The sequence below is a fragment of the Phragmites australis genome, chromosome 9 (assembly GCF_958298935.1).
Source record: "Phragmites australis chromosome 9, lpPhrAust1.1, whole genome shotgun sequence".
NCBI lineage: Eukaryota > Viridiplantae > Streptophyta > Magnoliopsida > Poales > Poaceae > Phragmites > Phragmites australis.
In genome coordinates, this window is record NC_084929.1 from 32058573 (window position 1) to 32128541 (window position 69969).

At 45.3% G+C, this 69969-nt stretch overlaps 4 protein-coding genes, 1 non-coding gene and 1 pseudogene across 20 annotated transcripts; 2 read left to right on the top strand and 4 right to left on the bottom strand.

The window, feature by feature from the left end:
• Positions 1-518: 518 nt before the first annotated feature.
• LOC133929866 (lipoyl synthase 2, chloroplastic) lies at positions 519-2922 on the bottom strand. The gene is made up of 7 exons (XM_062376622.1): positions 2513-2922; positions 2223-2404; positions 2054-2144; positions 1798-1955; positions 1321-1492; positions 1117-1227; positions 519-836 (listed from the first exon to the last, which is right to left on the bottom strand). Exons 1-7 carry the CDS (start codon positions 2828-2830, stop codon positions 765-767), a joined length of 1104 nt encoding a protein of 367 aa, XP_062232606.1. The 5' UTR covers positions 2831-2922; the 3' UTR covers positions 519-764.
• Positions 2923-5626: 2704 nt separating this feature from the next.
• Positions 5627-11477, bottom strand: LOC133929200 (protein PAT1 homolog 1-like). Its single transcript, XM_062375861.1, has 5 exons — positions 11291-11477; positions 10949-11115; positions 9658-9714; positions 9064-9133; positions 5627-8255 (listed from the first exon to the last, which is right to left on the bottom strand). Exons 1-5 carry the CDS (start codon positions 11355-11357, stop codon positions 6223-6225), a joined length of 2394 nt encoding a protein of 797 aa, XP_062231845.1. The 5' UTR covers positions 11358-11477; the 3' UTR covers positions 5627-6222.
• A 25404-nt stretch (positions 11478-36881) lies between these two features.
• LOC133929201 (uncharacterized) lies at positions 36882-46359 on the top strand. Of its 11 annotated transcripts, none has more exons than XR_009911574.1 (14): positions 36882-37106; positions 37761-38137; positions 38789-38963; positions 40096-40179; positions 40264-40505; positions 40595-40832; positions 42969-43048; positions 43159-43243; positions 43616-43747; positions 43831-43944; positions 44120-44511; positions 44617-44779; positions 44948-44995; positions 45436-45523. XR_009911574.1 is itself a non-coding variant. In XM_062375865.1 (14 exons), exons 2-14 carry the CDS (start codon positions 37926-37928, stop codon positions 45891-45893), a joined length of 1668 nt encoding a protein of 555 aa, XP_062231849.1. In that variant the 5' UTR covers positions 36883-37106; positions 37761-37925; the 3' UTR covers positions 45894-46359. The 11 variants fall into 11 exon arrangements, 6 of the variants coding, with proteins under 6 accessions (XP_062231850.1, XP_062231849.1, XP_062231848.1 ...); XR_009911573.1 differs by having other exon boundaries at positions 44617-44727; positions 45436-45520; XR_009911577.1 differs by having other exon boundaries at positions 36883-37106; positions 44076-44511.
• A 3977-nt stretch (positions 46360-50336) lies between these two features.
• Positions 50337-61568, top strand: LOC133929203 (uncharacterized). 6 transcript variants are annotated; one of them, XM_062375868.1, is made up of 18 exons: positions 50339-50664; positions 51706-51778; positions 51910-51953; positions 55715-55757; positions 55835-56062; positions 56217-56399; positions 57171-57236; positions 57592-57636; positions 57736-57815; positions 58271-58335; positions 58421-58487; positions 58578-58691; positions 59295-59374; positions 60046-60143; positions 60330-60389; positions 60481-60549; positions 60636-60689; positions 61149-61568. In XM_062375868.1, the coding sequence occupies exons 1-18, from the start codon at positions 50585-50587 to the stop codon at positions 61218-61220; spliced, it is 1521 nt and encodes a 506-aa protein (XP_062231852.1). In that variant the 5' UTR covers positions 50339-50584; the 3' UTR covers positions 61221-61568. The 6 variants fall into 6 exon arrangements, with proteins under 6 accessions (XP_062231855.1, XP_062231852.1, XP_062231854.1 ...); XM_062375870.1 differs by having other exon boundaries at positions 50340-50664; positions 59301-59374; XM_062375871.1 differs by lacking the exon at positions 60330-60389 and having other exon boundaries at positions 50337-50664.
• A 617-nt stretch (positions 61569-62185) lies between these two features.
• Positions 62186-62257, bottom strand: TRNAD-GUC (transfer RNA aspartic acid (anticodon GUC)). The gene has a single exon. It is a non-coding gene; the product is annotated as a tRNA-Asp (tRNA).
• Positions 62258-62853: 596 nt separating this feature from the next.
• The window catches only part of LOC133928156 (probable aspartyl protease At4g16563), a 10011-nt pseudogene continuing 2895 nt past the window's right edge, over positions 62854-69969 (bottom strand).

The window sequence follows — 69969 nt, forward strand, 5'->3', positions numbered from 1 at the left end:
TTAGTGAAACCACTTTTATTAGTTTACTTAAACAATTATTTATGTAGGAAAAATAATGGTAGACATGATAAAGTTAAAATAGCAAGAGTTAATAAATGAGCTGCACATTTTTCTTTTTTTTTCAAACTTCCTCTCCATGAAATATGATGCAAATGATATTATTTTGAAAACAAATTTCACAGAAGGTCTTATAATTATCTCTAATTTTTTTTAGAATTTTTTTAATGATTTTTTTAATTTTTTTGAATTTTTAAGGGGTTTTTTGCAACAAAGTCAAATTTTTAGGGGTTTTTTCAACAAAACAACTTTTAGGGGGAAAGTCAAAATCCAAGTGACTTTGGGGGGGGGGGGGGGGGGGTTTGCAGTTTTCCCTAAAATCTAACTCAAACCTTGCAGCTACATGCTAGCAGGAGCCGCCATTGCTCTTTGCATACTCAGAAGTTTCAGCTTGAACAAACCACCATATACATGGCTTCAATTTGGGTGAAGCAGTATAAGCGAAGGAATACAGAGAGTAATTAAAAACACAAATTGTTTCTCATTATTTGGCCACATTTCCATACACATATCTGCCAAGGCAACTAACACAAATCAAAATTTTGGTAGTCTCAGCCTTAAGCAGGAGTGACACGAGAAATACATGATGATCAAAGTGACAAGTATATCCTGCCAATGGCATAGAACTTTTGAAGGGTAAGCACGTCACCATCCTTTCTGCAGACCTTAATATGATCAAATAATAGAAGCGGCCAGAAGGTATCTGGCTACGACTTGTCCTTTCTACGTTTGACTAAATTTTGGACAAAGAGCTCTCCAGCGCGATATGATGACCGAACCTGACAGAACATCCAACAAGTACAAAAGAAAGTGCCAGTGAATCGCCAATAACAGCAAAACCGAATGACATGTGATTCTGCTACCAAGTTAACAACCAGTAAACAGTGTTTCAAGCCTTTCCTAGACAAGATTCACTGAAGGCTCAAATCCAAATTAAAGCAGTATCAATCTCTACGCTGCAATGAGCATGGGTAAAGTCTCCATGTTTTCTGGAAAGCCCAGTATTCCTTTTCTAAGATGATATTATTGAAAAGAACAACCAATGTATGTTATGCTTACCAGAGGTCCACTAGCTACATAAAGAAATCCTAAAGATTCTCCATACTCCTTCCAGAAATCAAACTTCTCAGGAGTCACATATTCTCTAATTGTCAAGTGTCTTTCTGTGGGCTGTAATATCAAGGAAATTTCGGTGTTACAACAAGAAAGGGTGGGAGACTGGGAGAATATAAAAAATAATGTCACAGTGGGTGCAGATCAAACCTGTAAATATTGTCCCAAGGTCAGAATATCGACATCAATAGCTCTCAAGTCAGCCATGGTTTGCTTCACCTCCTCATCTGTCTCACCTAGACCAAGCATGACAGAGGACTTTGTTACCATGCCCTCTTTGCTACTCTTTGCATGTTTCAGAACAGCTAAGCTCTGATCATATCTGTAGGGATAAGAAACCAGGAATAAGAGAACAAGCTTAGCCAGCTGCCAATACAATGATTCACTAATTGTGCATAATTGCTTTGCTAGAATTATCAGTCAACAGCTCAACTTCAGCTTTTCAAAATTAGCGATAACAGATTTACCGATCATTGGTACAACTTAAGATTACTCATAACTCTAAATGGGTGTCACAGTCACTAGGACTCTAGGAGTATGTTTTGATAAATTTGTACTCTAGATTGCATATAGAGTAGGAACTGGAAAATCTTTTGTGACTGAAATTAAAATCAAGAAGCGCATTACCCTGCTCTTGGATCTCTAACTATTCTCTGCAGACTCCTCACAGTTTCAATGTTGTGCGCATATACATCTAGACCAGAGTTTGCTAAAGATGAAACTGCCTCCAGGTCACCTCGAAAATCTGAAGTCAGGCATTCCACCAATATCCCAGGTTTCAATTCCTGAACGAAGCCAAAATAAATAAATAAATAAATCTGTAGCATAGTAGTTGTACCAAGAATTACCAGTTTATCGAACTACACTGCCATAAGGGGCAAACCTTAAGAGTTCTGACTGTTTGAGCAAAATGGCCACTTCCACCGTCAGGAAGGTCATCTCTATCGACACTTGTCAGCACAACATAGTCTACTCTGCAAAGAGCATTATGTACCAGATAATTTGTAGCATAAGCATCATCTTAACATGCTGATAACCATCAGAGATCATACCCCCAACTGGCGACTGCTACAGCTGTCTTCAGAGGCTCCAGGGCGTCCGGCGGTGGAGGCTTGTTACTAGTTTTCACGGCACAGAATCGACAACCCCGTGTACAGGTGTCGCCGAGGAGCATGATCGTTGCGGTCGCAATGCCGTCCCCTTCTCCACCCGCCCCGCCGCCTCCATTCCAACACTGCACGCCATCATCGCAAAACGAAACCAAAATTCACAGCTTTACCAGCATTACAATGCATCGAGTTTAATACTATCATTTAGCATTGCATGTTTGATTCGACCCTACCTCGCCGATGTTGGGGCACTGGGCCTCGACGCAGACGGTGTTGAGCTTGAGCTCACCCAGCGACTCCCTCAGCCTCGTGTACTTCTCCCCCTGCGCCGCCCTCTGCCGCAGCCACGCCGGCTTCTTCACCTCAGGGTCCCGCCCCGTGTACGGCCCCGGAGGGGCCCAACCCACAGACTTCGCCGCCGCCGCCGCCGTTTCCGCTTCCACCTGGCATCGCACCACCACCGCCGACCTGGGCCGAGCACTGCGGCTCAGGCTCGCGGAGCGCACCCGAATCAAGGGGCTCGAAGGCCTCGCCGCGAACGAGCTCTGCATTGTGGTGGGCGGGGAAATCGGGGTGGTAAAACCCTAGGGCGCCATTGCTGTGTAGGGTGGAGCCCCGGAGGCGATGGGTTCGAAGTGGGAAGCGTAGCTGGTTGTTACGGTTTTACCCCCAAGAATCGCGCCACAGATAACGCGGGCGGCATGGCGGGGAAGGGCAGGATGGGGACTCTGTGAGGAGACGGCGATGCTAACAGAGTCCGCCGGTTTTTCGACTGCTGGTGCTGGGCGGCTCTATTGTTTTCAGTAAAAAAAAATACTGAATTTGTACGTATTTATTGAAATAAATAATATATTGCTGTATTTATAATTCTAGCATCTGTATTCTGCACACGGTGTGTCGAATACGATGTATTCTGCACACGGTGTGCTGAAAATCCTTTTTCCTGATTGTTTTTTTTTCGCGTGTTGTTATTTTATGTAATTGGCAAATATGATCGTGGTCGGCTGTGATTCGCTTCTGTCATCTGATACTGGTATTTTGTTGTTTCATGTAATTGGTAACTTTCAACTAAATTTGAAATGAGTTGTTAATTTAAATGTCATTTTATCTCGGTGAGTTGTCACTTCATTTTATTGGCAAATTTTAACAAAATTTAAATTTATGTACCGGTGTGTTAGTCATTTCATGTAATTAGTAACTTTCAACAAAATTAGAAATTATTTGCTAATTTAACTGTATATTTCAAAATGCATGAGAAAGAAAGCATGTAGTCTCTAAGGCGGCGGGCAGCCTTAACACTTAGGTATGTTCGAACTTGCACAATATTAACCCTTGTATCATTGATTATCTCAAGATGGCGATGGAAAGTGACGACGTACATTAGCAAAAGAATGCCAGTTATGCCAGTCAAGGCTATCAAGATAATATGGTTGTCGTCTCCGATGTGGTGGTTGGAAGTTGTGAGGACGGGTAAAAAAAATCCAACATCATCTTCACGGTCATCACGGTCCTCCAGAGATGGAGGCCTCGGAGGGAGGGATTGATGTGGCATGAAATCGTCGTCCTCGTCGTCTTGAGATATCACAATAGGAGCACGTCCTATTTCGTTGTTTGTTGGACATCATATCAATGTGGTGTGTGAATGTCCTCTTATAGTGTTCGTTGAAACTTCTCCTGTATGACTGGTGGAACGTCGAGGTATTGGTGGCATGAAATCATCATCTGCATCGGCTTCGTCATTTTCAGGTAGAATAGTAGAGAGCGCTCTTGTACCCCTTAGGTTCGATGATCTTCGTCGTCTTCTACGCGAACTAGGTATCACACCTCCGCCGAAGAGTATATGCATTGCAAAGAAGTGTGGGATTTCTTTGTTGATCAACTATGTGTCTTTTGGGAACGCCTAACACAGAAGATGAGTATTCGAATCAATAGCAATAAGATAAGTAGAGTGACCAAATAGAAAATGATGAATCTGTATCTGGAATACATACTAGTCGGGCAACATCGCCATCCTTTCTTTGCCGCATACAAAAACACAGCACAGAAGGATGATCGGCTAGTTCGCACACCCGAAGGTATATTTAGCGACACTCATGCAAGAGGATCCTAAGGTTGTCGGTTGTTACATATCGAAGTGAAACGGTGAACATAGAACATGACGGTCTTGCATGCAATTTAAACACAGCTACGTACATAATCTACGTGCATACATAATCTAAATACTAAGTACATACATAATCTACGTATAAAATTACTGTTACACTATAATAGATTCTGTTATGAGATTATAAAATATGCAAATATTATACGTCCTCTATTTTATCAACTTAATACCATTTAATCAATATATTCAAACGGAATAAATACTCTACTTTCTCTAATTACATTTTCTAATCTAAATATTAAGTATATGCAAAATCTATGTAGTTACTATTATAGAAGGTTGTCCTCTCCGCGCGCTGCTACTCTACTCCTGCTCGTGCTCGACTGCTGCTTCAAATGCTGCTCGTCCTCGCGCTAACTTGCTGCTCTGCTCACGCAGCCAACTCGCTCTGCTCTGCTCGAATGAATGTGCAGCCGATCGAGAGCTCAATCCGCATGCAGCCGACTGAGAAGGAATAAAGGGAAAAGGCGAAAGTGAAAAAAAAAGTAAAGCATGACGTGATATGACGTGACAGCGCATGGTGTACGAAAAATGGTATCTCAGCACACCATGTGCCGAATACAAACTGTGTGCTGAATACAAGTGATTTTCGGCATACCGTGTATTCGGCACACCGTATGCCGAATACAGATGCTAAATTCGTGAATACAGAAAAATATTATCTATTTCTATAAATACGCTCAAGTATATTATACAAATTCGTATTTTTGCCATTGTTTTCAAGGTGGTTTCTTTACGGCGATGGTTAAGGGTATTTTACCGGTAAATAAAATTTATCTCGGTTTACCTAAACATGATTTATTAAATATATCAAATAAATTTTAAACAAAATAAATACCAATAAACATGATAATTATTTTCTATAACCCTGTAAACTAGATGACGGCTGGAATTTTTTTTTTCCCTGAGGAGAACTGCATAAACAATAGCTTCAGTAACAAATACAAAATTCCGAAAGACAAGTCAAAGTTGAATGGGTGAAATTAAACTGGTTTACAGCCTGAGAGAAGAAGGCAATCGAGTATCCTGCAACCACAAATAATGCTATTAGATCAACAGAACAATCGTTTGCATTACTTTCTTGATGCACACAAACGAGACCTGCCAAACATCATCCTTTGCATCCTTTTCCAAGTAAAGAGATGAATGAACACAGAAATGCCCTCAGAAAGGAATCACAGGATAAGTAAACAGCGTCACCAATCGCTAGACTTGAAGTAATCATATGAAGCTTACAGTTCATACATGAAGCCAGGAATAGTAGTAACAATTGTAGCAAACGAGCTTATAAAACCTTCCTGGAGCCGAAGAGCTCGTTACTCCCGCACCTTTGGCGCATCTCGTAGTTGAAGCAATCATCACCAGACAACATGTTCGATATGATCTCCCTCGAGAAACAAGGAGATGGAGCGGTGGTAAAGCTGTTGCAATCCACCCACTCGTTTCCTTTTCATTGTTAGAAAATAAACGTTAATTAGGTTACCTCGAACAGATGCCCAGATCATCACTGCACAGTTACAACAGGATACATACATGCATAATCTATTATAACCATCAGGGGGTCCTATATGAAAAGAATAAAGGAGAGGTTTTTGGTCTATAAATTTAATCTCGATCCTACACATGGTCACATTCTGAATGCTAACTTCATTGAGCCAATGGAACTCCAAAGCTCCACCTTCCGATGAGAGCGCAAACATGTCTCCAAATATAAGAACTACCATCTGAAGACAAACTGCACATACAATTTAAGCAATGGCCTTGGTCTCTTCAATAGTGTTAACTTGGAATTGATCCGGATACATGCATCGATTTCCGAGCAAAATCTAGCAGCATTTGGCGTTGATCTTCATTAGTATGAGGAAGACTTGCACGTAACAGCTCAACAGGCATCTCCCTGCTGACTGCTTTGGAGGCCTCAGGTCCAACAGCAGAGTTGGATCCTTGCATAGTAAACCTCTGCAGAATACTTTCATACTTGCTGTCACAGTACTTTGTCAGAAGTCCAAAGAAAGCATCAAATGATGCTTGCCAAAGAGAACGTGTTGATCTGCTGTAGTTGGCTGCAGAATGAGGATCAGCCAGTAGCTCAGTTGCTCTATCCAGTACAGATTTGATGATTAGAGAAGCCCCATCGCCAGCAGGGCTACCAAGTGGTCGGAGAGGTGGCTGCTGTGATGAACAGACAACAGCAGCGAAGCAAGCACTGAGAGCACTTAGTTCCATATGGTGCACACAAGAGGAAACAGTCTTGGCAAGACTAATTGTAGTTTGTGCGGCACCAGTCTCTGACGACAAACCCCCAAACAAGCTCCTAAGGTGTCGAAAAATAGCCATGCAAACTATTCGGGTCAGCTCACAACCAGGGACAAGAAGTCGAAGATAGCGTGTCAAAAGCTTACGTCCTTTGGGGAGAGAAACAATGCGAAGAAAAATAAGGTCATCCTTAGGGGCCAATCCAGATGAATGGCCAGGTTTGTTGGGGCCAAAAGGGTCAACAAGCTCAAGTGATGCGGCTAAGCCTTCAAGGAGAACCTGTCGCCTTCGCCTCAGTTGGAAACTGCTGTCCTGTGGCTGGCTAGACTGTAAGAACCGATCAAGATCATCTACATCCAAAAGAAGAAGAAGACAATCTTCAACAGTTATTCTGGCTGCCAGCATTGGCTCTTTCTCCAGTGGCCTCATAGATGACTTATGATCATACAAACCATCACCAGATGCAGGAATGTCAACTTCAAGAAGAGGGTGAGGCCTACGTATGGAAGAGAATGAAACTCTTCCAACAGCATCAACCTGTAGATATGCATGTTGATCACCACCGGACCGGGACTTCGAGGGAAAGTCTTTTATTGATATAGGGGAGAAACTGGACTTCTGCTGAGAACTGACAGATCTTTTGGCTTTACAAGCTTGGTGGTAGTAATCATCGATGTAAGGATCGCTGCTGTGATTTGCAAAGTGCTGCATTCTTAAGATACTTTCAATCTCTTCAGATGACATATACTTGGACCTGAACTTTATCCCGCCATTCTCACCATTCTGGCTACCTGTATCAGAAGGCTGTTGAGAAAAGCGTATGTTATGTTTTCCTCTTCCTGACCTTGATCGCTTGTCTCTTGGTGAAGGCACATTAGGAACAGGATCAAACTTGCCCATTATATCTGGAGAACGATGGTGATACAGCGGGTGGGGCTGCAAGTAATTCTGGAAGTGATGCTGGACTGGCGGCAATCTCTGCTGCTGCTGAGAAAAAGGAAACGAAGACATTGAACTACTTGGCAGAGATAATTGTTGCTGCAACAAATTGGGCCGTAGATTAAGATGGTCAAAAGCAAGCGGACCAGCTTGGTTAGGCCAGTCATTTTGCAGGATACTGCTCATTGACAGATCTGCAGCAGTGTAAGGCATGCTTCTTCCATAGGGCAGTCCATAAGGTAGACCAGACATATGATATGGAGAACCAGAAAGCGACGAACTTGGGGAACCCATCTGGTGACCAAAACCAGGTGATGGAATGCTTGAGTGCCGTGTAAGACCTTGAGCAGGGTAAGGTAATCCAGCACCCCCACCTGGTGGTGGATAGGATGTAAACGAAGAAGATCTGACAAGAATAGGTTCACTTGAGCGGTGTTGTAATGGTGGCTGGGGATACGAAGATGTTCGAGACAGTGGTTTGGACTCTCCAAAGTGAGGCGAAGACTGCATCTGTGAACACCACTGTTTGCTGTCCTGTAATTCATCACTGTCTAGTATATCATGATCTACCCAATTAGGGAAGTCCGCATCTTGAACCCAGTCAGTTGTCAAACAACCTGAAGGAAAACATTATGTAGCTCAGCAACATGTTGGCATTCAAGAATGGACATTTGAAATTATAGACAATACAGTAGCTTCTCAACCATATATGATGATTAAAATGTAGTTAACTTCTTTTGACAGACATAAATTTGGGAATATTTAAAAGGTCAATTATCAAGAACCCTACCCAATTAAACATGCAGAAGGCCCCAGATTGATAACGACACCACATACAGTGTCCTGGCAGTGGTGGCTACAGCAGCGTATGGTGTGGCCTTGGGAGGGAGAAGGATACGGTACATGATCAGCCCTGGTGGCGGTGGCGACAGCCGGAGGCCATCGCAGAGAAGGATGGAAGAGGGAGCATGTTGGGAGATGAAGAGGTTTTGTTCTCTCATTTTATTTATTTACTTATTTTGCCAAGGGAAAATTAGACATTTCATGCCCCTTCTCTCACCTAAACTCCAAGACGATGTTATCATAATAGGGGTGTGTGTGTGTGTGTGTGTGTTCTGGCAGATACACATGATTTTGGGGTGTCCATCAGCAAACTATTTAATTCAGGATGTCACATATTTACATTGTCCAGAGCCAATTTTGACTAATAAGAATATAAGATGGTCAAGATGTAACCAATAATGAACCAAATGCAAAATGGAAACCTTAGCATCAAAGAATGGAAGCTAAAGCAAGCAAGAAATCATTCTCTGCACAAAAGTAATGGTTCAAAATAATTAAACCTTGATCTTCATTTATCAGACCGCACATACTTAAACTTGTGTGATGTTAAAATTCAGTAGTAAGAGGGGAAATGCTACTTACTTTCCCTAGAAATTGATCGTCTGTCGCCAATAACACCAGGATACCTTGTTCCAGTAATAGTACGGTTCAACTGAATATACAAAAGAAGATTTTCAGTATGCAGTGTAGGAAGTAGAAACAAAGGATGATAATGAATAAAAGAAAATTACCATGAAGCTACTGATCCACAGAAATGGGAAAACATGACAGAAGGGACACAGTTCCAAGATTCAAATAATTTGAACCTACGTCACAAGATAAGTTGAGAATATGTTGCGATCTACCTACGATTACATGATTGGCTAAAAATGAAACAGGAAGTGCCCTACAGTATGCATAAAAATCAAACAGAGTATTCAAGAGATAACACAGATTGCTCCAGCAATCTTTTGAGTGAATTTCGATACTGGTATCTAAATGAATTTGGCACAAATCCCCCCCCCCCCCGCAACACCCACACACAGTGTTCAGACATATTCATAACACAACTCAGGAAAAGCACTATGGACACAGAAAATTGTATGAAACAAAGATACCTTCAGTGCATGGTTATGAAAATCTTGAAGTAAAATATGCAAAATTGAAGTGGTCAAGCTAGTGATAGAAGTCACTAACCTTTGCAAAAGTGCTCGCAAGATCATCGATTTCAGTCAAGTTACTCATACAATCAATCTGCAGGAAGATAAACAGTAAGGCGAGAAATGATCATGATGAAATATAGAAAGAACAGGATTCAACCGGAAATAAGAAAATAAGAACTGAAAAGAGAAATGAGCGAAGTCACAATTTAGTTAGGAATAGATTTGCTAAGTAATTTTTGGAATCACCTATGGAAAAAAATCTAACGTTTCATAGAAGTGGTACAAGAACCTTAGCCCTTGAAGAAAGTAATGCTGAAAGTTTGGTAGCTAATTATCTATATCATTGTTACTACAACCAGATTACAGAAATGTAACTGCATTCAGGGAATGCACAAAAGCTTGTTGTTCTCCACATAAGTACATTGGCTACAAGGCTACAATTAGACTCATCCGATACAAATTATATCCACAGGCGAAATTGTTTAGAAGAATATACTCAATTGCTCATGCTGACACTTTCTACAATCAACAGTTACACCACCAAGTGCCACTTACACCAAATAGTAAGTAATTACATTACATTTATTGAGATACTTACGTTCCAAGTGTACTCAATCTAAGCCCTAGCCCCTAGCAGCTATAGCTAAAGAAAATTGTAGAACGGGGGATAGGCATGATAGAGAAAAGTAACCAAAGTGATCGAGAATTGAAATTAAACAGCATGCAAGAAAGAGAAAGCTTGGCTAGTGACATCCATATAAGGTCGAGTTATATAAGTTTGAATTTTCTAAGGCCCTAAAGATGTAACACTGACACTAATCCCTAATTGTGTGATGAAGCGTTTTTGAGCCATATAGCAATGGAAGTAGGAGAGCAAGCAACAGAAAGGCATCTGTTACTCGGATTTCTGTGTCCAAAAAATATTTTTGCCGACTTGATTAATCGAACAGCCTAATCTGAGTCAGTTCTGACACCCTTTCTTGTGTCAAATTTCTTTTTCGCCGAATTGGACACCCGATTCGAGTCGGATTCCGGCACCGGTGTCTTTGTCCAATTAACAATTTATTTCGATCAGAAAACACCAAAAGTTAGGCTGCGCAATCTTATCTTTGATCCCTGATCCAAAAGTATCTGCTATCCCCTGTGGATATGTCAAATAATAAGCTACCACCCCTACTGCAGGAAAAGATCACTCAAGTCATTCTATTCGTCCCAACAGTAGCAAGCACCAAGAAAACCAAACCTATATGAAGCATGCAATGCACAAAATTCATAGCAGATAATGAGGCCGGGTTTGCCGGATATGGAGGTGCTGAGAACCACACCTCTTCTCCCACAGATGAGAACTGGTACCCCCCATCATCAGGTCCACCGAATCCGCTGCCATCGCCGCCGTCGACGCCTCCATCCTCCAACAAACCACCAAGCTCCGACCCCTCCATGGGCTCCTTGCCAAAGAAGGAGTACTGCGCCGCATCGAAACGCGAGTTCTCTGCAGAAGGAAAAAGCCTGCGAATTTAGCTAATCGAGTCCAACAACGCCGAATAATTCTCACGCACCATGCGCATCAGAAGCAACTCGGCAGCACCGCCACTAAAACACATGGACGCAGCCAGCGCAACCAAACTCAACAAAAGCGCACCAAGATTAGCCGCGAAAGGGATCACCTGCGGTGGAAGACGAGGACGAGACGCCGCCGCCGGTGCCGCCACCATCCCCCCTGACGCCCCTCATCTCCCCGACGCCGTCGCAGCAGGAAGCAGCGGCGCGAACCCGGCGCTAGGGTTTGGGTTACGACTCGGGGTTTGGATCTGACAGCAGAGGAGGTACTGAAGCTCTCCTCCCCGCCCCTAGTCTTGCTTATACTAACTCTGTTATTAAATAGGTATCATTTAAAAAAATTAAAAAATTTAATCACTAATATATATATATATAATTATTAAGATTTAATATATATAAATAATAGTAGTAAATTTATCATAAAAATACATTAATGTTATCTAATTTTTATAAATAATAGTTATAAAAATAATAATTAAACATATTTATTAGAGATCATGTCTATATCTAAACAACAAATAAAAAAGAACGAAAATAATACTCTCTTATACTTAAACCTAAGAAACTCAAAAGAAATATAGAAAATAGAAAAGGAGGCTGAAATTATAGGAGAAAAAATATTAACTGAAAATGATATGGTTTCTATAGAACATCTGAAAAATGATATGCTAGGAAGAAAGCAAAATAATTTAAGGATGTTTTGATTTTTGAGGAAACTTGGACGCTTGCAAAGCACGAGAATTATGTAGAGATATGACCTGATTAGAACTAACATCGGTAGATTAAAGAGAAGACTTTGTCTTGGCTTGTGTGTTACTCTACCTGTATTTCTTTTTTTTTAAGGTACCCTACCTATATTTCTTTATGGGCCCCTTTTGTGTGTGTTGTTTTCTACCTTTCTCTCTGTGATAGACCTTTTTTTAGCATGCTTTGCTTTCTCTTCTATGATCATTTGCCACATTAATTGCGCCTTTATGTTAACAACCGGCTAAACCATCTGCATGAACTTTATGTGAGGAACTGTGTTCTCACTGAGCACATAAGATAAATTTGTTCATGATAGAATTTCTTTTCAAAAAAACTGGTTACACTGAGTTGTTCAGGCTTCTCAGTGGTGCAACCTACGCATCCGGATTTAGTCATATACTTGGCACATAAATAGTACATACATATATAGGTGTATTTATTAGTTAAAGTGTTATCGAGGATTAGTTTCTAATAATAATTTCGAGATGTATCAGTCGATACGCTTATGAACAACGTTTGCGGTGTATGTTTATAATAAACTCAATAATACATGGGTTATCTAGATTCAGGTATCCCTAAGAATAACAATTCTACGTCGTATGTATTTTATTATCAGAGTTTGTGAACTGATTACAGATGAGTCTTCTCTTTTTACCAATCGAGTCCTACTCTCTATATATACTAAAGAGAAAGAGAATTTACAAGTAAACCATTTTCTACTAATACATACCTTAGCTAAACCTCCCAATCTTATGCTATTTAAAACGGGTGGCGCACGTGTCCCTTTTTGTTCGGATGAAGTAGTCGAGCTCATTCCATTCGTTGGACACCTTCACGTCTAGACCACCCTGGTCAGCCGGTACACCTTTTCTCATCATCGGTCTCGCATGTGCACCTGTGAAGCAGTCTGACACGCATACGAATCTATCTCGTAATGTTTAATGCTACGAGATAGGGCATGATACCATTGAGCCGACCACAACATATCTATTGGGAGGAGTGACTAGAGAAAGAAAACAATTAAATGGAAAGCATTTAATGATAATAGAGTAGTTTGATGGGTAACCGTCCCGCGACTAACAAAAGCTAGTCGCGAGAATCCCTTATGTGATAAGGATTCTGATCGCGAAGATGTAGACTGATCGTGTGATGGGACTCTGATCCAAGAAAGAATTTTCTCTTAACTGGATATTAGCTGATATAAGCTCTTAGAACAAAGAACCAATATTCTATATAGCGACAAGTGCATACCCATGCTACGTGAGGTTCTAACTACAAACCTATGTAAGTGGATGTGGATGTAAATATAATGTGCATGGGTGTATATGTAGATAAGACTTATACTTAAGAAAAAGGCCAAAGAATAAAAAAACGGAGTCACTCCAGCTCCGGTGGTTGAGAGGATTAAACAGCCTTGTCCTACTTATCATGTAGCCACTGTGTCCTCTCTTGTGATAGCAAATTGACCGTCGTCAAGTATTAAAATTGAGCTAATTAAATAGTGTCCATCTTTCGCGATCATTTAAGCAAGACGATGACCTCGCCAGGCGACAGTGAATGTACCCAAACAACGTCTTCAACAACAAAGTTATAGTACATGGCACACTAATATGTGTCTGTAACATTACAATTTGAACACTATTATTCTTTGTCACAAAAGGTACTGCTGCATTTTTTTTTAATGACAATCGAATAATATTAACTTTGAGAAATTTAGGTTTATTCCATTATGTCAATTGCAGCTTTGGCTTTTACTGTCGTTTTTATAATTATTTGGTTAATGTCACTGGTTTCAAAATTCATTAGACTCATATCACTAATTGGACCGAATCAATGACATAAACTGAACAAGTTTTTTTACTAAACGCACTAACTATTGGTATGAATCGAATATTTTTTATGAAGTAGTGATATGAACTTAATAATTCAAAAAGCGGTAGCCAAAACCGAAACGAAAATTGAATGAGTGGTATAAACCTAAATTTTCCATTGTTTTTCGCGCACACCAACGATCACGATCAACTGCATGCACAACTGTAAGCCTGAAACCACATTATTTAATCATGACAACGACCATATATCTTGCCTTAATTATCAAAACACGACGGTTACGTGTGACCTTTCGCAATCTGTTCACTGATTCAATGCTTCATCGAGATAACAAAGACGGAGCCACGCGACTTGTTGCTCCAGACTCCAGATGAGCCAAACCCGTGCCGTCCGATAGGATCGGGGCTTGACTTCCGCGCCATCCAAGTCCCGACGAGGTGTGACCGTGTGAACCGAACGCGGCCAGCCGAAGCGGATTCCGCCGAGACCGGCTTGATTCCGGCGGCGGCGGCGTCCCTCGCGGGTTGCATCTGGCGTCAAGCAACCGTCGTCTTCTCCCACAAGCTGCGGCGCAAGAGGCGGGCGGTGGTTGTACCCGCCTCCCTGTCCCCGGTGGACGAGGCCTGAAACCTGAATCGAAAGGAGGAGGGAGCTCGTACGTCGTACGACGGTAACTGGGCGTCCGCTGGTGGCGATCGATCGATCGAGCTGGTGGCGACGTCGAAGAAGGTAGAACGACGCGAAAGAAGGCAACCAAACCAACTCCCTCCGATGCTTCCGTGTGCTTGCGGTTTTGCACGGTTCAGAACTGACTGCTGGTGCTCGATCGCCGCGGGTTCCGCGCTTCACGCATCTGGGTTGTTGCGGTTTGGAACATGGGTGTCCCTGTCGGATGCATGGTTCTATAGCGAGCCGAGCCAATGGTGGTGAGCATCAAAGCAGCTTTTCAAGCTCTTGCGGGTCTTAAAAAAAAAAAAAGAAGTATGCCTATTCTGACACGATATACCTACCACATGTATCACAAGTCTGATAAAATCACAATTAAAATAAAACATAAATTATTCAAATAAGAGTAGCATATGTTGCTTTCTTAAGATTGTTATTTTAAAAAAGGACCGCAAGAGCATTGCCGATTTTTTTTTTAAAAAGAAGATAATTAACATAGTTTATAAAGAAAACTGGGTCTGAATACTATACAAAAGTACGATTAGAAGTAACCGGTAGACAACTCTAAGACGATAACACGACTAAAAAAAACAGAAAGACGTCCACACCAAAGGCACCACCAGACAGCAGACAACTCCAACCCCAACTTAACTCACGTGCTAACCAAACCAACAACTATCTCTCCCACAACACAGCCGGCGGAGCCCTGCTCCCACGCCACCACCACTCGGCTTGCGAAGCCCTACTCCCACACAGCCACAACACAACTCGGTCGGCGAAGCTCAGCTCTCACATCACACCTCTCAGACACCACATGTCGGCAGCACGCCACTTCAGAGAAGCACGTATTGGAACCAATCGTTGTTAAGAAACGCCAATCAGAATGGAGAGCCACCGCGAATCGAGGACATAGGGGTAGACCTGCAGAAGAAAACAGTGACTTCTCGAAGCGACGTCTTCAGAAAGGTAATGACATCAATGCCACTGTCATCTGTCCGAACATCCGGATAGGGTTTTCACCCAGAGAAGCTTCTAGGGCAGAGGAGTCGTGGAAATGTCGCCTCCAGTGAGGGAATGGCGCTCGATAGCGTCAACGACATTAGCACTAGCAAGCTGGGCAGAGCTTTCACTCGTAGCTCTCCGCTCCGGAATCCTGCACAAAAAGAGTCATGGGCGGCCCACACAGCCGCGCCACCCCACAGCCTACCCAGCGCCACGAAGCTCCCCACAGTCCCAACCTGCAAAAGAGGAGGAGGCCGGGCAAGGGGAGGAAAATGAAAGTACATATAGGTCCCCTAAGTGAGTTTTAGCTTATTGATGACAAAGCGATTAAGGAACTAATATGTTTATCAAAGCTATGAACAAGTCTTAGTATCAATTGTGAAGACTCACAACGATTGACGTCCCTCGAAAAGAAAAGAGAGGTAATGTGTAGTACTCAATAGGATTTACATTTTTTCTATTTTTGAAATTGAGTCTAGGTTAGCCGTACTATTAAGAGGATTGTATTTGTTAGCTTTTATGGTGTCTCAATGCTCAAAATAACCTTTAGAATCAATAAGTTGAGAGACACATTCACCCACGAACAACAGGAAAATTGGCAGTGTGTACTGAGTCCGGAGTCTTCGGTGTTCACCGGATACTCCGATCCTCAGTGTTTAGGCCGGAGTCTCCGAGAAAGACTCCGCCAGAAGAGCCTCGGTTCCGAATATTTTTATTTGTTCGGAGTCTCCGGTGTTCACCGGATACTCCGGTAGTTGATGAATTTTTGGCCGGAGTCTCCGAGGGAGACTCCGCTAGGGGTCGCTCGGTTAAGCATTTATTTTTGATAGAAAAAGGTTGGAGTATCCGGTGAACACCGGAGACTCCGGTAGAAAAAGGTTTTTGGCCGGAGTCTTCGAGAGAGACTCCACCAAGGGTCGCTTGGTTAGCATTTATTTTAAAAGGCCGGAGTCTCCGGTGTTCACCGGATACTCCGGTACCTGGGGAGGCCGGAGAGTCCGGCAAGTCTCCGAACTTTCTCTCTGTGGTAACTAAGTCTGGGCCGGAGACTCCGGTGTTTACCGGAGACTCCGGGCAGTCTAACAGAACCGTAACGGCTAGTTCTGACGCCGTTTTGGAACCGTTCTGTCGCCGTTTTGGATTTCAGGCTGGAGACTCTGGTGTTCACCGGATACTCCAGGGTAGGTATGCCAGAACAGTAACGGCTAGTTTTTTAGGGTGAGCTATATATACTCCCACACCCCCTAGCATTTATTGTTTGCTGTTGCTGCTGAGCTTCACTTTCACAAAGCCTCCTAAGAGCATTTAAAAACCCTCTAAACATCTCTAGTGTCTAGTTTTACGCCAAAAATTGAGAGATTGTGTTTGGAGTGAAGTTGAGTCAATTGAGCATTGAGTTTATCATCGAGCATACATTGTGATCATTTCTCTTGGAGCCTTGTGCTCCTAGACGGCAAGGCGTCGCTCGTAGAGCACCCAATCATTGTGGAGTGCCACGAGAAGTTTGTAATCGACATCGACTTGAGTAAGAAAATTCTAACTTGATCTTTGTAGTCACTAGAAGAGGATAGTGTTGAAAAGACCCGGCTCTTTGTGAGCTCCTCAACGGAGACGTAGGTACTTCTTTGTGAGGTGGTCGAACTCCGGGATAATCTCTTGTCTCATCATTTGTGCAATTTAAACTAGTTGTGTAGTTTTGGGATTTTTCTCTCCATATAATTAGTTTTGTGATCATCTTGCTAGTATATCTTATTTTTTAAGCATTGTGCTAATATTAGAACTAGTATCACCTTTTAGACCTTAGTTGTACTTGCTTAACTTCAGTTGTTCTCTAGTTCCTGTATAGACCGGAGACTCCGGTCTGTCCAGAGTATCTAACCTTCACCGGAGTATCCGGCATCTGTTTAATCCGCTGGTTAGTTTTAATTTTCAGAAAAGCCTATTCACTCCCCCCTCTAGACATCTTTAAGTACATTCAATTGGTATCAGAGCCTAACCTCCTAAAAAGCTTCACCGCTTGGAGGAAATCAACATGTCAACATCCGGAAGCCCTAGGGGTTTAAAAGATGATCCGTCGAAGAACGACGATGGTAATGGTAAGAGAAAGGGAAGTGAAATTTCTTTTAATTATGATCATTTAAATTCTTTAAGTAATTATATCTCCGTGCCATCCGGACGTTGTCGGTGGATGAACACCGCAAGTAGGGATTCTGAGGGACCCCCTTTGAGATTCGACCGGGGGTGTCGGTGTATCAGGAACCAGGGGTCCCTGAGTCCCGAGACCGGGCCGGCCATCCGCCACGCGTCACCATCCTGCGAGGTCCACCCTGCGAGATAAGAAGAAGCTAAGTCCCGGGAGAAGGTGCTCGGGGCCGCCGCCTCTGGTTCCCGAGCACCCCAGTTCCCCGATGATCCGCAGAGTCCAAGTACCGGGAAGGAAGTGCTCGGAAGGGTTCTCGCCTACCCCCGAGTACTGTAGTCCCCCGATGATTCAAACAGCCAAGTGCTCGGGAGAGTGCTCGGGGCTGCACGTGACAGCCCCCGAGGACTCAGTTCCCCGAAGGTCTCCCCCAAGTGCTCGGGAGAGAGTGCTCGGGGCTGCACGTGGCAGCCCCCGAGGACTCGGTTCCCCGAAGGTCTTCCCCAAGTGCTCGGGAGAGAGTGCTCGGGGCTGCACGTGACAGCCCCCGAGGACTCGGTTCCCCGAAGGTTCGCGCAAGATCGTCCGACGACCCAAAGGGTCCCATCGTCGGGGTGTCAGCCAGTCAAAGGCCCAATACCGCATTTAATAAGCAAGCGCGGCCTGACATCCTGATATCCTGACATTCTCAGCTGCCCACGCCCTAGTGTCAGATCCGGCCATGCTGTGGCAGGGGGGGTGTGGGTCCATTAAATGCACAGGTCCCGTCCGGTTTCACCCGGGTGCCTCGGGATAACGTTGCCAAAATCGAAGCGCTCCGCCTGCCACCCTGCCCTGGCAGAAGAACAAGACAGGGTGGGCGCACCGGGCACCTCTGTGGCTGCCCGGTGGGCCCTCTTAATGGCGCCGGAGGACATCCACAGTGGCGGGTGATCGGATGCACGTCGCATTTTTCCACCGCCCCTGTCACTTCGCCAAAACGGAATGATGGCGCCTTTCTTCGTGGCGTCTTAGCATTCGCGCCCCCTCTTTCCCATTCTGGATAAGTCGAGGTCGGCGCGCCTATAAAAGGAAAGGATGGAGAACACATAAAGACAGACAAAAAAAACAAGGTGAACAAGGCAAGAAAGCCCCGACAACCCTCAAGAAGCACCCGAAGCCCAGATCAAAAGGCGAAGAACATCACAAACAAGCTCAAGCCAAGTTAGAACACGAGAGCATAAAGCTCTCTGTAGACAGCTCGCCCCTGTAACCAGATATATCTTTGAAGAATTCCCTTCAAGGAGAGATATAACACTCACACAGGAGTAGGGTGTTACGCCCCCGTGCGGCCCGAACCTGTCTAAACCCCGGTGCACCCGTCTTTCTTGCACTAGGTCGATCATCTCCCACCACCAGCCACCGCATTTATTTCCGTTCGTATTTATTTTCCAGACAAGCTCGTTCAGGATCATCCCCCCGGCCGAATCTTCAAAAAGGGGTCTCTCGGGATCCCTGCGACAGGAGTTTATCCTCCGACAGCTGGCGCGCCAGGTAGGGGGGAATATCCCTGGATTTGTTTGTTTCGCTTTTTTCCACAGGAAAAGATGGCTGGTGGGCACCGTCTCCAGCGTTCCGGCTCCACTTCCAGTGACGGAGTGCTGCCCGACGCTCGGGAGAGCCCAGTCGCTGCTGCGTTCCATCAGCAGCCGCTATCCACGTGCGCGGTTTTTCCCGCTCAAGGGGATCAAGGCGTTGGGCCCAGCAGGGCCGCCGCCGCTGCTGCTGATGCACTTTCCGACCCCCAGCAAGAGGTCGGGACCCCGGCCGCCAGGTCCGCCTCTGGACCACGTCGGGTGCCATCCCGGCGCAGGCTCGCATTCAGCGAGGCCGGCCCGGGGAGCGCGCTGCTTCCAGCGCATGCTCTCCTCAGGCACCCGCCCGTTCAGGCCACGCCGAATACTCCGGAAGGCCGGTGGATACAAGATGTCGTCGCTTTGGTTGGCACTGCTCGCCGCCAAGTGCAGGCTGGGAGTCCTCGCACCACTTCTCAGCGTGGTGCCGCCAGAGCCGGTTCCTCAACGGGCAACGCCCGCACGGGCCGAGGGGCCTCCAGGCGGAGTGCCGTCCCCCTGACCGTGTCCGAAGCCCGGGACCTCCGCTTGCGCCTTGACGAGCGGAGGGGCCACGAGGACGCCCGAGTTACTCTCGAGCGCCAGTGGGACACCCGGTAGGAGGTCGGGGCAGAGGACCAGGCTTCCTCTCTCCCGGCCCAAGGCCACCGGGAATCCCCGGCTCGCCGCCACTCGCCACCAAAGACCCCTACTCGTGCTGCGGGGTACGGCACCGGCTGCCGTGCCTTCACCACCGAGCTCCGCCGGGTCAGGTGGCCTTCCAAGTTCCGCCCCGAGCTGCCGGAGAAGTACGACGGGTCCATCGACCCCGTCGAGTTCCTCTAGATCTACACAACGGCCGTTCAAGCAGCCGGAGGCAGCGAAAAGGTGATGGCAAACTATTTTCACGTTGCCTTGAGGGGCTCCGCCCGCTCTTGGCTTATGAACTTACCCCCAGGGTCTATTAGCTCCTGGGATGACCTGTGCCACCAGTTTGAGGCCAACTTTCAGGGCACGTTTACGCGCCCCGGTTTGGAGTGCGACCTCCACGCCATCCAACAGCAGGAAGGGGAGACGCTACGGCGCTTTATACAGCGCTTCAGCCAGGTTCGCAACACTATTCTGCGAGTGGCCCCCCATGCTGTTATTGTTGCTTTCCGGCGCGGACGCTCGAAAAGCTAGGCACGCACGAGATCGAGACCACTGCAGAACTCTTCGCACTAGCCGATAAGTGCGACAAGGCTGCGGAGGCCAGGGTGTGGCATGCTCCTCGCCCCGCCTCCGACCAGTCAAGTTCTTCTCGCTCCGACAAGCGGGAAAAGAAGAAGAGAAGGAAGCGCGAGGCCGCCCCCGTTGAGACGACCCAGGTCCCCGCTTATAGGGTGCCGCAAGAGCCCGACCGCCGGCAAGAGCGCCGGCCGGGCATCGACCGACGTCCCGCCAGGGCCCCTGCTAGGGCTCCTCCTCGGGCCTCTGTGCCCATGAGGGCCCCGGCACCAGCTAGGGCAAAGGCTCCCGCAAGAGCCCCGGCCCCCGGTCGAGCTCCAGCTGCAGCAAGGGCCCCCGCTCCCGCGGGACCCGAGCCAGGTAAATGGTGTCCCATACACCAGATCAGATGACACAATCTCACGGAGTGTTGTACGGTCAAAGGACTCGTGGAGCAGCGCCAGAGGGAGCGCTACGAGTCCCGCGGAGGAGGCGATGCTGAGGTCGCCCCGGAGAACGCCGAGCTTGGCTTCCAGGAGCCCGAGCACGCCGTCACCTTCATCGACGGAGGCGCCTACACACCTTGCTCGCGCCGTGGCATCAAGGTCATGTGACGCGAGGTGTGCTCGGCAACCCCGAGCGAGGAGGCCGCAAGGCCCCTGAGGTGGTCGGATGCTCCGATCACGTTCAGCATGGCTGATCACCCCGCCAGTACTGCAGCCGTGGGGCGACTACCTCTAGTAGTGTCCCCCACTGTCTGCAATGTTAAGGTCGGCAGAGTGCTGATCGACGGTGGTGCCGGCCTCAACCTCCTCTCCAAGGAGGCTTTTGAGAAGCTGCAGGTGTCCTCCAGGCGCCTAAAGCCGTCGCTCCCCTTCTGTGGAGTGACCCCCGGGCACTCCCTGCCCCTCGGGCAGGTCGAGTTGCCTGTAACGTTCGGGAGCCGGGACAACTTCCGCACGGAGTGCGTCCTCTTCGACGTCGCGGAGCTCCCTCTCCCCTACAACGCCATCCTCGGGCGTCCCACGCTCGCCAAGTTTATGATGGCCGTGCATTATGCATACCTTACGGTTAAGATGCCCGTCCCCGCGGGCTCCATCTCCGTGATCGCCGACTCCGGCGGCGCCGTCTCCTGCGCTGAACAGTCATACATGGCTCTGGTCTCAGCGCAGGCTGAGGTCGATGGCTCTACAGGGGGCCCGGGACCCTCTTCATCCAAACCCCGACTCACCGCCGACGCCTCTGTTCCAACGAAGGAGGTCGTGGTGGGCGAAGACGCTACACAGGTCGTCCGGATCGGCGGTGACCTGGGCAGCAAATAGGAAAGCGTGCTCGCCGCCTTCCTCCGGGCTAACGCAGACGTGTTTGCCTGACAACCGTCCAACATGCCCGGGATCCCTAGGGAGGTGATCGAGCATCACTTGGCGGTGCGTTCGGACGCCTGCCCAGTGAAGCAGAAGGTCCGGCGGCAGGCGCCTGAGCGCCAAGAGTTTATCCGCGAGCAGGTCAGCAAGCTCCTCGATGCCGGATTTATCCGAGAAGTCCTCCACCCCAACTGGCTAGCAAACCCAGTCATCGTCCCGAAGGCCAACGGCAAGCTCCGCATGTGCGTGGACTACACCGACCTAAATAAGGCTTGCCCTAAAGATCCCTTCCCCTTACCTCGCATTGATCAAATTGTAGATTCAACTGCGGGATGCGATCTTTTATGCTTTTTAGATGCAAACTCTGGGTATCACCAGATTCACATGGCCGTAGGGGACGAGGAAAAAACTGCTTTTACCACTCCGGTGGGGACTTATTGCTACATGTCAATGCCTTTTGGCCTGCGTAACGCTGGATCCTCCTTCCAGCGCGCTATTCGTATTACCCTTGACTCGCAGGTTGGTCGCAACATCGAAGATTACATCGACGATCTCGTGGTCAAAACCTGAGACCGCGCCACCCTGCTCGAGGACCTTGCCGAGACTTTCAACAGACTCCGCTCTACCCGCCTCAAGCTCAACCCGGAGAAGTGTGTCTTCGGGGTGCCGGCGGGCAAGCTCCTTAGTTTCTTGGTTTCTGGCCGAGGAATCGAGGTCAATCCAGAGAAGATCCGGGCCATCGAGCAGATGCGACCCCCGGTTGGACTCAAGGAAGTCCAGCGTCTCGCCGGCTGCATGGCAGCCCTCGGGCGCTTTATCTCCAAGCTCGGGGAGCAAGGGCCCCCCCTCTTTAAGCTTCTGAAAAAATCCGGTCGTTTCGACTGGACGCCGGAGGCCGAGCAGGCCTTCCGCGATCTAAAGAAGTACCTCACTTCGCCACCCTTGCTAGTGGCTCCCTCTCAAGGTGAGCCCCTACTGCTCTACGTTTCGGCCACACCTCAGGTCGTGAGCATAGTGCTGGTGGTGGAGCGCGACGAGTGTTCAGGATCGGGTGCTGGGTCCCAGCTCCCAAAGGTCCCTGACCACTCACCTGTCCTCGCGACTCCCCCTGGGCAAGGGGTCGAGCCCGAGCGCACTGCTCCTCCCAACCAGGGAGTCGAGCCCGAGTGCCCGGCCAGCCCCGACCGTGCCGCCAAGCCTGGGGGCTGCGGCAGCCCCCCGGGTGGAGCCGCCGTCCGGGCTCGCCGGGTGCAGCGACCGGTGTACTTTGTCAGTGAAGTCCTCCAGGAAGCCAAGATAAGATATCCCCAGGCGCAGAAGCTGCTCTATGCCGTGCTCGTCGCTTCCCGGAAGCTGCGCTACTACTTACAGGCGCACAAGGTCTCGGTGGTTATCACTTATCCACTGGGGCCCATTCTCCGGAACCGGGAAGGCACCGGGCGCGTTGTCAAATGGGCAGTAGAGCTGGCGGAGTTCGACCTACACTTCGTCAGTCGCCAGGCAATCAAAAGTCAGGCGCTCTCCGACTTCTTGGCAGAGTGGATGCCCGTCCCCTACATCGTCCCAGAAGAGATCTCTGCCTATCCCGGGCACGACGCGCCCGGGTACTGGGTCATGCACTTCGACGGCTCCCTCTCGCTGAAAGGCGCAGGGGCCGGAGTGGTTCTCACCTCCCCAACGGGTGAAGAGCTCCGGTACGTCGTGCAGTTGCAGTTCCGCGCATCCAACAACATGGAGGAGTATGAATGTCTCATCGCCGGCCTCCGGGCTGCGGTGGGGCTCGGGATTCGTCGCCTCCTGGTCAAAGGGGACTCCCAACTGGTCGTCAACCAGGTGTCTAAGAAGTACCAGTGCACGGATCCTCAAATGGCGGCGTACGTGGCTGCGGTCAGGAAGCTCGAGAGGCGCTTCAATGGCCTGGAGTTGCGGCACATTCCTCGCCGCGACAACGCTCTGGCCGACGAGCTCTCTCGCCTGGCCTCCTCACGTGCACGCGTCCCTGCCGGAGTCTTTGAAGAAAGACTCGCACGGCCTTCCGTCCTGCCTGCCGAACAGGATGAAGGGGAAACCTCGAACTCAATTCAGGGGACCCCGGCGGTGCCCTCAGTGGGAAGCCCCGTCAGGGCGCCGCCGTCCGGCGAGTGTGCTGCGCTCGCCGAATGTTCTCAAGATGCCTCGTGGATGTCTAACATCCGAGGGTACTTGAAAGAAAAGTTCCTACCCGAGGATGAGGCGTCTGCCGAAAGAGTTGCTCGGTAGTCCAGACGCTATGCCATAGTAGATGGGGATCTCTACCGGCGTAGCGCAGGAGGTGTCCTCCTGAAATGCATCTCCCGGGCAGAAGACGGCGATCTTCTCGCTGAGGTCCACGAGGGCGAGTGCGGTGGCCATTCATCGTTCCGCACGCTGGTCGGGAAGGCCTTCCGGCAAGGTTTCTACTGGCCTACAGCTCTCCAGGATGCTTCCGAGCTGGTTCAGCGCTGCAGGGCGTGCCAGTTCCACGCAAAGCAGATTCACCAACCAGCTCAGGCTCTTCATACCATTCCCCTGTCATGCCCTTTCGTGGTCTGGGGTTTGGACATTCTGGGTCCATTCCCCCGAGCAATCGAGGGCTATGCATACCTATATGTCGCCATCGACAAGTTCACCAAGTGGCCGGAGGTGGTCCTAGTCATCAAGGTGACCAAAAACACGGCGCTCCAGTTTATCCGTGGTACCACCAGCCGCTTTGGCGTCCCGAACCGGATCATCACCGACAACGGCACCCAATTCACAAGTGCCCTGTTCGGGGACTATTGCGAAGACCTCGGCATCAAGCTCTGCTTTGCCTCCGTCGCTCATCCTCGGAGTAACGGGCAGGTCGAGCGCTCCAACGCGGAGATACTGAAGGGCCTCAAAACCCGGACCTATAACGTGCTCTCTAAGCACGGGAAGGGTTGGGTGGATGAGCTGCCAGCCGTGCTGTGGGCTAACCGGACTACGCCAAGCCGCGCCACCGGGGAGACTCCATTCTTCCTCGTCTATGGCACCGAGGCAGTCCTCCCCTCCGAGCTCACTCTGGGCTCCCCTCAAGTGCATGCATACTCTGAGGGTGAGCAGGAGCAGCAAAGGCGCGACGACGTGGACTACCTGGAAGAGCGCTGGCAGCGTGCCGCTGTCCGGGCGGCTCGGTACCAGCAGAGTCTGCGGCGTTATCATCTGCGCCATGTCCGGGCCCGGTCTCTCGAGGTGGGGGACCTAGTTCTCCGACGCGTCCAGTCGCGCGAAGGAATGAATAAGCTGTCCCCTGTGTGGGAAGGTCCCTTCACCGTGATCGCGGTCCCGCGGGCAGGTTCTTTCAGGTTGGCGACGGAAGAAGGACAGCCACTCCCGAATCCGTGGAACATCGAGCATCTCCGACGCTTCTACCCATAGATGGTCGTGCTCGTGGCTTAAGTCAGCAAGGCCGGGGGCTTCTCCCCGCCCAAACAGTCCGAGGGCTCCGCCCCTTGAGTAAGTCGTTGTCACCTAACCTTGTAAATATTGCACATTCAGTATTTCAATAAGCAATCGCTATGTCGAAATATTTTTCTGGATTCCGTATGTTTAATCTGTCTGGTGAGGTGCTCGGTTGTGCGAGAAAAAGTTCGCTCTCTCATTTTCCCCGCTGACAAAAGAATCCCAATCGGTATGCATGCGAGCACTCGCCGCTGACTTACGTCCGGCATGGTAGGCTGTGGTGTTCGGTGTCGTGGCAGGCTCCCAGGCACTACCGAGTTTCGGGGTGCTCTGGGTAATCCCATCGCTCGAGCTGCTCGAGTAGTCCGGAGCTCAGGCCCCCGGAGCGGGCTGTCAGTGCTCGGTCTGGTCTGTCATACCCGGGCGCCACCGAACCATAGGACATCTGAGTTATGCCTCTGTCCGCTCTTGTCCACCGGTTTGGGTATTCGAGAGGTCTCGGGTCGAAAACGAGAGCAGTCTATAGCAAGTACCGCACTAACAGAGCGCACCAGACAAAGAAATTCTATATTCTCTCTTAAGTCACAGGCTGGCAATCACGAGCAGTTCGGTCGCAAGGGCTTCAATGCCCCGGTCTCTGGTCGGCCCCAAGGGTCCTCGGGTGGTCCTACCACTTAGGCATGGGTGGTCGAGATCACCCGACCCCAGGAGCCTCGTATGCCTCTGGGCACTCGGGCGCTCCGTTGAAAGAACCAAGTCCCCGGGCACCCGAGCTCGGAAGCACACCCCTCCTGGATCGGTTGGCCAGAAGGCCAACAGCTGTCCGGTGAGTGGTTATATTCAGACAAGTCTGTTTTCAGTAAGTTTATGTTCCCGAGTCATTCTCGGGGGCTCTCGCGCTTTAATCTGTTCGGCGAGGTGGTCTCCTCGCACGCAAAACCCTGCCGCGTGTCTACTCTTTCCCAGAACGACAGAGCGGTTTGTAGAAAAGATTACCGCGCGTGCGGTAATGTCTGACCGAAGCCCTTCGTGGTGGTCGTGGTGTTCGGTCCGCTTTTAAGGACCCCGAGCACTACCGAGTCGTCGGGTGCCCTGGGTAATCCAATCGCTCGAGCTGCTCGAGTAGTCCGGAGCTCAGGCCTCGGGGGCGGGCTGTCAGTGCTCAGTCCGGCCCGTTTTAAGCCCGGGCACCACCGGACCACGAGGACTCTTGGTCACATTCTCGCCCGCACGCGTCTCCCGTCTACTAACTGAGTGGTCGCGAAGTGAAAAAGTGTTCACCGGGCACGGCGTGTTCGGTGCTGGATCGATCTATCTCCCGGGCAAGGAAGTCTGTGTTTTTGTTTCTTGACTTAGACAGTGTGGACTCGCGAGAACTCGAGGGCCGACTACGCCAGCAACAGCGATCGGGACAACTTCGTTCTCGGGGATGCGAAGGTCGGGAACGGCCCGACTGAGTACTCCCCGGAACTTCCAGGCAAAACATCAGAAGAAACATCAAACACACAGAGGAATTGGAGTTGCGAGCCCAAGGAAAAGCTGCCATTATATTCACAAGACGTATACAAGGCATTTTTTAAGGGTTCACTCCTATATTTACAATCATCAAGACGACAAAAGAAAGAAAAAAGCTACAAAAGATCTAGTCGTCCCCGGGGGCTGGCGGCGGCGGCACCTCTCGCCTGAAGCCAGCTGCCACCACGGCGGCGGTGCTCCGGACCGCTTCCCGGGCGGCCTCTCCCTCAGCCTCGACCACTCCCTCCCGCGCCGGCTCCAGCGGGAAGTTCGGGTCCCTGCTTCGGTAGCAGGCTAGGACGTGCTCGGCCACTGCATGTGCCAGGCCACGTCCCTCCCGGGCGGCGAGTTCCTGGACCGCCCAAGGCAGGGCCTCAAGGCGCTCGCAGACCTGCTGAAGCCCCAACACTTGTCGTACGGGGCTGTCGCTCTTCTGATCTTCAACGAGCCGCCCAAGACCACCCTTCTTTACGGCCCGCCGCATCCGCCGGAGTATGTCTTCCAGCATATGCTGTAGGTTGACCCGCGAGACAAAAGCGGTCTCGAGCTTCTCCTTGGCAGCCCGCAGCTGCACCTCAAGTCCCTGGTCCCCGACCGGACCGGAAGAACCGCCGACTGCTGCGGGGCCGGTAGCCTGCTTCGTCTTAGCCATCATCTCGAATAAGGCGCGTTCACGGGCGGTCAGTTCCGCATCGTGCTTTGCGTTCTCCTCCGCCCTGGTAGCAGTGGCCGCTGCCACCGCAGCAGCCTCGCCCTCTCGACGACTCAGTTCGTCTTCTCGGCGACTCAGCTCGCCCTCCCGCCGGGCCAGCACCTCCTCCTGCTGGGCCACCGAATCCTCCCGAGCACCAAGATCCGATGTCGACAACTCATTGTCCACCTCCCGAAGGGAGACGTCCTCCTCCCAGCGGCAGATCTCTTCTCTGATTTTTCGGAGGTCGTCTTCCCAGCGTTGGAGGTCGGCGCGCGTCTTCTCGGCCGCGCCCTCCCGGCGGGTCAGCTCGGCTTGCCGCTCCTCCGCCGCCTGCTCCCGAGCTGCGACTGCCACCTCCCTCTCCTGCGCCTGCCCCATCCTGGCAAGGGCCTCGGCAGCTTGCTGCTTCGACGCCTCAGCCAGGAGGGCGGCGTCTTCTCGTTCCCGCGCAGCTTCTGCCCGCGCGGTCTTCAAAATTTCTTGTTCCCGCGCGGCCGCCGCGCGGGCCTCCTCCTGGGTGCCCGCCAGCTGCGCCTTCTCCGATGCCAGGCGGGCGCGCTCGGCCTCGAGCTCCCCCTCCTTGGCATTCACCGCTGCGCCCAACCGCCCAACCGCTACCTGGACGCCTTCGATGGCGGCCAGGAAGGGGTCGGCGGGTTGGCCGGACACCGGTGGGGCCCAGGCCTCCCCGCAGAGTGCCTCCGGGGGGTTCGAGCTCTCTGTAGGGCCCTCTACCGTCATCCGTCCCGGGCTCTCCGCACCCGGGGTAGGCTCCGTCGGCTCCGAAGACTCGGACGGCGGTCGCGTTCCCGCATTGGCCGCCCTGTCCGCCGGCCCCGGCAAAACATCCACCTCCACCATCATCCGCCCCGGGCTCTCCGCGCCCGGGGTAGGTTCCGCCGGCGCCAAGGATTCGGACGGTTGCTCCGTCCTCCTCTCGGCCGCCGCCTCCGCCTCTCTCCCAGTGGCCGCCACGATAATTGGCGCCTCCGCCGTTCCTGTGCCCGCCTCCGTCGACGCAGCCGGCGGGCTCGGCCCTGGCCTTGGCGCCCGCGCCTTCTCCATCGCAGTGGCGCCCGCGTCCGGCCTACGGGAGACAGATGAAAAATGTCAAAACTTAGTTCGGGCCAGAAATGCCCAGGAAAAAGCAAGAAAGGAGACTCACCGATACTGCCACTTGGCCGCTGGGAGCCTGAAGTCCGGGTCCGGCGCCGTCGGTCCAGATTCCTCCCGTCGCCTCTTCCGCTGGGGGCTCGGCGGGGCCGCTGCGCGGGCCTCGGGTGTCGCTGCGCGGGTCAACGGTACCGCCGTGCGGGTCGCGGGCGCCGGCGCAGGCCCCATCCGCACCAGCCGTGGCTCCAGCACCGGGAATGCCACCGTTGCCGTTGGCGACGGCGGAGAGTCCGGCACTAGAATCAGGGCCCGGGGACGCTTTCCCCGGTCTCCCGGCGCCACCTCCGCGCCACTTCCACGGCAATTTCGGAGGCGCCCTCCTCTCTGGCACGGCGGCTGCTGCATGCGGCGGCCCCGTCGCCAGCCCGCGCTGAGCTGATTGTCGCCTCCTCGCCGAGCAGCTCCTCCAATCAGGGGAGTTCGGAGGCTTCGGGACTCCGGCTCCTCGGCTGGTCCACGGGCCCCTGGGCGTCGAACTCCGGCAGCCTCGCCATGATGGCCACCCGATCGGGGTTGGCGCAGAGTGCCATCTCCGTCCACAGGAGTTCCTCCCGGCCCATGTCCTCCGTTCCGGTGATCACCCTTGTCATCCCCCGCAGTTCCGCCGGCCCCAGATCCCACCTCGCGCCGATCTGGGTCCTGGTGATGTCCTCCGGCCCAGTGTATAACCAGCTCGGCCGGGCCCGCTCTCACAGAGGCGCCAGCCGACGGCGCAGGAAGTCCACGACCACCATGACGGAGGTCAGCCCGGCCTTGCGCAGTTCCATGATGCGCTCCAACACCGGCTTCAGCCTCGCGTCTTCTGGCGGCGGCGCCTCCCACGTCGATCGTCGAGGTTCCGCCGCCACCTCTGGCAGTTCAAGGCGCTCGTGGGGGTCGACGTCGACGAAGAACCAGTCCCGTCGCCACTCCTCCCACTTGCTGCGCAGCACCTGGGGAATGTAATGATCCCCCAGGCCGTCCCGGAGCCGAAGGTTGCAGCACCCCGCGACGTCCGTCGTGGAGTGCCCCCTCTTCTTTCCCACCGGCCGAAGGACGAAGAAATGGTGAAGCAGCGTCGCCGACGGCGCCACCCCCACGAACATCTCGCAGAGATGCGCGAAGACCGCCAACACCACCACGGAGTTGGGGCTTAGGTGCACCAGTTGAATGCCGTACGTCTCCAGCACTTGCAGGAAGAAGGTGAAGAACGGCGGCACCAACCCCGCTGCCACAAAAGAGGTGAAGAGGATGATCCACCCAGGAACGGTCGTCGCCGGCGTCAGGCTCGCCGGCGTCACCACCACAGCACCTGCTTGCCCCTCCGGCACCAGCAGCTTTCTGATCTTGTCCGCCGCCTCCTCGTTCCTCAGACGAGACTCCGGCAAGATGCTGTCCGAAGCCTTGTCCCGGCGTCCTCCTCCAACCCTCGTCATCTCGACAAGAATGAAAGGTGTTTTGGCGGTGGAAAGAGAGAGAGAAGGAAGAATGCTCCGGTCGCCTGAGAATTTCCTAAAGGCTTCAAAGCACAAAGAGCGCAAGAGCAAGAAAGCGTAAAGAGGGGGACGGATCGATCCTATCCCTCTTTTATATCTCAAAAGTTCAAAAATTTCCGCCCAAACGGTTCACTCGGTGAAGCGTCGCCTCGATCGGCGCAAACCGCCAGGCAAATCTCCTGTCGATCGCGCAATGTCAGCGGCTGCCAGGCGTATTTTCCTCGATTTGCGCGGCGACCGCACGTGCCGCCCGTACGGTCATCATACCCTTCGGAAGTTGTGTGGACACGCGTCCACTCATTTTTCCCGTTGGGGCGTACTTGAGGTCTGGGTCCGTAAGGGCAACCTCTCGAAAGCCTGTCGCATGGCGTCTGCGCCGGCCTCGGCCTCGGCCGCGACGAAGGGCACATCCGCCGTCTCCGTCCCGTCACCTACTAATGGGCCCGGGGGCTACTGTCGATGTATCAGGAACCAGGGGTCCCTGAGTCCCGAGACCGGGCCGGTCATTCGCCATGCGTCACCATCCCGCGAGGTCCACCCTGCGAGATAAGAAGAAGCTAAGTCCCGGGAGAAGGTGCTCGGGGCCGCCGCCTCTGGTTCCCGAGCAGCCCAGTTCCCCGATGATCCACAGAGTCCAAGTACTAGGAAGGAAGTGCTCGGAAGAGTTCTCGCCTACCCCCGAGTACAGTAGTCCCCCGATGATTTAAACAGCCAAGTGCTCGGGAGAGAGTGCTCGGGGCTGCACGTGGCAGCCCCCGAGGACTCAGTTCCCCGAATGTCTCCCCCAAGTGCTCGGGAGAGAGTGCTCGGGGCTGCACGTGGCAGCCCCCGAGGACTCGGTTCCCCGAAGGTTCGCGCAAGATCGTCCGACGACCCAAAGGGTCCCATCGTCGGGGTGTCAGCCAGTCAAAGGCCCAATACCGCATTTAATAAGCACGCGCGGCTTGACATCTTGATATCCTGACATTCTCAGCTGCCCACGGCCTAGTGTCAGATCCTGCCATGCTGTGGCAGGGGGGGCGTGGGTCCATTAAATGCACAGGTCCCGTCCGGTTTCACCCGGGTGCCTCGGGATAACGTTGCCAAAATCGAAGCGCTCCGCCTGCCACCCTGCCCTGGCAGAAGAACAAGACAGGGTGGGCGCACCGGGAACCTCTGTGGCTACCCAGTGGGCCCTCTTAATGGCGCCGGAGGACATCCACAGTGGCGGGTGGTCGGATGCACGCCGTATTTTTCCACCGCCACTGTCACTTCGCCAAAACGGAATGATGACGCCTTTCTCCGTGGCGCCTTGGCATTCGCGCCCCCTCTTTCCCATTCCGGATAAGTCGAGGTCGGCGCGCCTATAAAAGAAAAGGATGAAGAACACATAAAGACAGACAAAAAAAAACAAGGTGAACAAGGCAAGAAAGCCCCGACAACCCTCAAGAAGCACCCGAAGTCCAGATCAAAAGGCGAAGAACATCACAAACAAGCTCAAGCCAAGCTAGAACACGAGAGCCTCAAGCTCTCTATAGACAGCTCGCCCCTGTAACCAGATATATCCTTGAAGAATTCCCTTCAAGGAGAGATATAACACTCACACAGAAGTAGGGTGTTACGCCCCCGTGCGGCCCGAACCTGTCTAAACCCCGGTGCACCCGTCTTTCTTGCACTAGGTCGATCATCTCCCACCACCAGCCACCGCATTTATTTCCGTTCTCATTTATTTTCCAGACAAGCTCGTTCAGGATCATCCCCCCGGTCGAATCTTCAAAAAGGGGTCTCTCGGGATCCCTGCGACAGGAGTTCATCCTCCGACAGGGGGGGTTAGTTCTGGAACTACCTCGTACGTGGGGTTAATACGTGTGGGACTTAGGTGTGATGAATCATCGTTGGCTAGTAGTAATGAATACACCAAGGATTTAAACAGGTTCAGGCCGCACGAAGGCGTAATACCCTACTCCTGTCTGTCTAGTATATTATCAATGCTCTTCGAATGCCTTTCTCTGGATCTCTATCGATCTACGGATCATTTTTTCTATCTCTAGCTTTTGCTCTTCTATCGGCTGTGTTACCAGATTCGGGGCCTATCTTTCGGCTGTCCGAAGTCCCCTCTCTACGAAGTGCTCCCCCCCTTTTATCTACTGGAGGGGAGGCCCTTCAGGGAGTGCCCAGAACAAAGGCACAAGGTCCCGTAAACAATAAATGGAAAGTGACCATTATGAGTCTACAGTTGATGTTGTAGAGGGTTGAAAATACATCCCTCAGACGATCCCATCGATCTTCACGTCCCAGCTTTAGCAGGCGCAGGGGCGCCCACCGGTCAGCCTCTGAGTACTCTCTCATACCCGTCTGGTCAGAGTAGGTCTGACACGGTCTAATGCAACAGGGCGATAAGCGATAAGCCTCAAGTCCATCGAAGATATCTTCAAGTCGTCTTTCTTTATGGGCTCCGCGAGGGGACATGCGATGGGACCCACCGCATTAATTGTACCTACGCCTTCCTGCTAGGCGGTGGCAGGGACTGGCGTATTCAGTACGGTAGGCGTGGGGGAAAGTGGTTGGATGTGACCGGCCACGCTCCTCATTAAATGCAGCATCAGGCCTCCCACCAACTGACACCTCATCATGGAGTCCCTACGGGATCCACCGGTATGGGGCTTGCCAGGTGCTCGGGGCTCTCTGGGTGCTCGGGGATCAACTGTTTTGGCCTTTAGCGCCCAGTCCCGGACCTTACTTCCCTCGGGTCCTCGGGGCACTCCGGGTACTCGGGGACTAACTGTTCTCGGCCCCGAGCGCCAGTCTCGAACCTTGCTCTTCTTGGGTCCTCGGGGCACTCTAGGTACTCGGGGACCAACTGTTCTCGGCCCCGAGCTCCCAGTCCTGGACCTTGCTCTTCTTGGATCCTCGGGGCACTCTGGGTACTTGGGGACCAACTGCTCTTGGCCCCGAGCGTCCACTCCCGGACCTGGCTCTTCTCGGGTCCTCAAGGTACTCTGGGTACTCGGAGACCAACTATTCTTGGCCCGAGTGCCCACTCCCGGACCTGGCTCTTCTCGGGTCCTCGGGATGCTCTAGGTACTCGGGGACCAACTGTTCTTGGCCCTGAGCACCCGCTCCCGAATGTGGCTTCCCTGGGGCCCTCGGGGAGATGGTACCCGATGGAAGGCGCTATGTGGCACTGCGCTGTCCTGGCCTCGGGACTCAGGAACCCCTGGGTCCCATATTCGGGTCAAGCACACATTGGTGAAGAGTGAGATTCAAATTCCGACTCTGACTCCGACTCCGATTCCGATGATGAAGGGGTCACCACCATTGCCATCCGCGAGTCTACACCAAGAAAATCACTCTTAATGAGTGATGATGATGATTATCCCCAAGTGCTTCATGACTAAAAGCCGCAAGGTAAAATCTCAATCCAAACTCCAAACTCCTAAATAACGATAGTGAGTATGATAGTGATTGTGATAGCTTGTTTAAAGGTTTAAATAAAAATATCATGGCTAAAATAAAAGAGCTAATAGATACAATAGATAGTCATGAGGAGACCATCGAGAGACAAGAGGACTTGCTCATCCTTGAAATGGAGAGAAACCTTGAGCTCGAGGAGCTCTTTGCTAAAGAGAAAGAGAAAGTTGAGAAATTATCAAACCGCTAGCCAGAGCAGAGGGTCTAAACCCCTCTGTTTCTTGGCGGTTAGACCGGGTCGCACCACGGTCAGACCAAGACTGAGATCCGAACACATCTCAAACATGATTATATAGCGTTCATACTACGACACTTGAAACTCGAACAGAACAATCTTTACTGTACAACGGTCAGATCGACTGTTTTGGCGGTCAGATCGCCATACTTAGAAACACTCGAAAGGGCGTCTTCCTTTGGTTCGTCTCGATCTAAATTTCTCACTCTATATAAAATACAAGTTTAAGCAATTATGGCACTATAGATATCTCAAATAAATACACATTAACTCTTTTTAATAGTACGACACTTATCATATTAATCATATCAATTTTCTTCTCTACAATTATACTTTTGCTTTGAGCTAGCTATTTTCATATCTTTTACATATGCTTCTTCTAGCTTTACAACACTTTTGTGACTAACCTTTTCATAACTCAAATGAACATGTTAGTTCATAATTTTTTTATTTTCATTAATTACCAAAACACGAATTAGGGCTAGATGCTTCAATTTCTCTCTTTTTTAATTGATGACAATAACACTAAGAAGTGGCGTGAATAAAGTTTTGAACTCACTTTTAGCACATGACATAAAAAAGACTCAGTGATGAGTTTGCATAGCAAAAATTTCAAGAATATAAATTAAAGTATACAAATGCTATCAAAAACTCATGTTAACATAAGCTCCCCTACATATGTGTCTATAAAATTAAAGAGAAGATAAATGGCATAGGTAATAGATTTTAAAAAAATGGCGGAGTTTACTATGATTTCTTGGATCCGAGAAAAAAGATATAATCAATGAGATTTTCAATACAAATATATCATTCAAAACACTTCTCAATACATTTAACAAAGTTATAACATATAGATAGAGAAAAATACAAAGATAAGCAAATAAACATAATTTATCATATTATAATACTTAAACATAGTCCATCACATAGTTCGCATAGAATCAAAATAAATAATAATATTTAAACATAGTCCATCACATAGTTCTCATGGGACCAAAATAAATAAAGATGCAACATGGTTCATCACATTATTTTGATGTGTTTTCTCAGGTCCCAAATCTTAAAACTCTTGTTAGATTAATTTAATCGTGACACGACTCTATTGTGAATCTATGGATCTCATTATATTGTTTCTGCTCCTATCCGACTAGACTTGCTTCATATTATTTTTCTACCTTCTGGCTTCCCTTACATCAATCGCTTCTTCTCTCTTGTCGCTCCTCGGATCCTATTATCGGGCATGAATTAGATGACCTTGGACGTACCATTCCCCTCCTTATATAGTTAGGTCAAAGAGATATACCGCACTTAGAGTCTTCAAGTGTAATTTTCTTGGATTGTATTACTTATGAATCTCTGGAAGATTCTTTCATAATTTGAGAATGGTTTCTGTGTATAATACGATGAACCGTCTGAAATATTAGGTATATCTCTCTAACCCAACTATACAAGGAAGGGAATGATACGTCCAGAGCCATCTGATTCATGCCTGATAATAGGATCCGAGGAGCGACAAGAGAGATGAAGCGATTGATGTAAGGGAAGCCAGAAGGTAGAAAAACAATATGAAGCAAGTCTAATCGGATAGGAGCAGAAACAATAGAATGAGATCCATAGATTTACAATAGAGTCGTGTCACGATTAAATTAATCTAACAAGAGCTTTAAGATTTGGAACATGAGAAAACTCATCAAAATACTTTGGATTAGATCTAGACGTATCCTAATTGTAATTATATTTTCCCTAAAAATAATCAAGATAAAATATGACGTATGCCTATTATCCTAAATAAGGCTTGTATCTATATAAAATCACATATCTTTCTCTTCAATATAAACAGTTAATGACCATATATCATCCATACTTACTCTTTCCATTTCTAATATAACTGTGATATTATTTTAGAAGGAACTAACGCCGATAGCCATGAGCAGTTGAATGAGCATACAATACCCAATGGCTCACAATCATCTGATACCTCTCGACACTAACTCGACTGTCAATTTTGCTCCTCTGTCCTGCCTTTGCACATCGGCTATCCTCCACCACCCCCGTCGTCTCGCTTCTCCGTTTATCTCCACCATCTGGCCATCTTAAGCCCTCCATACTACTCACTCGCGTAGAGGTGACAGCGCATCCAAGCAAACAAATGGACTTCTGTTTATTTTCTCTCCCACCCTTTTTGAAGCGCCATAAAACCAGGCATCCAACAAAGTGAACGAGCAGAATTGATTTGATTTATTTATTTATATAATTTTTTTAAAGTTATAACAATAACATATTATCCACCCAGTCTACACTTATAGTACCTGCATATATGTTAGAAAGAGATGGAAGACTTAAGACCTCTAATACACATAAACACATAAATTCAAGAAGCTAGTAGAAAAACTCCCGCGTGCACCTACTTCTAAAACCATCTCCAACCATATTTTCTTTATTTCTTTTCCTTCTCGATTCCCCTCTCTATTCATATTTTCTTTATTTTCTCTCATCTCTAACAATTTTCTTTCAAAAAGATTCATTAAAAAAAAGAGAGAATCCTGTCGTAAAAAAATAACCTTAAAAATCTATTTATAAGAAATCGTGAAAAAAAATCGTTAACCGAAGAAAACGAAAATTCCTTTATAATTTTTTTTAACCATAACGAGAATCGATTCAGATGTTCTAAGACCATCTCCAACCATATTCCCTTCATTTCGTTCCATTCCCGATTCCCTTCCCCGTTCTCATTCCCTTTATTTCCTCTCATCTCCAACAGCTTTCCCTCGAGAGGAATCGTGAAGGGAATGGAGAGAGAATACCGTTCTGAAGGGAATGACTCTGAAAATCCCGTCGTCACGAGAACTGTGAAGGAAACCGTGAAGGAAAACCGTTGAAGCGCTGAAGTGAAAAAAAATCTCGTCGTAAAGGAATTCTAGTTTTTGAAAGAAAATCGTTGGAGATGGTCTAACGAAACTTTGAACGCAGATGGGTTCGTTGCTCACCTGCGACTTACCACCCGACCGAACGCTCGGTCTCATATATTTTATATGGCTGGGAAGTCGCGTTGTGCGCGCCAGGTGGTGGGCCGCATGGAGAGGGAAGAAGGTAGAGGAGAAGAGAAGCGAAGCCTGCAGGAAGTTTCGTTACGGCGAGTCAAAGGCAGGACAAGCTACTCCTCTCCTACACTACACCCCCTCTCTCTCCTTTTTCTCTCTCTTGGTCACACGGTTTGCCTCCGCGGCGCCTTTGCCCACGAAAAGACAACCAACCCGAGGGGCAGGGGAGGAGGAAAAGCGAGTCGCGAGTGCGCCCCCCTTCCCTTTTGCTCCAGTCGCCGCCGCCGCCGCCGCCTCGCCCGAGATCCGCGCCGCGTCCCCGCCGCCGCGCCCGCACGCACGCCTGCTCGCCGAGGTGAGCGCCTCCCCCCACAGGTCCGCGCTGGGGCTCCTCTCCCCGCCGCCCGATTTGGCCCCGCGGTTCTCGGCTTCCCCCCCCCCCCCCACCTGCTCTGGCTGTGGATTTCTGCCGCGGCCGACCTGTGACTGTGAGTTGCGGCTCGACAGGGCGCGCTGCTTGCCGGTTGGGTGGGTTTCAGGTGACGAATCGGTGTTGCGGTGTGTGCGTTTTTTCTCGGTTCTCCATTTGGGGAGTGGGTTGGCCGGTTTGGTTAGTTGATGGGTTTTGGCGCTGCTTTTCGCTAGTGATTTTGGGGGACTTGCGCGGCGGCAATGCGGTTCCTGCATCGAATTCTGAGTCTTTTGGTACGGAAATGGGGTCGTATGAGTTTTTTTGGGGGGGGGGGGGGTGTTAATTGTTGGAACTGGAGAACTTAGGCTCTCTCTTCCTGTTTGGAAACCAGTTCGCTACTCCTTTTGATGGATAATTCGAGCTCAGCGTGGTCGAATTTTGAAATTTGGAGTAGGTTTATATGTGCCGTGGGCAAACGGACTTCAATTATTAAAGTCGGAATTGTTTTGTGGACATTTTCAGTTCCACCTAGTCATGCGATGGATGGCAACTTGGTTGTACGATGCTGATTGTGATTTTTCTCTATTTTATTTTCAGATAGAGGTATCGTCCCCAGCATCGGGTTCCACGGAGAATTGCTGATCTGGATACCTGATCCAGTTGGAGCGGATCGAGTGATTGACTGTTTCAACATCCCTCGGCTGCTGGATTGTAAATATAAGAGGCTCGCTGGTTCCAGAGATGATGCCATTGTGAGTGGAAATGGATTCTGCTAGAAGTTGGTTCCAGAAGTTCCAGCCGAGGGACAAATCAAAGAGCCCAGCAGTGGCTGCCAGCCATGGAAAGGATCCGGGAAAGCCCCCGATGGATGACACTCCTTCTAGTGCGACGAAGCAGAGGGTTGCCGCTGCAAAACAGTACATTGAGAACCATTACAAGACCCAGATGAAGTCCTTGCAAGATAGGAAAGAGAGGTAGGCAGTCCAAGTGATTTTAATTCTTTGTACCTTTGCCTGGTTTAGTTGTAGATTTAGTTCCCATCAAGTTTTACATAAAATGAGCAAAATTCTGTGTTACGATTGCAGTGTAAAATAGAAAGAAGCAAATGTCCCCATTTTGCTGTTATTGAGCAGGATGCCCAATAACACATCACATGCCATGTTGGGGCTGGAATGGTAAACACAGGTGCAGCCATGTGGGTAATTAAGATCAAGTCCTTACAATTGTGTTGGGACCTTGGCTGTGCTCAGAATAGTAAGCCCATCTGTTTATGGTGCTAACTCAAGTTAGGTAGGTTGAGTACTATATTAAGTTCTAGCCTTCTAGGGATCCACAAGCGACTTAGCAAAACTATTAACTCAGTACCAGATATGATTCATGAACTGATTTTTAGGATTGATTTATTAAACTCAAACAATCTTCTCAAGTCTCAACTTATATACTCATTCTAAATGCTTACTCAATTCTGACTTTAATACTTTAATCATCGTTAAGGCTTACTTTTTTTTTTTGTATCACTAGCAATATATATCAATCTACCTCTCTGGATTCTACCTCTACTTGATGCCCTTTCACTGGCTGCAACTTTGTGATCTTACTTTCCTAGTATGTTTGTTTACTTTTAGGCGCTGGATGCTGGAGAGGAAATTACAAGATGCCGAAGTTCCTGTAGAAGAGCAAAATAATATTCTAAAGCATTTGGAGAAAAAGGAGACTGAATACATGCGTTTACAGAGACACAAGATGGGAGTCGAAGATTTTGAACTTTTGACAATTATTGGGAGAGGTGCATTTGGGGAGGTACTGTTCAATGTTCATTTCAGTCTCCATGCTTTCCCTCCCAACTATGGGACTTAATTTGTGCAGACAAGAGCATTGGCATACATGGCATTATTTATTTGTCTTTTCTAATTCTATCCCATCAGCGGTTGGTCTACACAGACTCATATTGGGCTTGACATCATTGCTCATACAATCTTTTCTCTAAATAAATATGGATATCTCATGTAATTGGAATTTTGTGCTGCCTTGCTGCTTTTTCTTGTATTTTTACAATTTTACATGTAACTGTGATGCTTGTAAGAAAATTGGGCTAAAGTTAACCTTCTGGTGCTGGTTCTGCTTACATTTATCTGGCACATTAGATTTCTGGACACATTAAATTTCTTTGGTATTTTGACTTCTTATGGGCTATGCCAGCTTTAGTCTCCCATATTGATGGCATTCAATTTGTCATGTGGTCTCTTGATGCATGCTTCTGCTGACTTTCCATTCGTCGCATGCACATACGCAAAAGGAAAATATTGTAAGGCACACGGGTATTATTTCCATCTCACTGTTTCTATAATTCTATGTTCCTTCCTCCATTGTTATGGTAACTTTGATGGAGCCTCCATTGTTATGGTAACTTTGATGGAGTAGAACACTTCATCGTAGCTTGCATCTTTCACAAAGAAAAACAGATCCACCAGCTGTTTATATCTCACTAACCTCCTATATCTGCCACTGTAATGTATTTGAGATGGAAAAGGGCCCAGTCCTTGATGCCCATAATATTACAGTGAAAAAGAAGCCTTTTGTCCTTGATGTCCATTCTGGACTTTCAGATTCTTAGAATTAATTCATGGCGTCTTTGTCGTCTACTGCTTGTTATTTATTTTATTTTAATATTTAGTCAATACTTGGATGGATATTTTTTTTGCTACAAGGTTTTTACCGTTCTTCCTTTTCAAGACGAGAATGGGAGAAAAAATGTTCCTTCCTAGTGAAGTTGATCCATGTAGTTTTAAATAACTCTATCTACTACTGGTTTGGTTTATTCTTTTGTTGTCTTCTATTTCAGTTGACTGTGACTCTTTTCCTTTCTTTACTTCTTGTGCTGCTCTTTTTCCTTGTGTCACATTTAATGGCACTCTAAACTGTAATTGTGCAGGTGCGTCTTTGTAGAGAGAAGACCTCTAAGAATGTATATGCAATGAAAAAGCTTAAGAAATCCGAAATGCTTCGTAGGGGCCAGGTACCATGTACGGTCTATCCGTGTTATTTTGTATTTTTATTTCTGATTGCATGCTATTCCCTGATAGGGGTGTACATATTTCAGGTAGAACATGTCAAAGCTGAAAGGAACCTTCTTGCAGAAGTTGATAGTGCTTACATAGTCAAGCTATATTATTCTTTCCAAGACGAAGAGTTCTTGTATCTCATCATGGAGTACCTTCCTGGGGGTGACATGATGACTTTGCTTATGCGCAAGGACACGTTGACAGAAGACGAATCCATATTTTATATTGCAGAAACCGTGCTTGCCATAGAGTCTATTCACAAGCACAACTACATTCATCGGTACCATTCAAGCTTTCCCTTATTTTTTTCTCTAAGAAATCAGATGAACCAATAATTCAAATGATGTATCTTTGTGTTCTTTTTGTTAGGGACATCAAGCCAGATAATCTGTTGTTAGATCTCAGTGGTCACCTGAAGCTTTCTGACTTTGGTTTGTGTAAACCTTTGGACAGTAGTAATTTTCCAAATTTGAATGAGCCAGATTATACGTCTGGAAAAGGTACCAAGCCTTTGCCTGATAATACCAGTCGGTTAACCAACTCTTCTGCACCGAGGCGTACACAGCAGGAACAATTGTCACATTGGCAAAAGAACCGTCGAATGTTGGTAAGTAGAATATTTGAAGTTGAATATACTTATCTATGGCTGGGAAACAACATTCTCAATGTTTTGGTGCCTTTTGTTTGAATGTCTTAACTCACAGTTTTCTCCATCTGCACTATATCCTTTTTCTTTGGCCTCCCTATTTGGCATGAAATCATACAAAGAGTTATGTTGCTCCTTCAAAATTTCAAGTTTTGAACTGGGTTTCCACCTATGTTACACGGATACAGATACATGTATTGGTATCAGGTCAATACCGATACGCGGATACGCCATTTTCCCCAAAATCCCGATACGCGGATACGTTTCAATAATATTTTATTAAAAATAAATAATGAGATACATGGAAATTATAGCAGCTAGCAGGAAGCTAGGAACAATAAGTTACTTTGTGATTAAGCCATTTTGTTGCCATTCGGGCCATTCCAGTGGACTAGTGAAGTACTGAAGTGAGCTAACAACCAAGACTCCATCTAAATATGAATGTACAAGAGGGTTAGAAACTTACAACAAATGCATAGTGTATAAGTACTAAAATTTGAGGCAGGGAAGACAAACAGATTACATCACCTCTGAGGAGTTACTTCCAGCCAACTTACAACCCTTCCCTTCTTCTCTTATTGACTGAATAACATACAAGAACATAGAAGAAACACAATCTCACGAGTCTCAAATTGGAAAGCTCAATAGTTTACACAATAAAACATAGAAGTTCAACACCTAGCGTCAGATGCAGGAGGTGAGAAGGAGAAGGAGAACCGAGTGATCACAGAGCACGATGCCATCGGAAGCATAGACACAGCAGAGAGCACGAGCAGAGAAGGGGAAAATTGGATCACGACAGGAGGAAATCGAAAGGGGAAAATCGAGCAGAGAACACCAGCACCCCCAGAATCGGGGCCTGACTCTGAGCCTGGCGTGCCCGCGACCGGCTTGAACACCAGCACCGGCGTGTCCGCTACCTGCGTAAAAACCAGCACCGCGGCCCTGTGAGTCCTAGCCTGGTGCGCACTTGGCCCGCGTGAACACTAGCACCGACGTGCCTGTGGCTGGTGTCAAAACCAGCACCGACCTCTTCTGTATGCGCATGGATGCCGTGAACCTCGCCGACAACAGCACTTTGGGCTTCTCCCTTTGTTCGTGCAAGGAAGGAAACTAGTGAGCACCACCGGTCAAATGAAAGCAATGAACTTGAATCAAAGTTGCTGTATGGGTAGTTTAAGTCGATGACTGGACCCTCGTACTCGTTGATCTCCTCAAAGTTTATCGATTTGTTTAGATCCAAATTCGCCATGGAAGACAGAAAGGAGGAGAGAGTGGTTCTGTGGATCAAATTTGCCAACAGATCGTCTTCTCTTTATACTCCAATTTCTGGGCGCCATGGATGAAATCAAAATTTTGTTCTGTGCGCCATGGCTCCGGCCAAATTTTTTTGGCCGATCTGGGCGCTCTGCGCATGCTTGGCCAAACAATTTTCCGTTTTGGGCGACGAAACATCGCGTTGGCCGCAGAGGTGGGCGCACGAGCGTGGTGAGTTCGCGGGCGCACATGTAGCTGATTTGGCCGTGCATGCCGCATGGATGTGGGCGCGCCGCGCGCGTGTGGCCTGCATGGCGCTAGCTAACAGATGGAGCATGCAGATGGCACTTGTAGTTGGACTCAAATTTCCGTTCTGGACTTAATTACGGGTAAGTTTAGAAAGATTACACTGAAATTTCCCCTCCTTGGTCTTTGCAAAAAACATTGTACGCCATGTAAATGGGAACGAAGGGAGCATTATTTTGTTGAAATACACCAATCTTCACCATGTTGAACCAAGTCAAATGGAATACTGTGGAGTCGATGGCTGATGGGCGAGGCACTGTAATTTGTATGGAGCTTGATCGGACCAAGAAAATCAGTTGCAATGCCACAATTCCCATTACAATGGAAACCGAATAGTTCATATTATAAGCTTTGAATGTCTAGGGGATTGTATGAATCATACATGGTGTCAATTGATGGTAGTCCGTGGTGTTTCCTATGTTGGGATTTTTGGCAAGATTTTTATCCCTTTTCCATAGTTCTGATTTCTGTGTTGCCATGCTGAGAATACAGGTGAGTATAGTTAACATATTTAATTGTACTTCTGGCACACAGGCATACTCAACGGTTGGTACGCCTGATTATATTGCTCCAGAAGTTCTACTGAAGAAAGGATATGGAATGGAGTGCGACTGGTTAGGTTTCTTATTTTGTAATTTTGTCTTTAGTTATTGAACTTATTTCATCATCCCTGTGCTTTTTGTATTTGATGGATTCTTGATATCACATTTTTTTCCTTTCGTAGGTGGTCCCTTGGTGCTATCATGTATGAAATGCTTGTTGGTTATCCTCCATTCTATTCGGAGGATCCAATGTCAACCTGCAGAAAGGTACGTGTGATACCTGGAGAATATATATGTATTTTGGAATTTTTCTACATTCAGCCTATGCAAACGGACAACGGATCAGATTACACTGTTCGCTACAGTAGTGTGACTTGCCTGGAACTAAAACTATTTAGTGTCTGGACGCTGGTGGTTGCAGCTTGTCAATGGAGCTCAACTGTACGATACACCTCTTCAATTAGTATGGACTTCAGATTGTAATGATCCAAACACGACCTTTTGGAAACCTTGTGAAATGTCTGGTAGCGGAAATCTTGTGTTGTCAATGGTTTTAGCTAGCTCGTTTACTCTAGCAAGCAAAATACTCATGTAGCTTTATGAGCTTGCATTTAACTTTGTTTTTCTTTGTTCGTGCAGATTGTTAACTGGAGAAGTCACTTGAAATTCCCTGAAGAGGCAAAGCTTTCTACTGAAGCTAAAGATCTCATCAGCAAGCTTTTGTGTAATGTTGAACAGAGACTTGGAACAAAAGGAGCCCATGAAATAAAAGTGTGCTCTAATCCACATGTTTTACGCGTACACTTGCATTGCTCTCAATTACCCAACTAATATCATCATACTTTCAACTTTAGGCACATCCATGGTTTAGAGGTGTTCAATGGGAAAAGTTGTATCAGATGAAAGCTGCTTTCATACCAGAAGTTAATGGCGAGTTGGATACTCAGAATTTTGAGAAATTTGAGGAGGTAATATTCTAGTTTCCCAGTTGGCTTCTGTAGATTGTCTTTATCAATAATATTTGCCTACTCTATACACTCAAGTAGTTGTCATGACACATGACAGTCATTGATCAAAGTGGCCTAAACTTCTGGTGCAGTGTCTGTGAACCTCTTTTCCCACTTGTTTTCATACCAATTTCAGCAAAATGACGAGGAACCGGAATTTTCTCTCCTTCGTGTGAAAATAATATGGAAACTAAGGGGTTTTTGTGAAAGAAAACGGGACGTGTTTCCTGTTTATCCCAGGATGAGTTGGACTGCAGGTTGATTTCCTGAAAAATTGAGGGCGCTTTCGCAAAAAAACCAGGGTGCGTGGCAAGAGAATTTTCGGGCAATGTGGCCGCGCGAGTGGTCATGGTTTCACGCAGGAATGCTGGGTTTCGATTGGTGTTTTTTTCCTGGTTGCTGAACACCAGCTGTGTGCTGGGCTAGCATATTATACAAATCGAACATAAGGGGTTCTCCAAAATGTCTTGAGTGTTGTTTATTTTAGAGAGGTGAACATTCACCATCTGACATTCCTTCATTGTGGAGGTATGCAGTTGTACTTCTAACCAGTTGGTGTGTGTCTGGGGTTGTGTGGGTTCCCTGTGCTTTTGTAATTGACTAACTCACTCTGGAGGTAACTCAACTTTCCAGGTTGGTGCTCTCATGTAGTACAATTAAATGAAGCCAGCGATCTAATCGGACATTACACAATTTCTATCTGCTACCTAAGTGATACTACTGGGCTGATTTTGGAGAACTCTGGTGCAATTCTCTTTCTAATCAGTTGGGCTTTAAACAGTGCTAATCTTAGCGTGTATGATTATCCGATTGTAATACTCTGTTCGTTCATTGTTTCCATGATAACATGTTTATCGTTGATCTGGTGAAACTTGGATTATGAATTATGCATTGGCTATTTTACTGAACAGTGTAAAAAACTGAAGTGGTCATGCATCCAATTACATTTTCCACTATTTTGCAGACTGGAACTCAAATTCAAAGTTCATCCAAGTCGGGCCCGTGGAGAAAGGTATGCCTGATTTCTCCGTGAAAAGTTTCTCGATAGTTGGAGTGTATGGAACATTCCTAGTTATAGACAGTTGTTTATCTGCTGTCCAAGTGAAATGCTTTATCGTATACATTTTTCTGGAGTGCTGTTTGCTACCATTCTATTTGTGCATCAATTTTCTTCCCATCTGAGGATAGGCAAATCTATACTCTAGTAGTGTACTGTGGGCGTGAAAAAGCGTTCTTTTGCATATAGCATGCATCTGTTACCCATAAAATATTTTAAAAATTATGAGTTTGGAACATTTTGAAGTATTCTCACTCGTGCCCCCTAAAAAAAAAACTCACTAGTGATTTGGAGGGCACATATATTTAGGACGCTAATGAGGAACTTTACTCGTATTGGGCTTCATTTTATTTCTGTCCTTTGTCAATGAAGTGAAGAGCACTATTCATTTACAGATGCTTCCATCCAAGGATGCAAACTTTGTTGGATATACGTACAAGAACTTTGAAATTGTGAATGATGATGAAGTTGCAGGAATTGGTTAGCTCTCCCTTGTTCATCCTGTGCACTATTCTGAGTTGTTTGGTTGTTATATATTTTCTTTATATTTAGTTTGACAGATTTTTTGGTTGCTTTGTGCAACAGCAGAGTTGAAGAAAAAGAGTTCCAAACCAAAGCGGCCAACCATCAAGACATTGTTTGGTAATGAGCACAAGCCAGTATTTTACATTCATTGCCCCCTCTCCACGTACTTATCTTCATGATCCACTTACCATGCATTCATCTTTGAACAGAGAGCATGGATGAAGAAGAATCTGTTGAAGGAAGTTTCTTGAATATGTTGCCCCAGGAGGGACAACCTTCGTCTCACTCCAGCATTCCACCAGAACAATACCAACCTCGACGTAAATAGGATATGGAGGTTTTAAAAAAGTAAACCATAGGAATGTAAACCAAGAAAAAAATCTGCTGCCTTTTGATCGTGCTCCCTGCCCAAGTTTTTGTAAATTCTAACCGATGCTTTCTTTAGTCAAATGCTTAGAACAAAAAAAAAAAAAAAAATCTCTCCGTCCAAATATTATGGCATTTGATGTGATGCGAGCAGCAATGTTTGTTCGCTGTATGTTGTGTTACACTTCCAGTGATGATTCTCAAGCAATCAAGCTTACTCGTTACAAAGTAAGGCACAAAGCTCTGACGAGCGTGTGTATCACAACTAAATTCATACCTGTTTTCTGTGACCTTTGTATGAGCTTAGATAAATTACAACATTCTGACTAAAATGCCCATGACGTGAAAATAGGCGATAGTGAGCTGTTCATATTTTGTTGTGGGCAACCGGCAATGCTTTACCATCATCATGTTTTGCAATTTGGTTATATGTGCTTTGCAGCAGTAGACAGTGCTTTAGTTACATCAGTTTCGAATACCGTCAGCCGTGCCGCTTCGGTCATAAAATCATTTCAAAACGCGCGATTGCAACTGAAGGAATTTTTGGGAGAATGCCCTCTCAAACAGCTAGGCACTGACGTTTCTGACTGCGCTGAAAATTCTATCAAAGTACTCTTTAGTGTAATTTAAAAAAATTCTTTTGTCTCTGCAATCTCATCAATTCAACCAAATGAACCTGTAAATTGAACCAAAGTTGGGAGATACTGCCTGGGTTTAGGTCCGGGAGGAAGGCTTAAGCTGAACTCCATCTTCGGAAGCGTTTAATTTTCAAGCGACTGAAATTTTGTTGCTTTTTAGTCACATTTTTAATCATTATACTAACACCCAACAACTCATGTATAACTTCAATTTTAATCAAAATAGCGACTAATTAACAAACAATTGAGAATGAGCAAAACTGAGACTTTTGTTTTATTTTAGCCTTTTTTAAATTAATATTTTAATAATAACCTGTCGAAACCTAAATTTTCAGGAACTAACCTTTTTTGTCACACCAAAATAACTGGCGTAACTCCTCAACGTAGTCACGCCAACTACGCCAATGAATTTGGCGTGACTAAAGTAGCCACATTGGCAAAAACTCCGATATCTTTACATGTGGATTCGACGTGGCAGCTGAGTCACGCAAAATTGGTTGGCGTGACTCGGGTAAACAGTATTTTCGGATGAACAGTGTTTTCTGCGGTTTCAATTATTCTTTTTTTCTTTCTCTATTTGAACAGTGAGGTTGTCGTACTTTAAAATTTATGAAACTTTTTTTGTATGTCCTATAATTCATGATGAATCCATTTTAAAAGGATTCACCTCAATACCCCATCTAGGTTTCAAAATAAAAAACTCCAAAAATGGTTACTTTTAGAAATTCTAGTAATTTTTAAGGCCTAAAATAAATTCCACAAATCTGAGAAAATTCATTAATATTCCTATCATGTGGCGTAATAATTTCTAAAATTATTTCCAACCCTAGGTTACTTGGTAAAAAAGTGAGTTCCTTCGCAATGCTCCATTTATATGCATTTTTATTATTTGATACTATTTAGCCTTATAAACGTCCTCTAAATAATTAGCAATTATATTCGATTTTCCTCAAAATTTTGCCAGCTCTTAATGCAACATGTACATGTCCTATTTGCAAACATGCACATCTAATAGAGTCGTAGAATTTGAATTATTCATTTTCGAATGTTGGTATATGTTACAATTTGTTCTATAACAATAATACTTAGGTGACTTGTGGAGCCAAAAAGGATTGCCATTTGTGGTCTAAACTATACCAAATTTATTGTATGGATAGTTCAGAATATGTTTTAGCCGAACCACATACATGATTTATAAGAAGACTAATAAACTTTAAATAAGTAGACTAAAGAGAAAGAATAAATGAAAAAGAGTAAAGATTGGTATATAAATTACAATAAGTTATTTTATGTACTTATACCTACCATCCGAAATATAGAGGTGTCGTATTGTCTTCTTAATACCTTTGACATAAGTTGTTGTAGCAGGTTCAATAGAGACCCTTTGTCCTATTATGTCTGTATAATGTTAGATTATATGTTATTTTATTAAAGTTATATGATGGTATTATAATAGATAAAATGTATATTAGGAATAGTAGATGTAATATATAAATGAATATATAGTTACCTGACATGTCTCTAGTGTAATTAATTCTGGTCCTTAATGTATCAACGGATGCTAGAGTATATGCATACTTGGGGAACGTTGGAGAAGCACCAGGAAATTCAATTACCTCAGTGTGACCCGTGAATTTTATCATGTATATATGGTCAACTGCTCGATAATTATTCTTAGCTAGGAACACTTGGAAAAACTTTATGAAATATACAACTCCTTCTCTAAGGTGTGGTTTGAATTGATCTACATGGCGTTGTGGCACTTGAGCTTTCATTGCATTTCCCTATACATTTGCATAGAAAATTATTTTAAATGATGTATACTCTTTTATTTTTTTCTAAAGTACATAATGTTTGTGGATACCTCTTGATCCAATAGTACAAAATCAAGTCTATGGACCTTTTCTGGTTTGTCATCCAGAATATATTCGGATAATCTTTTCACGACAGATGTGTCGTCATTTCATGCTAAAAGCTCTGTCGTGTAATCACCATCGGATGGCTCATTCCAATCCACAGTTAAACTACTCATAGATAATGGTTGCCACTGTTTCATTCAATATAACCTAAATTGTGTATAGATTCTTGATGAACATATCTCATGGCTTAAACCTAAGAACATTAATGCTATCAATTGCCTACTTTCAACAAAATTGGAAATTATTTCCTAATTTAAATGTACGTTTCAAAATGCTTAATTCACACTGTAGTCTCAAAGGCTGTGGGTAGTCATAGCACTTAGCCATGTTTGAACATGCGCAATTTAAAGTTTATTAGTCTTCCTAAAAATCATATGTATGGTTCGGCTAAAACATATTCTGAATTATCCATACAATAAATTTGGTAGTGTTTAGACCGCAAATGGCAATCCTTTTTAGCTCCACAAGTCACCTAAGTATTATTGTTATAGAACAAATTGTAACATATACCAACATTCGAAATTGAATAATTCAAATTCTACGACTCTATTGGATGTGCATGTTTGCAAATAGGACCTGCACATGTTGCATTAAGCGCTGGCAAATTTTTTGAGGAAAATCAAATATAATTGCTAATTATTTAGAGGACGTTTATAAGGCTAAATAGTATGAAATGATAAAAATGCATATAAATGGAGCATTGCGAATGAACTCACTTTTTCACCAAGTAACCTAGGGTTGGAAATAATTTTAGAAATTATTACGCCACATGATAGGAATATTAATGAATTTTCTCAGGGTTTTGGGAATTTATTTGAGGCCTTAAAAATTACTAGAATTTCTAAAAGTAACCATTTTTAGAGTTTTTTATTTTGAAACCTAGATGGGGTATTGAGGTGAATCCTTTTAAAATGGATTCATCATGAATTATAGGATATACAGAAAAAGTTTCATGAATTTTAGAGTACGGCAACCTCACTGTTCAAATAGAGAAAGAAAAAGAGAACAATTGAAACCGCAGAAAACACTGTTCATCCGAAAATACTGTTCACGCGAGTCACGCCGCCAACAATTTGGCGTGACTCGCCATGTCTAATCCACGTGTAAAGGCGTTAGAGTTTCTACTAGCGTGGTCATTTTAGTCACGCCAATGAATGCGCCAGGTATTTTAGCATGACAAAAAGGGTTAGTTACTGAAAATTTAGGTTTCGGTAAGCTATTATTAAAATATATTAAAATATTAATTTTAAAAAGGCTAAAATATAAAAAAGTCCAAAACTGACAGAATTATTTATTACCTAAGCAAAAGGGAACTGGGAAGGGTAGCCGCGGTCCGTCGAAGTTGACTCAATCGGCACGGAGCGGAGCGACTAATTAACAAAGATCGTTAGGTATTTAGCTAGCAATCGGCGGCTCTTTGGCGTAGAGCTGGCCCTAACGACTCGAGGAGGCGCTACAGGCGGCGTGAGGTAGGAGAGGGCGCGGATCGGGAGTTTCGGACCGGAGAGGTTGAGGAACGGGGAACGGGGATTTACCATCGAGATCTCTTCAAAAATTTCAACTCAAACTATTACTTGTGCCCTAAAATTTGTCCTTTTCTATTTATCATTGTACAAGTTATATATTTTTTCTAAATTTTTTAAGAGAGCTAGATGATAGTATTATTTGCACTATAATTTTTTTCAGAATTTTTCATAGCCATTTCAATAGTTTTTAGAATTTTGAGAGCATTGGAACGTAACGTTACAATGGGCGATGGGAGTCTATATTTGTAAATTTTCAATTGCGGACGTATATATTCACAATTTTTTATTTAAAAAATATAATAATAAAAATTGTTCCTTTTTAAGCAGATGGGAAAAGAGAAAAAAGGAAGCGCAGAGAGGGCTGGTCGGAGACGATAGCAAGAGCGCGCGCTCAAATTAACAATTTCGGGCCATGAGGCCCAGGACAAAAGCTGCATACGGTCACACGGACGGACGTGGGCCGTCAGATGGAAAGCGAACAGTAACTGAAACACTCGCAAGCCATCGTCGTCCATTTGATAGTCACCAACCCATCCGAAAAAACATTCCACCTCGCCGCCGCCGGAGAAGATGGGCGAGCGGCGGTACACCGAGCAGGAGGAGGCCCTGGAGATCAAGTCTCTCCGCCGCATCATCGCCGCCTACGCCAAGTACGCGCATACCCAACCCGAAACCCGCCCTTCCTCCTCTCCCCCCTGCCCCGTACGAACCCCCCGCGTTCCTTGCCCCACGACGCCACCGCCCACCGCCGCTCTCTCGCCGCGCCGCGGTTGATTGGACTTGCAGAAGCTGAGCAAGCGGTTCGGCGTGCTGCTCCGAGTCGTGGGCCGATGGCGTGTTCTGGAGTTTGGAGTGGAGCATAGTGTGCTTTGATGCTTTTGAGTGATCTGTAGGGTTTAGAGGCGCTCGCCGATTCGAGAGAATGAGATGCTGACCGGAGTTGATTGGGTGGTGGCCGGGAATCAGCTGGTAGGGAGGGCGGGGACTGGGAGATACGCTGCCTGTTTGTTTTCTCCCCGTGAATACGGAGCTACGCTGTTTGGGAGTTCCCGCGGTTAGCACAACCCAATGCTACCCAGCGCTGATGGGTAGAGAGATTCGGTGCATTTTGCATGGCGGTGTTTGAGTGGATAGCGAGTCGGTGTTATGGGTAGCCGTGTTAGACCCGATGAAGTTTATGCATGGGAGTGGCCGTTTCTGTTGGTTTTCCTTGCCTTATTACGATCAGCTTATTGAGGTGGGGTTGAGTTTGTAGATATGTGCGAGTAATGTGTGGTTTTCTGTCACCGTGCTGGCTTTTTGGTTGTTGATTTAGGCCGTTGGAGGGTGCGTTTGATGGTGGTCTGGTATTTCGAATCCTCAAAATGTTACCAAGTGGGTTACAGGATCAGCATAGTAAATTGCCTACATCCTACAATGATGCCAATACTTGGAGGTGTAGTTGGCCAATCCACGATCCTTACTATGTCAAATTGGTTTTTGCCAGGTTTTGGCTCGTTTAGAAGTTTTATCCTTGGTCACACAAGTACAATGGTTTCAGATTTTTATATGTTAGTTACATAGAGAGGCTAATCAGCTGTAGGTTTAGTCGGAACATGAAATGATATCTATGCAACATAACTACATGAGAACATTCTTGCTTCTCCTCCTTTTTTCCTGATTAAAATATTCTTTTTTTATGGTTGTAATAGCTATCAAGATGCAGGAGAAAGGGATGTCAAGAGATTTGAACGATCATTCAAAATGCTTCCCCCTGCCCACAAGGTTTAAATTTATACAGTGTGTATAACAAACCCAGTTTTTCCTCTTTGCTAACCACCTTTTGACTTCATTTTGATTTATATACCTCATCTAATGCTGTATGCTCTCCCACATCATAATCCTTTTCTGTGTAGGGACTTCTTTTCCACCTTGGTCTGAAGTACCAAAAACTGAGATGGTAAGTAACATTCTGTGCTTCATGCTTGTAATCTTGTAGTACTGATAAATAGTTCTCTTGATTGTGTTTAGATACTGTGAGATAAAATCTTCGGTACATCCATTCATCATGTTCCACATCATCTAAAACAGTGTATATATGCCATTGATTGCAACTAATTATTTTAGTTCATATGGCATCACAATTTTTTTTAAGGATGTACTATGTATCTGTGTTGCTTGGCCTACTCTGTGTATCTGAGATATTCCAATGATGCTCTATCTTCATGAGTCAGGACTCTTCACCGAATCATTCTTAAATAATCAGCCTATGCTTTTCTAGAATAGTTCTGTACATGTTTGTTGATCAATTGGCCTTTGTTTTGATAGTCTTGTACATCTTAGATATGCTTAAGGTCCTGTTTGTTTCAGCTCAGAATTATAGCTTAGGATTATAATAAGCAGCTTATAGATAGTGGATTATAATAAATTGGATTGTGATAAGCTGGAGGGAAATAAGCTGTTAGCTGTTTGTCAACCTGGATTATTGGAGTCTGAATTGTTGTTTTTAGATGGCAAAAGTCAATGTCCTCAACTATTTTGGGTGACTTGTTATCCTTTTGTGACACGTTTAACATTCAATCGACCTTGCAGAACATTTGTAAAATACGAAAATAAATAAGTGTCAAAAGATAAATCATTCATGCATCCGCGAGTCTTTGTCCATACAAATATGCTCTCACAAACAAATTACTCTCTCCTAGCAAATAAAACATTAGCAATATTATCACGGAAGGCATTCATGCCTCCCTCTTCATCTCCCAATTGACTTGCACTCCCTTGAAATGAAGGCATCGGCATGTAGTATTCATCTCGATCACACTGGTCAAACTCTTCACCACCCAAAGCACTATCTCGAATGAAGTTACGAAGAGTCATGCATGCATGTATTATTTTAGTTTGCTTGCGCATAGGATAATTTGGCAAGTCCACTTCATCTTCAAAACACCAAATGAGCGCTCAATCACATTACGAAGAGATAAATGCAAGTGGTTGAATATCTCCTTCTTGCCGAACTCATGGAAGGGTAAAAACTTGACTTATGGGGGCAGACTTACACTGACAAACTCTTGCTTAACCAGCTTGCCTATGTTTACCATAGGGTTCTATCTCCTCTCTATAGGGGTTCACAGGAAGATGGACACCATCAGGTTCAGATTCTTTTGGAGGGGAGCCATCTGCAGTCCTAAAGACTATGGAAGTCTTGACATTCTAAACACAAGAATTATGAATGAGTGCCTGCTTGTCAAATGGGTTTGGAAGCTTTGCTCCGATCTGAGGACACCCTGTATAAGCTCCTCGAAGCCAAGTACATGCCAAATGGCAATTTTTTTACCTACAGGCAGAAGGACACTTCTCAATTTTGGCAAGGCTTACACAAGGTGAAGCACCTTTTCCAGTGGGGAGCTGTTTATAAGGTGAATAAAGGCAACAAAGCTCTCTTTTGGAAGGATGTGTGGCTGGAAAATACCCCACTCAACCCAATTCCCTGACTTATTTGTCCTATGCTCTGATCTTGACGCTTTAGTTTCGGAATGCTGGGTCAATAACGAGTGGGAGGTTCAGTTTAAAAGAAGTTTGACTGTTGCTGATCTGCTCCAGTGGGAGGAGATGCTGCAAAAGATGCAGAATGTTTAGTTGAATGATAATGGTGATGAGGTGGCTTGGGCTTTGGATAAATCAAGGAGGTTTACCACTAAGTCTCTATACAAGTTTCTCACCTTTGAGGGGGTTTCTAGCAAGGGGGCTATGACAATTTGGAAATGTAAAATCCCCCTCAGAATTAAGATCTTCTTGTGGCAAATGTTACATAATAAACTCCCAGTAGCCTCCTCCCTTAAGAAGAAGGGTTGGAAAGGGAGCTCAACCTGTTGTCTGTGTGATAGTCCTGAGGACGTTAATCATCTCTTCTTTGGATGTATACTGGCACAATTCTCTTGGTGTGACTTGAGAGATACATTTAGTTGGAATGGGTTCCCCACCTCGGTAGCTAACTTATGGGCAACCTGGGTCTCGACAAAATTTAATATCTCTCAAAACCTTGGGCTTTTCCTTTTTGCAGGTTTAGCTTGGGCTTTGTGGAGGACTCGAAACACCATGGCGATCGAGAAGAAGTTCCCCAACAAGTCGACTGAAGTTTTGATCCTAACTATGCCGTTCGTGCAAAAATGGAGCATACTTCTCAGGGGTGACGATGGACTGAAGGTGGATAGTGCATCATCTCTTGTCTGCGAGTGGATTCGGTGCATCATCTCTTGTCTGCGAGTGGATTCGGGGCATCACTCTTGCTGCTGGTTCAGGCTCAGATGTGTATGACCTCTAGTGTAGCGCTCAGGTGTCCTTTATGTAATAGGCTAGACTGGTTTGGCGTTCTGACGCTTTTCTGTGCTGTACTCTTTGGGCTCTGGTTCACCAGTAGTCGGCTGTCTCGTTTGCTTTTTTTCTTCTCTCTTTTGTTGTCCTGAACTTGGTAATTGGCTTTCAATATAAGCGGAGGTAATCTTTGTTAAAAAAAAAGACCCGACCAGTGATAAGTGACACAGACCTCAGTGTCTGTCTAAAGAAGCACACTACAAAGCTATTGCGAGCACCTTTAGGACCCAGTAATTCATAATTGGCAGTCAGTACAACAACAATTGATACGGACCAAACCAAGTTCATTTCCAGTTTCTTCGCCATGCCAAATTGTAACGCAACAACATAAACAGGAACAATTCAGTGCAAGATTATTCAATTTGATGCACAAGAACAAAGCTTCTCAATCACCATAAGCTTAATCACACAAGCTGCATTCATACAAGGGAACAATTCAGTGCAAGCTCACCATGTTGCTGGTGGCGACATGCGTAGGCGCGTCGGCATCCTCGCCATCGGCCGCTCCCTCGGTAATGCCAGCCTCAAGGCCATCAGCCACGGAGGATGGATGGGGTGCCATGTACGGCCGTTTCCCTCGGCGCACAACTGGGGAGCCATCTGCACCGGCCAGGGCGGCCACCGTTCCTCGCGAGTCTCCCACGGCCACGCCGTGCCTCCCACGCTACAACGCTGCCAGGGAGGCCTTCGGTGCGACCATGGGCGCCGGGGCTGCCGCACCAGGCACGACCCCGCAACTACTAGGCCCGACACGCCAGGGAGTCCACCCGCGCCGGAGAGTCCATGTGCGCCGGGCAAGGAGGCGCCGCCGTGCGTAGCCGCCATTCGGTCCTTGGCCAACGAATCTCGGTAGGCGAGGGCAAGGGCAAGGGTCTCCTCTACATCTTCAACGTCGATTGGCTCCATCCTCGCCGGACCACCGCCGAGCTCGTTGGATTTGGGGAGAATTCAAGGTTAGGGTTGGAACAGAGAGAGAGATGGGGGCGAACGGGAAGGGACTTGGGGTTCGGGTGGGGGGAGTGACATTGGCGGGTAATTTACCCAAAATTCGATGGGTAGTATAGTAAAAAGTCGAATCATAAGCTGAAATAAGCTCCTTTTCACAACTTATGAGGTTCTTATAATCTGGACTTTAGCTTATAATAATCTCTATAAATAACCTAGCTATTTGTTTGCACTTTGGATAAATAAGGTAGCTTATTATAATCTTAAGTGGAAACAAACAGTGCCTAAGACATGTGCTTTAAATGGATACTAGACGTGGTAATGCATGTTGTAATTTACATAAAAAAGCCTTACTGCTTAGTGACAGATTTGACTACTGTTACTTGATGCATTTTTACTTGACAGGTGTATATCCATGAATGCAGCTTTTATCATGAACATGCTTGAGGTATGATCTTTTGAGACTGTTTATTTGGTGATAACTGTAATGCACATGGTGATATTCTTAAAAACGAAGAATTGCAGGCATTTGAACCTCCTTTTGACATGAGCCAGTATGTAGATGTTGATGATCATGATTATCCAGTGAACATGCACGAACATAGTCATGCGGATTGTGCTCATTCCAGTGAGATGGGTGATTGCCCGAGAATTTCTATCTCCAGAAGCAATTCCTCATTACATGAGCAGCATGATTGCCCCAAAGAAGATGCCAAGATCCATGAATCTTCAAGAGAAATTGACAATAAGAAGGTAAGAGGCCTGTCTGAATCCTTCTTTTATAAAAAAATAAAGGATGTTTTTCATGTAGAAGTCACTTTTAGACCAAAACATTGGTGATATGCTGTTGAAGAGTCCATTATGCTGCATCATTCATGTAGAGTTTGACTGATTAAATATCAAACAGGATGAGGAAGATCACATGGCAGGCTGCTCCCAGCCTGTTGACAACAACTTGGGAATGTCTCAAGGTGCATGTAATGGTGATAAAGATGCGAGCACAGCAGCTTATTGTCATGATAAAGATTCTGCATCTTCTGCAGCTTATTGTCATGATAAAGATGGCTCTGCATCTTCTGCTGTTGAAAATGTAAGCTCCGCTTCCAAGATGTAAGCTGTTGGCTATTCCTAATAATTCACAATCTTGCAATGCACAACATTACTTTGTGACCATGCTTGAATTTTATGGCCACGAGTCTGTAGGAATAGTGCATGGATATGGCATGCTTTCTAAATATGCAAATTTATATGTGTATGCACATGTATAGATTTAAAATTACAATAAGTAATTAATTGTGCCAGGATATCTGCATAGAATCAAATGTTCAACAAAATAGCAAAGATTTAAAAATACAATAAGTAATTAATTGTGCCAGGATATCTGCATAGAATCAAATGTTCAACAAAATAGCAAATTCTAGTATTGTCAAATCTTAATCTGGAAATAGTTTAACATGAGGGGGAGGCCGCTTATCCGATGGGTGATTGCAAATCCAACATAACCAAAACAGACTACAGTCACAGTCTGAAGTGATCGGGCACCAGTGCCACTGCCATCCCATCAGAATGTAGGGACCTGAGATGTGTAACTCCATGAAAACTAAGGTAGGATAGGAAGTGGCTCAGCATTCCTAAATTCCAGAAAATCCCGGAAAGTTTCAGCTATTAGCAAACTACTCTTAAAGTTTGGGATGTGATATCACACATCATTTTTACACACTATTGTTGGCCTATCAAACACTGACCTTTTTCTGTTCATCGTGCACCGATTCCTCTTTAATCTATCCTTCTGGTACCTTCTACTCGCAGGTAATATGTTGAAATAAGTGTGGAATTTGAAATTCTGTTTCCTTATTTTTAGGTAACACCACAACACTCCACAGCTTCACTGTTCAAGTTGAATGTTCCTCCAATTGATGTTGACAAGGTAAGGGTTGTTCTGATTCGGTGCACTCTGCAGATGAAGTGATACTATAATTCTGTAAGCGGAAGTGAGCCAAGGTTATATGTTGGTTGATCACCAGAGAAGTTGTTACCAATGCTGGCATCTTTCCTGAGATGTGATGTTGCTGCTTTTCATTTATGTGTTGATTTCCATTTATGTTCTGGAAATTCTAATCGCTGAATCACGATGTACTTTTCTATTTTCTTTGTGCATGTGTTCAGGAGCTTGCCGGTTTGCCTGCATTTGCAATTATTCCTCAGTCTGCATAGTTCCTTTTTTTTGGGACATTTTCTATGCTTTGCTGCTTCTATCAATCATCTGGTTCTGATTTATGCAGGTAAGATGCATCATAAGAAATATCGTGCGAGATTGGGCTGAGGAGGTAATTTTCTGTTCTACTGTAATTGTGCTTGAAGTAGACGTTTTTCAGTGCACTGATCTAATGTTGAAAAATACTGCTGTTTTTTTAATACTGTTCTAGGGTCGAAAGGAACGAAATGAGTGCTATAAGCCCATTCTCGAGGAGCTTAATCGTCTTTTTCCTAACCGGAGCAAGCAGAGGTAAGCTTGCATTACCCTTGTCACTTCGATAACGAGGCGTACCGATCTTACTTTCAACACTGAATACTAAAAATGACTTGTGGCATTGTTTTTTGTGTTTATGTTCACAAGTGTGTTTGCATGGTTCATGCATGTATGGTGCCAAAGGTGTTTCTGACTTAATGGATGCACTATCTCTAAGAACCTGTGGGGTTGTAACTTCACTGTTTTCAAATTGTCCACCTAATGGATGTACTAGCTCTAAGAGCAAAATAGCAAAATTCTCCTTACAGCTTCATGTTGTCTTCATACACATTTGATTATATAGCATATCACCTCAAAAACTTATACCTGCTTCCAGATATCGATGATTGATGTTACTTTGGTATGAAGACAACATCAAAATAAATAGAAGTTATTTTGGTATTCACTTTTACTCATGCACTAATGATATTTATAATTGTTAAACTTTATAGGCCGCCTTCATGCCTAGTCCCTGGTGCTGGGCTTGGGAGATTGGCTCTGGAGATCTCTTCTCTTGGTACTGTAATAAAATTTTCGATCGAAATGAGCTAATCTTATATATTTCTTGACATTGCCTTTTTTTCTCCCTTTTGACCCAACAGGTTTTGTAAGCCAGGGGAACGAGTTCTCATATTACATGCTGATTTGTTCAAGTTTCATCTTGAACCAGTATGTCAGTCTATTAGATATAAGCTACATATATTTAAAAGCAATCAACGCCATTGTACATAATGCTAATGATATTACTATTCTTATCAGCACCCAAGAAGCCAATGAATGGACTATATATCCTTGGATACACAGCAACTGCAATTCTCTTTCAGACAATGATCAACTTCGGCCTGTTTCATTTCCTGATATTCATCCTTCAAGGTACTTATTATGCCATGTTTTCTTATCAGTGTCAATACTTCTGCAAATTGATGTGTTTCCTACTTCCATTCATCATTCTTTGTATGTTTGGTGCAAGTTGTACATACTCTTAAGTGCATTTTGGTTTTAGGATCATAACATTTCCATTGATCAGAGTGCAACTATGTTGATTTACAGGTAACTTATTTTATGGGTTTCTGTATGTAAAACACAAATCAGCATATGTTATATTTATAAAGTTGGGTATGTAAGTATTTTAGACTTGATGACTTCAGAAACTGAATCAGCCTATTGAAAGCTGGAGGTTTTGAAGAACCTACAAAAATGCGACCTTTGGATGTTGAAATATTTACATTTGGTAGCTAAATGCGCTTTTGCATTTTGAATGTCTAATGTAAACTTCATTTTATTCTTGAATTTGGGTTTAATGATTAGCTTGTTCAAGTCATTTGGCATTATTTATAATGTAGGTAAAACTGAATATTTGTTTGCATTGGATGTTTAATCATATATCTTGCAAAAAAGAGATATATTGATTTTTATCTTTTCTATGTTTTTGCTTTGACATGCTTAGCTCACTTATGTCTGAGTCGTCTTTTCTAGCAACAGTGCAGGTATAACGGAGGGATTTTCGATGTGCGCTGGGGATTTTGTAGAGGTCTACAGTGGGGGAAGCCAAGAATGTAAGATGACTCAATTGACCAATTCTCTTAGAATATAGATTGTACATAGAGCCGTAATCCAAAATGTTTTTTTACACTGTGTTAGTGCATGTACTCCATCCGGTCACAAATACTTGACATTTTAGACAAGATCTTGTCAAACTTTGACTATCAATCACTTTTAAAATACTTGGTTTGGAAACATGAAAATCATATGTGTAGATTTGGCTCAAAAAATACTTTCATAACTTATAAATTTATTGGATTTTATAATATATTATAGTAGAAAATAGTGGTCAAAGGTACACATTGGAGACCGTGTCGTGTCCAAAACGTAAAGTATTTTTGACCAGAGGGAGTATCTGTTATGCTATTTGAGTGTTTCAAGGAGTGCTCAGCCTTTGTCCCCTAAATCACGAGAGCATGATGCATTCATGTGCAAAGAAATAATTCTGACATGTTTTTCCCACCGAAATAAATGGTTATGTTTCAGAATCAGCATAACTCCTCTACTGCTTGCTAGTCTCAATGTAGTGCCATTTGCTAGGGCTTTACAACCCTGGTTTCAGGCTGAAGTTTGATGTTTTGGCCTGTATTTGTCACTCGTGTCACTTTTAGGTTCAGACTTCAGACATGTATGATGGAGAAATATTTTTTTAACATTTTTCTTACAATACTATCTGTTGTTCCAGCTGCATGGGATGCTGTTGTAACTTGCTTCTTCTTGGATACGGCACACAATATTGTTGAATATATTGAGATCATATCAAAAGTTCTCAAGGATGGTGGGGTGAGTTCCATCGTTCGAGGAATTGATTGCTCATACCTATTTTCCATGAGAATCAGCAACTATTTTATTTTTTGTAAACCGATTTACAGGAAACTTTATAATTCAGTACATGTTGTTTCCTTACTGTTGTTATAACTGTTCTTCCTCTTATCTGTTGTGAACAATTGTGTTAATTTCAATCAACAGATCTGGATAAACCTAGGTCCGCTTCTGTATCACTTCGCTGATTCATATGGGCCAGATGATGTAATTAGTTGACTTTTTATTATCTACACTAAGTCACTAACTGGAAGTGTTAGTATATTTAAAGTTACCTGATTTATCTCCTTAAACTCAGGATATGTCTATTGAACTAAGTTTGGAAGATGTGAAAAAGGTTGCTTACCATTATGGATTTGTGATGGAGGTGAGGGTTTATGCATTTAATTTGTTTTGGATTGTTGATAAAGAGTGTGATTGTTCTCATGGGTTGCTTTGATATGTGATTTGCAGGTGGAGAATACGATAGAAACCACTTACACTGCAAATATGAGAGCAATGATGCAGGTAACCTTCTAGTCTTTAGGGCGATGGTTCTTCCAATTTAGTATCTCCAAATAGCTAGGGGGTGATTGAATTTGTGAGGAGCATTTAAATTTATGTGGTTGCTTACGCTGATTTTAGCCTCAGTTCAAACCGTGGCCACTTGGACTACAGATGTCCAATTGGCTCCGTTTCCCTTGTGGATTCGTACACTGATAGAATGCATTCAGAGTGTGTCAGGAGTTAGGTTGTAATGACTGAATTGTCGTTATTCACATGATCAGTGGCTCATCTGGGTGTATACGGGTTAATATAACTTTTAAAAGCTTTCAGCTCAGAAAACTTGGGGTTAGAGCTATGCAGAATTCTGTTAATTGACAACTCACATTCCAGTCCCTGTCAATTTACTGTGAATGTTTGAGCCTTCTTGTATATTATCGTAGTATGATAACCAATCTTATGTGTACCTTGGTTGAGTTACAGAATCGATACCGTGCAGCATTCTGGACAATGAGGAAGAATGCATCTCGGTTGAAAGCTCAGAAGCGTCAGTGAGGCCATGATCATCCATGCAGCGTGACTGGTGGTATACGAGCTATTAGTCCGAGTTTTGATTAGTCCACGGTGATGTTTATCCAGGCCAGGACTACTAGGATGATCGGTTCATGCCATCATTTCTTTTCACAATTGTGCTCAGACTCTACACCAAACTATGCTGCAATTAATTTAGATAGCCAAACTAGAACAGATAAAGATGTCTGATTCGGGCTTGGCATTTCTTAGGAGACGGTGACGTATGTATACCTGAACCTCTTGAATGGCAGAGGAGAAAAAGATGCGCCAGTGTAGTCGTATCTTTGTTGGAAAAGTTTCAAACCAACTTATAGGAAAGGTTTTAATACCTTTGTTGTGACCTTATTCTTTTTTGTTAAAAACATGTTTTGCAAAGTTTACAACAAAATTACTAAAACTTTGTACATGAAAGTTTTAATACTTTTACTGTAAATTTTTGTGTAAAACTCGTTTCACAAAGTTTTACATGAAGGTTGTTCACTATAATTTTTTTACTCTAAAAACCTAAGTTTTAGATAAACTTTTTCATATAATCTTTTTGTTCACTTAATATTGTTGGCTAAAAGTTTTCTACTGTAGAAGTATTGAATGTAACTTTTTCTAGAAAATTGTTCTGAAAAGTTATTCACGAAAATTTTGTAGACACAACTTTTTTTTTTTTAATAAAATTACTTACAAAGTTATTCACGAAAGTTTTATCGGTTTGCTATCAGAAGATACGCGAAGCCTGGGAGCGCTCGCGAGCGAATTAGCAGACCTCAAGCAAAGTAACAACGCTAAGAAAGTAAGGATAAGATCTGCAGTTCTCTTTACGAGCAAAAGCCGTTGTTAAATCCTCCGAACCCACATGAGTGCACGAGAGGATCCTATGCGCGCATCGGCCACTATTCAAGTTGGCGATTGGCGAAACATGATTGCAGGGCAGAAAGCAAAAAAAAAAAAAAAATCGCCGTTGCCGGGGATCGAACCCGGGTCACCCGCGTGACAGGCGGGAATACTCACCACTATACTACAACGACTAGCTTATGAGACGGAGAAAAATTAATCCACTTAACAGGGGAATTTTGCAGGAGGCTTCTGATTACATTATGGCCCATCATAAAGAGCAATGTACATTATCAACTGTACCTTAAGCTGATCGAGCATCACTGAGCAATGTACATTATCAACTGTACCTTAAGCTGATCGAGCATCACTTCGATCAAACCGGGAAAAACGTGCATAAACCTTTACCGCAATTCCGTTACACAAAGTGCCTTTTTATTTGCATCTGAAACAAAAGTAGCAATTTTGCATTCAACGCCAGAGTTGCCTTCTCGTCACGATCGAACTCCCTACTGGAGCTTTTTTTTTCTGCTAGTGACATGGTACGGCCACTTGACTTTTTCTTGCATATAGTACGGCTCAACTCAAATGGCTTGGCTGCAACCTCACACATCGTTCGATATATATATGGTCGTGCACTGAAAAGATCACAAAGCATGTGCAACTACAGTAGGAATGTAAATGAGATGGATATTTTTCGATCATACGACTGTTCAAAGATATTCAAAGTAAATATAAGATAACTAATATTCGTATTAAAACTGTTCGACACTGTCCGTTTATATGCAATCTAATATACAAAGTATAGGACACAATCCCTTGGCTGGAACCCGATCCGATCCTCCCCGTCTGCAGATCATAGATGACCTCCACGTTCTGCATCTGGAAGCTCCCAAGAACTGCCGTCGTCGTCCATCCTCCGGAACAGCGAGCACTTCACCACCACCGAGTCCTTGGGCCCGGTCACCGCGTAGTAGCAGCTCTGCTCGGGCAGTGTGAGCTTGGCATCGCCGAGGAAGTGGAGGCTTATCGGCGGCAGCTCGTCTGTGCCTCGAGGTCGTACGATATTTCTCATACGGTACGTAATCGAAGCGTAGAACGGGCCGGGCAGGTGAGTGTATACACCACTGTAAAAACACTGTCAGTTTTAGAAACTTTTTTCACTATTATTGTCGGCTCGGTAGACCGGTAATGGAGGATTATTACTATCAATTGAAGGATTTGGTCGACAGTGATACCTAAGGTTACTATCGACTAAAACCTTCGATCGGCGGTGATTCGCTGAAATCATTGATGGTTGAAGATTTTAGCCGACAGTGTTTTCCCTCGCCGCGTTCCTCGATCCTCCCTCTCTTTGTCCTCTCTGTACTCCCTCTCTCTTCTCTATCTCTCTGTCTCTCTCAATACATATATGTAATGATATATATATTTATTGTAAATTAATAATAAAAATACATTCATTAATATATAGTAATGAACACATATTACAAATCAGGCATCGACAAACACACACATATATACATAATTGTTCTCACATGTCACATCTGAAAAATCGATCGAGTTGAGCCAGTCCAGGATCTCTCTACCTCTCCCGCGATAAGGATCACGTCTGCACATTGATGACTAATGACGTGTGTACGTCCGGCAACATCAGGGGTCAATGGTGGTGGAGCGGAGGACCTGATCACGCCTGATCGACCGCAGTGTCACCTATGCTCCAGGCTCGCTGGCGTGTTAAAGATATCGAAGTCTGACGCCTAAACGACTCTACGGTTTGAGCCTTCGGCCTCCTATGTAGCACACTGATAGGCCACTCTCTCGTCCTCCTCCTCTAAGCACGTTTACGGGACGCTGCTTCTTACTCCTTCGTAGTGCATAGCTGACGGGTCATCCTCTCATCCTACTCCTCCTAGGAACGCTTACGGGACACCGTTTCTTGCTCCTCCACAATGCACAACTGACGGACTAGTTTCTCATCCTCCTCCTGGGGCTTACTGGCAGCTGCTTCTTGCTCCTACTTCACATCATCATCAAAAGACCATTCTATTGAAGAGTCATCCGGCGATACCAATTTCGCATCATATATAGTAATTCATGTCATTCATTAATAAATAGTAATTAATGCCATTCATTAATATTGTGTCAATTGACAAAATATAATACGTTATCAAGCCCCTTGGTAGCCTTTCTTCTTGTTGCATACTCTTTACTAGAAGATACGGTATCATCTGAAGGTCTCTCACGCGTGGATGGTATGATTGGTTTATAAAACTCGTCGTTTGGGTTGATAATATGTTCTAAGAAGAACCCGACCATCTGTTCTTGAAGGGCATGTATTTCTGCAAGTTGTAACACACTTGTACGTAGTTTGGAGCATTGCGTTTGAAGAATCAAAAGAATTAATCCTTGAACACATGTAAAAATTAAAAAGAAGGCATCATTATGTTATTTCATACCCCAAGATCATTGAATCTAACAACATCTCAGTTCGGGTTTAATACGTGCATGAAAGTTAGAACATAAAACACGTAGAGATTGTTGCCGAGTGGCTGCCTCATACACTTTAAGAGGAAATAATTCGTCAGTTGAATGAATTGAACCTTTTTATTCAGTAGAAAATGCAAGACATGAATATAGATTGTGTACCGAAAAGTCAGTTTTTACATTGTACTGCTTCCTGAATGGAAAGTGCATAACACTCTTTTTGCGGTTTCTTGTGTACGCCCTGTACGTGAATATGAATACCAATTAAACTTAGATGTAATCGTTGAGAAGATTAAATGATCGAGTTAACCTGTTTAGTATGTCGATAAGGTGTTGGTAAGTCGTCTTATCTCTCTTTTGTGAGTCCAAGACAATGATCTTACTCAAGTCTGGATAGATAACAAAGATAATCCAATAAAAATTGCAAATATGTCACAATAGCAAATTAGTACTGAATCGAGTTGCCCATAAAATGAGGACACCCTGGTGCGCAAACACGTACTCATAGTTGTAGTGTAATAATATGAATTTCTTGTATTTGTGGTGAAGCATATACTTCAATAAGTAGTCCTCGGTGAAGCCTGGATTCTTCGTGACAAGTTTCTGATTCACAAGCCTAAGATCGATGAATCCTACTTTTTATCTAAGTCTTCTTCGTATGTTTGGATCTCCATTCTACGAAAGAGAGAAGTTAGATATGCAATTTTAAGGTACAAGATCATATAACAAGAATTCCAACCAGAATAAGTCATCCCCGTTGATAAAATATTCATATTTACATCTTACAGGGAACATCTGAAAACCCTGCCTAGACTGCTCCACGTACCACTGATGTAATCGGCGCATTTGAGTTGTAAGATTTTTTTCTATATCTGGTTTGACCAAAGGTTTGCTCAACTCAAATGATCATGTAATATCCAACTTTGATATATCAACTCCCACAATAAGCCATGCTAGTTCCTCCGCTGTTATTTTTGAATTAGCCATGAAGTCTGCAATGTTTGGAGCATCCTTAACGATTGGGTCTAGTTTGCTCTTAGTCTGCTTCTTGCTGATGCGTTCATAGTTAGTTGACGACTTACTTGAAGCCACCTCCATATGTTTAGCTTTGGCCATTTTCATGAAAAATTTCAAGACATCTTCAGGCACAACAGGCTTCGGTGGATGTGATGGAGGATAGAAATGAGATGAGACATTGACGTCCACAATCTTTTTGGTTTCCTCAGCAGTGAGTGAATAGATATCCTTGGGTTCCGCCAACTTCTTAGATGCTACCGACTTCTTAGATGTTATTGTCTACTTGGATGTTGTAGAACCTAATCTTGTTTTCCGAGCTGATGGTTGGCTTTTTGATGATTTTGACTTCTTGAGCGATGGACTTCTTTGAGGCGATGGCTGAGTAGGTGGACTTCTTTTGAGAGATGGATGAGGAGAGGGAGATCTTCAAGGTGACTGTGGTCCGAGGTATAGTGGAGAGTAGAGATTCTCGAGAGCTGTCCCTACTGGAAACACTACATAGACATTCTCCCACGCGATGAATGTTTGCTCATTCTCTTCTATTGTGTTCGCCCCCTCCTCTACGGGGTAGTCTACCTCAACATGGCGGTACTGGTCAACTGTCTCATCTACTTTAACCATGGCGTAGCCCTCCGGTATCGGACATCCGTGCAAATGTTCATGGGAGCCATAGGGATAAGCCACGCCGGAAGCCACCTTGATAGTAATGTTCCTAACACCAATGTGTAGTTCACACAGTGTTCGTACTGTGATGAGGTCCATAGCATAAGTGATGGAGTTAGCTCCCAGAACTCCCGTGGACGCATAGCTCCTCTGATGACTACCGGGGCTAGAGCACGCAACATTAGGAGACGCTGTCGGTCGTTCCTGTTTGCTCACAATGGCACCCCATTCACGCATGAGGTCTTGTCGTACTGCCTGTGCTATTTTTTCTTCTATATATTATCTCTCCTTTTTTAGTGTTTGTTCAAACATTTTCATCATCTTATCTTGTTCTGCCTCTCATTTTGCATCTCATCCTGCTTGGGATCTCTTTCGACTCTTATAACTGTCGCCTGGGAATCCATATTTCCAACCCATCACCCAACGCCTCGTGTGCGACCATCGTGCTCCTTATTTCCCAGGGTCAAGGTGAGCTCATCCGTATCCATGTCTGGCTTGAAAGAGCCTTGTGCAGACTGCTCCTGAACTTTCGTAAGCTTTTTTGCAAGATCTTGCATCACTTTCATGTCTTTGGAGGTCATAAAGGATAAGCTTCTATCAGATGAGTAAGAAGCACCCCTACCAAGAAGTAAGTGTGTCGATCATTCGCTCCAGTCCTCTATCTCAGGCATGACACCTCTCTCTCACAGTTCATCTAGCTGCTGTTGCCACTGTCTTTCTTTCCTCACGTACCCATAACTACCGACTTTGTGGGTCTACAAGTTTTCTTCGAGTTTGCTTTGTTCACCTCACTCAACCTCCGTGTTTCTTCTGATAACTTGTACTATGCAAAGGCTTGCCAATGATCTTATAGTTGCAGTCATTTGTGGCAATCTGACGTTGCATATTTCTGCACATACGTTCTATTTAGTGTCCCATTCTAGTTCTTAAATAAAAGACGCATGATCATTAGCGTCTTACACTTAACTACTTCCATATCTGTCTCTTTAGGAAAGTCAAACTTCTCTAATATCTTGTACCATAAGATGTCATTCTTGATCGAATCAGGAATCATGTGCGGATCACCTTGTTTGCCAGTCCACAATATGTAGCTAATAAGCACGTGACCCTTAACAATAATCCCACAAAGTGACTTGTATGGCCCCAGAACTCTCTCTGGTGCAATTGGCTCCCCTGCTAGTGAGATCTTCGTGATCACGAATCGTCCCATAGGCATCTTCGAGGGACCTTAGACACAATGCCGCTCCTGGGGTTACTCATTGTCGTGACCCTTCAGAGCATCAAGCATTTGTGCATAAGTGAAAAAACTATTGAGAAACTATACGATAATATGTAGAACATATGCATTCATCTACTTATGAATTACCTCACGTCTCCACAGTCGTCTATTTTGTCCAGGTTGAGGTAGTGGCTCAGACTACCTTCTTCAATTCTTGTTGGTGGCACTACATCTCCTTCTAGCACCTAGGCTGGATCGACCATTGGTGATGTCATCCCTTCCTAGGAGTTCTGCATACGATGACGATGAGTGGTTAAGTATTCTACATATAAAGAGCAGAGGAAGGAGGAAGATAGAGATAAAGTTGACGTGGGAGGAAGGGAGGTTATCGAAAGAGTGAGATAACCATGAAGGAGTCGATAGATAGAATGCATACACATATAATATTGTAAATGAGTACGTTATGACCACATTTAACAAAGAAAAGTCACATCTTACATAGCAAAATAGGCATAAAGGTACTGACAATTGACATATTAATATTACAAGTCACATCATCTTACATAGCAAAATAATGATGATTACAACAAGAGTTAGGATTATGATATCTTTACATGTGAAATCACACTTCTTCTTATTTTCGAAGTTAGTCAATTTTAACTCGTCTTGGATAACTTGACCATTGTATGTCGCAACAGCTTTATGTTTGGACTTGTCCATAATAATATGCTCTTTTGAATCCATTAACTTATGCATGGTATTTCTCCCAACTGTAGAACACTCCACTTTACCGACCACGATGAACAACATACCATGTCATAGCAGTCTTAAATTTCAGAGAATATGCAAAAATTATATACTACAAACCACACTAACACCAAACAATGTTCTTGCAAAAAACTATTAGGCACAATGGCTCTAGCAAATGGTCTTATTAGGACTTCAATATTGATTACCTATTTAGAGAGAAAGCATTCTTCTCAAGCCAACATTTATGTGCCAGTCCTACTAGTTCAGAGAGTTTTCTTTTAGCCCAACCTAAAAGAAAATTGTTGAGGTCAACCTCAAATAGGGCGTCCAGCTCGTCTTGAGAGAAGCTGCTCTTTGAACTAGTAATACTGACACTGACTTAAGAAGAATGCTTCCTCTCCGAACAGGTAATCAATACTAAAGTCCTAGAAGTAATAAAGAAATATGGCTTCGAGCCATATCATCATCGTCACTATTTTATTGTATTTTAAAAGAAATGTTTGCTTTTCTGTAGAGAGCATTTACCTAAAAATAGTGTATAACAACTCAATATTAATGTAAAATTTAGAAACCTAGCGGCATTTGTATCAAATTATGGAGACACTATCTCCTTTTATCATTTGCTCATCTAACAATGAACAACAGAAGCTAACAAAAATCTATGGAATAAGCTCCACCAGTAGGATCATAATCGCACTTATACATGTCCCAATGTTCTCAGCTCGAATTGGCATCAAAGTGCTATTACATTAAAAAACTACAGAAAAGATCGATCTACTAGAAAATGAATCATCAAAATTTGCGTACTGTGGCAGCATATAGTATTACCACTGTGAAATAAAAATCATGCATACAGAATTCATGAGCCAGAAATTATAATTCTAAACCAACCTTGAAAAAACTACACCCTATCACAGCATAATCAAACATAGTGTTAACATAGGTAAAATCATTTGCTACTAAAGAACATGAAACTAACAAATCATGCGTATGTTTCACACATAGAAAAATATGAAACAATGATGACAACCAAGTTTCTATATTAAAAACATATTATTTTAAGTTGGCTGTATCCATACATGCTGAACTCTTTTTTAGACTAAATTAACCAATATATTGCATTGGTGACATGCATCTGTAATTACATTGTAATATCGATTTACATTGCCATATGATTAATTCTATTAAACACACGAACTCTCTTTACAACTAAATAAACCAATCTCTCTATCCAGTTAGCAATATCCACACTTTATTTCTCTCTTCGGATATGTCAATGATGTACCGATGCTATAACATTTCATAGCACATCAACAAACTTGAAAATAAGAAAGATGATTCAGTTACCCTAATAATCACCACTGGAACCCCCTCTCCTCTCCTCCTCTAATCCAACATTCCAAACTAATGTGGTTCTCATGATCGACCAGTTACCCCAACAATCACCACTGGAACCCCCTCGGAGCCAAATCGATCAAATGCAGCACACGATTAGAGCTCAGAACGGTTGGTACCTACAAGACGGTAAGGGTCTAGGCGGTGGGGTGCGCGGGTTGGGCGTCAAGAAGGACGTGAATGGCACCGGGGAGGAGGACGGCAACAACGCCAGGGAGGAGGATGACAACGTCGAGGAGGACAGGGACAGCGGGCACGGGCTCATCAGTGCGGGCTCGTGGTCCTCCGATGGCGTGGGCTCCTTGTGTCAGGAGGTGTTTTGGCGGAGGGCACAGGGAAGGGAAGGGACAAAATTTCTTAGTGTCAAAGGGCGTAGGG

Excerpts from the sequence above, each read along its gene's own strand:
- LOC133929201 (XM_062375864.1), top strand. The coding sequence starts at position 37,926 with ATGGATTCTGCTAGAAGTTGGTTCCAGAAGTTCCAGCCGAGGGACAAA. Across the intron at positions 40,506-40,594 it reads AAGCACAACTACATTCATCG|GGACATCAAGCCAGATAATC; the intron begins GTACCATTCAAG and ends TCTTTTTGTTAG. Across the intron at positions 43,945-44,947 it reads ATTTTGAGAAATTTGAGGAG|ACTGGAACTCAAATTCAAAG; the intron begins GTAATATTCTAG and ends ACTATTTTGCAG.
- LOC133929203 (XM_062375868.1), top strand. The coding sequence starts at position 50,585 with ATGGGCGAGCGGCGGTACACCGAGCAGGAGGAGGCCCTGGAGATCAAG. Across the intron at positions 50,665-51,705 it reads ATCATCGCCGCCTACGCCAA|CTATCAAGATGCAGGAGAAA; the intron begins GTACGCGCATAC and ends TGGTTGTAATAG. Across the intron at positions 58,692-59,294 it reads CCTGATATTCATCCTTCAAG|CAACAGTGCAGGTATAACGG; the intron begins GTACTTATTATG and ends CGTCTTTTCTAG.
- LOC133929866 (XM_062376622.1), bottom strand. The coding sequence starts at position 2,830 with ATGCAGAGCTCGTTCGCGGCGAGGCCTTCGAGCCCCTTGATTCGGGTG. Across the intron at positions 2,405-2,512 it reads AGTGCCCCAACATCGGCGAG|TGTTGGAATGGAGGCGGCGG; the intron begins GTAGGGTCGAAT and ends GATGGCGTGCAG. Across the intron at positions 2,145-2,222 it reads GTAGCAGTCGCCAGTTGGGG|AGTAGACTATGTTGTGCTGA; the intron begins GTATGATCTCTG and ends TGCTCTTTGCAG.
- LOC133929200 (XM_062375861.1), bottom strand. The coding sequence starts at position 11,357 with ATGAGGGGCGTCAGGGGGGATGGTGGCGGCACCGGCGGCGGCGTCTCG. Across the intron at positions 9,134-9,657 it reads TTGCGAGCACTTTTGCAAAG|TTGAACCGTACTATTACTGG; the intron begins GTTAGTGACTTC and ends TTGTATATTCAG. Across the intron at positions 8,256-9,063 it reads ACGATCAATTTCTAGGGAAA|GTTGTTTGACAACTGACTGG; the intron begins GTAAGTAGCATT and ends GTTTTCCTTCAG.